The sequence below is a fragment of the Nicotiana tabacum genome, chromosome 4 (assembly GCF_000715075.1).
Source record: "Nicotiana tabacum cultivar K326 chromosome 4, ASM71507v2, whole genome shotgun sequence".
NCBI lineage: Eukaryota > Viridiplantae > Streptophyta > Magnoliopsida > Solanales > Solanaceae > Nicotiana > Nicotiana tabacum.
Window position 1 is genome coordinate 29,252,456 of NC_134083.1, and position 72,089 is coordinate 29,324,544.

General features: G+C 40.6%; 2 protein-coding genes and 1 non-coding gene across 4 annotated transcripts; 1 reads left to right on the plus strand and 2 right to left on the minus strand.

Annotated features, from left to right (window-relative positions):
- Positions 1-16,314: 16,314 nt before the first annotated feature.
- On the minus strand, positions 16,315-16,394 carry TRNAL-UAG (transfer RNA leucine (anticodon UAG)). Its single transcript has one exon. It is a non-coding gene; the product is annotated as a tRNA-Leu (tRNA).
- Positions 16,395-22,100: 5,706 nt separating this feature from the next.
- Positions 22,101-27,152, minus strand: LOC107803400 (serine/threonine/tyrosine-protein kinase HT1). 2 transcript variants are annotated; one of them, XM_016627106.2, is made up of 3 exons: positions 26,113-27,152; positions 23,697-24,152; positions 22,101-22,618 (listed from the first exon to the last, which is right to left on the minus strand). In XM_016627106.2, exons 1-3 carry the CDS (start codon positions 26,470-26,472, stop codon positions 22,388-22,390), a joined length of 1,047 nt encoding a protein of 348 aa, XP_016482592.1. In that variant the 5' UTR covers positions 26,473-27,152; the 3' UTR covers positions 22,101-22,387. The 2 variants fall into 2 exon arrangements, with proteins under 2 accessions (XP_016482592.1, XP_016482593.1); XM_016627107.2 differs by lacking the exon at positions 22,101-22,618 and adding an exon at positions 23,103-23,326 and having other exon boundaries at positions 26,113-27,147.
- An 18,847-nt stretch (positions 27,153-45,999) lies between these two features.
- On the plus strand, positions 46,000-46,782 carry LOC107803395 (uncharacterized). The gene has a single exon (XM_016627098.1). The coding sequence runs from the start codon at positions 46,000-46,002 to the stop codon at positions 46,780-46,782; it is 783 nt and encodes a 260-aa protein (XP_016482584.1).
- The last annotated feature ends 25,307 nt before the right edge of the window (positions 46,783-72,089 follow it).

Consider the following 72,089-nt stretch of genomic DNA (forward strand, 5'->3'; position numbering starts at 1 on the left):
GAATATTTTAAATGTAACGACCCGACCGGTCGTTTTATTTTCTAGATTCCCCTTCCCCTAAATAAGATTCTCCGTATGTGCTTTTACTATTTTATGACTAGTGGGGATGGTTAGTTCGGGATTTGGAAGGGTTCGGGTTGAAATCGGAACACTTGGTTCCTTAAGGTTGGTTAAAAAGGGCTAAGTTTTACTTGAGTCAACGTTTTGAGTAAACAACCTCAGAATCGAGATTTCACGATTCCAATAGGTTCGTATGATGATTTTGGACTTGGGTGTATGTTCGGATCGGGTTTTGGATGACCCGGGAGCGTTTCGGCGCTTAATATTGGAAGTTGGCACATTGAAGGTTTTAAAGTCTTTTAAATTTGGTTTGAAGTAGGATTTGGTGTTAATGAGGCCCAATTGGGATTCCGAGCCTGAGAACAGTTTCGTATGGTGATTTAAGACTTGCACGCAAAATTTGCTGTCATTCTGAGTAGTTTTAGTATGATTCGGTGCGTTCTGTAATGACCCAACTGGTCATTTTTACTTTTAAAACCATGTTCCCCTAAATAAAACTCTCCGTATGTACTTTTATAAATTTATAATTTGCGGGGATGGTTGGTTCGGGATTTGGAAGTGTTCGGGTTGAAATCGGAACACTTGGTTTCTTAAGTTGGCCTTAAAATGTTAAGTTTGACTTCGGTCAACATTTTGAAAAAACGACCCCGAAATAGAATTTTGATGATTTAAACAGCTCTATATGGTAATTTTGGACTTAGGAGAGTGTTCGGAATTTTATTTGGAAGTCCGTAGTTAGGCTTGAAATGGCTAAAATAGGAATCTAAGTTTGGAAAGTTTGACCGGGGAGTTGACTTTTTGATATCGGGGTCGGAATCCAGTTCCGAAAGTTTTCATAGCTCTGTTATGTCATTTATGACTTGCATGCAAAATTTGAGGTCAATCGGACTTGATTTGATATGTTCCGGCGTCGTTTGTAGAAATTGAAAGTTTCAAAGTTTATTAGGCTTGAATCTATGTGTCATTCGTGTTTTTAGTGTTATTTGATGTAATTTGAAGACTCGACTAAGTTCGTATGATGTATTAGGACTTGTTGGTATATTTGGTTGAGGTCCCGAGAGGCTCGGGCGTGTTCCGGATGATTAATGGATCATTTTTGGCCTTGGTGAGATAGTTGATATCTGCTGCAACAATTTTTCTGGTTTCCTCTTTCGCGTTCGCGAGAGGAGCCTCGCGTTCGCGAAGAGTGTTATGAGCTGGTAAATTTTTGTTCTACGCATTCTCGGAGGAGAGAATGCGAACGCGAAGAGTAGGTTAGTGTGTGCATCGCGAACATGTGAGTGGTGTCGCGTTCGCGAATGAGAGTGAGGCAACTGGGAACCCCAGTCTTTTGTTGTACGCGTTCGCGAGGTAAGGGACGCGTTCGCGAAGGTCTAAGTTTGCAAAGCTTCGCGTTCACGAAGAGGAAAGTTGGGCAGCACATTTTTGTGCTTCGTGAACGCGAGGCAAAGGTCGCGTTCGCGAAGAAGAAACCACTGGACAAAATGTTTAAGTTCAGAAAATGGGACTTTTCTATTTTTAACGATTTGGAGCTCGGATTGAGGCGATTTTGGGAGATTTTCAGAGAAAATATCGGGGTAAGTATTCTTAACTCAATCTTGGGTAGATTACCCGAATCCATCAATATTTTTAATATTTAATTGGTGATTTAAGTTGGAAAAAATTTAAAAACCCTCTTGGATAGATTTGAGGGTCGAATTGTTATTGGAATTTAGTCATTTTGGAATGGTTAGACTCGTGGTTGAATGGGCGTTCATATTTCGTAACTTTCGCCGGATTCCGAGATGTGCCATTTTTGAGTTAATTTCGGATTTTTATTGAAAAATGTAGTATTTTCTTATAGAATTAATTCTATAATTTTTGTTGACTGTATCAAATTAATTATGACTAGATACGAGTTGACCGGAAGCGAAAAATCGAGAAAAAAGCATACTACTTGATTAAATTGGAGCAAGTCGAGAAAAGTAACTTGTCTAACTTTGTGTGAGGAACATTTCCCTTAGGATTGGTATTAATTGTAATGTGATGAAAGTCGTGTACACGAGGTGGCGAGTGTGTACACGGACTAAATGTGAAGGATTATTTTTTTAAATTGTGGATATCATTATTGCACATTAATTAAATTATTAAATCTTGTTATATTTTCCATTGATTTGATTTGTACACTTTAAATTTACTTGACCTTTTCCTGCTAATTATTTTACCTGTTTAGTTGAAACTTGATTTCTTCTATTCTGTGCATTATTTGAAATTAATTTTTTTAAAATTAAATATTATTAATATGAAGTATTTGATATTTTAAAATTTGGTATTGAAGCAACGTATTAAAGATTTTGAAATATTATTTTGCTAAATTATTTATTTCCGAATATTTTGTAAGATTTTTGTACTCATTGTGATGGAGCCGTGAGCTCTTTATTGTGGAAAAATATTATTGATGATTTATGTTGGCATGAGCCGTGAGCTCTTTATTGTGGAAAAATATTGTTGTTGATTTACATTGGCAAATTGAAATATTTGTGCACTTGAGGTACAAATTGTGATATGTTGTGATATTGATACGCATGCGGTGGTATAATATCTGGGTATTGAAACGTATGCGGTGAGTTAAGGGTGTCTTGATATGCGTGGCTAATAGGGGGAACTACTAGAAGTCATGCGGTGTGATAAGGATGGCTAAAATGTGGGATGCTATTTCGGGAAAAATATTTTCTTTAAAATAAATTGTGAAGGCTCCCGCGGTGTGATAAGAAAATGAGATATTGTGAATTTATTTATGATTTGGGACTACGAGACGGTACCTCGGGAGTGCGCTTGTTGATATTGATTTATGGTCGTAGTTGTCGTTGATTATTTGTTGTGATTTTTCTTAAGTTGAAAGGAAATTTTGGTGATTTCTACGAGATATTATTTGTCATTATTTTGTATAATTAAATGGTGACCTGCTACTTGATTCATTTCCATTATCATTTATTTTATTATATTGTTAAACATTTTTCCATGCTATTATTATTTTTCAGTAGGCCTGACCTGACCTCATCACTACTCTACCGTGGTTAGGCTTGACACTTACTAGGTACCGCTGTGGTGTACTCATACTACGCTTCTGCACATCTTTTTGTGTAGATCCAAGTACATCTTATCAGACTATGCATCTGTAAACTAGCTGTACGAGGAGACTTCGAGGTATACCTGCCAGCGTCCGCAGACTCCGGAGTCCCCTTCTATCTTACTATGTTACTTCCTTATTTGTTTTAGACTCCGATGTATAGAGACATAGAGAATACATTCTTAGAAGCTTGTGACTTATTTCTACAGGGTTTTGGGAGTTGAATTTTTTTGAACTGTACTTTATTTATTTTAGATATTTATTATTATTCCACATTGATAGGCTTACCTAGTCTTAGAGACTAGGTTCCATCAAAACATCCTACAGAGAGAATTTGGGGTCGTGACAAGTTGGTATCAGAGCACTAGGTTCATAGGTGTTATGAGTCACAAGTAGGTTTAGTAGAGTCTTGCGGATCGGTACGAAGACGTCTGTACTTATCTTCTAGAGGCTATGGAAGTGTTAGGAGATATTCACTTCTTTGATTCCTTATCGTGCGTATTTGTTGACTTCAAAATTTTAAATCATTGTCTTTCTATTCTCTCACATATGGTGAGGAGACGCACAACTGGATCTGATGATCAGACACCCGCGCCCCATATTAGAACCGCAAGAGGCCGGGGTCGGGGTAGAGGCCGAGCCAGAGGCCAAGGAAGACCACGTGGTGCAGCCAGAGCACCTGCACGAACTGTTGCACTAGAGCCACCAGTAGCTCCAGTTGCAGAGCAGGCACCTGAGACGCCTGTTACTACTCCTGCACTTCATGGGACTCTTGCCCAGCTTTTGAGCATGTTTGGTACTCTAGCTCAGGCAGGGTTAATTCCACTTGCTCCTGCCACATCTCAGGCCGGGGGAGGAGCACAGACTCCCGCCGCCCGTATTCCAGATCCACGGGCCCAAGTTGACCATGCCCCAGAAGTTATGCCAGTGCAGCCAGGTTTTCTGGAGAAATGTCATTGTATCCTTCATACTATGGGTATTGTGGATTTCGGTGGGGTTTCTTTCACGGCATTCCAGTTTAGAGGAGCAGCCTACCAGTGGTGGCGGGCATATGAGTTGGATAGTCCGGTTGAGGCGACTTCACTTACTTGGACTCAATTTTTAGATATGTTCTTAAGGGAGTATGTTCCCCAGAGTCTTAGAGATGCATGGCGCGCAGAGTTTGAGCAGCTGCGCCAGAGTTCTATGACCATGTCAGAGTATGCGGTTCAATTCAGTGATTTGGCTAGGCATGCACCAGCCTTAGTTGCTACTGCTCGAGAGCGGGTTCACAGATTTATTGAGGGTCTCCACCCTAGTATCAGATACAGTATGGCCCGAGAGTTAGAGATGGACATCACATACCAACAGGTGGTGTCAATTACTAGGAGATTGGAAGGTATGCGAACTCGGGAGAGGGAAGAGAGGGAAGCTAAGAGACCCCGAGATTCTGGCATATATAATAATTTTTGTGCCCCAGTTGCAACCCGTTATGGTAGAGGTTATGTGAGTCGTCCTATTCATTCAGCACTTCCAGCTTCCAGTGGTATTCCGGCTACTCCTAGACCTCAGGTTCCATATTATGCACCGCGAGTGTCTTCTGTACCTCCTGTACGGGGTGCTTTCAGCGGGCAGTCTAGTCGATCAGGCCTGACCTAGTCCCAGCAGCCACGTTCTCCGAGGGCTTATTTTTAGTGTGGTGACACTCGTCATATTGTGAGAGATTGTCCCAGATTTAGGAGGGGTGCACCTCCACATATTTTTCAGGCCCTACCTATTCCACAGGGTCCTCAGGCTTCTCAGGCCATGATTACTGCACCAGTTGCCACTCCACCTGCACAGCCAGCTAGAGGTGGAAGTCGGGCAGGTAGAGGTCGCCCTAGAGGGGGAGGCCGGGCCAGATATTATGCCATTCCTGCTAGGACAGATGTCGTTGCATCTGATTCTATTATCACAGGTATTATTCCGGTCTGTCATAGAGATGTATGAGTCTTATTTGATCCAGGCTCCACTTATTCTTATGTGTCATCTTATTTTGCCCCGTATTTGGGCGTATCATGTGATTCCTTGAGTTCTTCTGTTTATGTATCTACACCTGTGGGTGAATCTATTATTGTGGACCGCGTGTATCGGTCGTGTTTAATTGTTATCAGCGATTTTGAGACCAGAGCTGATTTATTATTGCTCAGTATGGTGGATTTCGATATTATTTTGGGCATGGACTGGTTGTCGCCCTATCATGCTATTCTTGATTGTTACGCCAAGACGGTGACATTGGCTATGCCAGGTCTACCGCGGCTAGAGTGGAGAGGTACCTCGGACCATGTTCCTAGTAGGGTTGTTTCATTTCTTAAAACGCAACGAATGGTTGAGAAGGGGTATTATGCGTATATGGCCTATGTGAGAGATGTTAGTATTGATAATCTTACTATAGAGTCAGTTCCTGTAGTAATGAATTTTCCTGATGTATTCCCAATAGATCTTCCGGGTATGCCACCCTACAGGGATATTGATTTTGGTATTGATTTATTACCGGGTACTCAGCCCATTTCTATTCCACCATATCGTATGGCCCCAGCAGAGTTAAAAGAATTAAAAGAACAGTTACAGGAGTTGCTTGATAAGGGCTTCATTCGGCCTAGTGTATCGCCTTGGGGTGCTCCTGTCTTATTTGTGAAGAAGAAGGATGGTTCTATGTGGATGTGTATTGATTACAACCAATTGAACACGGTCACAGTGAAGAATAGGTATCCATTGCCACGTATTGATGACCTATTTTATCAGCTTCAGCGTGCCAGGGTATTCTCTAAAAATGACTTATGTTCATCATCAGTTGAAGATTTGGGAGCCAGATATCCCGAAGACTGCTTTCAGTACTCGGTACGGTCATTACGAGTTCCTTGTGATGTCTTTTGGGCTGACCAATGCCCCAGCAACATTTATGCACTTAATGGATAGTGTATTTTAGCCATATCTTGATTCTTTCGTCATTGTGTTTATTGACGGCATTCTGGTGTATTCCCGGAGTCGGGAAGATCATGAACAACACCTGAGGACTGTGCTTCAGACTTTGAGAGAAAAGAAGTTATATGCAAAATTTTCAAAGTGTGAATTCTGGCTTGATTCAGTGGGATTTTTGGGTCATATAGTTTCGTGTGAGGGGATCAAGGTAGATCCGAAACAGTGCAGAGTTGGTCCAGACCGTCCTCAGTTACGGAAATCCGGAGTTTCCTTGGTTTGGCTGGGTATTATCGTCGATTTGTAAAGGGTTTCTCTTCTATTGCTGCTTCTATGACCAAATTAACCCAGAAGGGTGCTCCGTTCAGGTGGACCGAGGAATGTGAGGAGAGCTTTCAAAAGCTCAAGACAGCTTTGACTACAGCCCCAATATTGGTATTACCTACAGGTTCAGGGTCTTATTCTGTGTATTGTGATGCATTGCGTATTGGTCTCGGCGGAGTGTTGATGCAAGACGGTAGGGTGATTGCCTACGAGTCCAGACAGTTAAAGGTACATGAGAAAAATTATCCGGTCCACAACCTGGAGTTAGCAGCTATTGTTCATGCCTTAAAAATTTGGAGGCATTATTTGTACAGTGTCCATTGTGAGGTCTACACCGATCACCGGAGTCTACAATATCTGTTTAAACAGAAGGATCTTAATTTGCGGCAGCGAAAATGGTTGGAGTTGCTTAAGGATTATGATATCACCATTCTCTATCATCCTGGGAAGGCCAATGTAGTGGCCGATGTCTTGAGTCTTAAGGCGGAGAGTTTGGGCAGCTTAGAATATTTACCGGTAGCAGAGAGGCCTTTAGCCTTGGATATTCAGGCCTTGGCCAACCAGTTTGTTAGACTAGATATTTTCGAGGCGAGCCGAGTTTTGGCTTGTGTGGTTTCTCAGTCTTCTCTTTATGATCGTATCAGGGAACGTGAGTATGATGACCCCTATCTGCTTGTCCTTAAGGATACAGTTCAGCACGGTAATGCCAAGGAAGTCACTATTGAATATGATGATGTATTACGGATGCAAGCCAGACTATGTATGCCTAATGTAGATGGTTTGCATGAGTTGATTCTCCAGGAGGCTCATAGTTTGCGGTACTCCATTCATCGGGGTGATGCAAAGATGTATCAGGACTTGAGACAACACTATTGGTGGAGGCAGATGAAGAAAGACATAGTGGGGTATGTAGCTCGGTGTCTAAATTGTCAACAGGTAAAATATGAGCATCAACGACCGGGTGGATTGCTTCAGAAGTTAGAGATTCCAGAATGAAAATGAGAGCGGATCACTATGTATTTCGTTGTTGGGCTCCCACAGACTCAGAGGAAATTCGATGCAGCTTGGGTGATTATGGATAGATTGACCAAGTCAGCTCATTTCATTCCTGTGATGACTACCTACTCTTCCGAGCAGTTGGCTCGAATCTATATTCACGATATTGTCAGACTTCACAGTGTACAAGTATCTATCATCTATGACCGGGGTACGCAGTTTACATCATGGTTCTTGAGGGCAGTACAACGTGAGTTGGGTACTCGGGTAGAGTTGAGTACAACATTTCACCCTCAGACGGACGGGCAGTCCGAACGCACTATTCAGATACTGGAGGATATGCTTCGTGCGTGTGTGATAGATTTTGGGGGTGCTTGGGATCGCCTCTTACCACTTGCAGAGTTTGCTTACAACAACAGTTACTAGTCAAGCATTCAGATGGCTCCGAATGAGGCTTTGTATAGTAGGCGGTGCCGGTCTCTAGTGGGTTGGTTCGAACCGGGCGAGGCTATGCTATTGGGTACAGACTTGGTTCAGGATGCCTTGGAAAAGGTTAAATTGATTCAGGATCGACTTCGTACAGCCCAATCTAGACAAAAGAGTTATGCGGATCAGAAGGTTCATAATGTTGCATTCATGGTTGGTGAGCGGGTCTTGCTCTGGGTTTCGCCTATGGCCCAATATACCTAGGGCTCAACTTGCCCTTCTTCCCGAACTTGCACTACCACCTAGTCTCTCTGCAATTCATCCGGTATTCCATGTTTCTATGCTTCGAAAATATCACGGCGATCCGTCTCATGTGTTAGACTTCAGTTCACTTCAGTTGGACAAGGATATGTCTTATCTTGAGGAAGTAGTGGCTATTTTAGATAGGCAGGTTCGAAAGCTGAGGTCAAAGGGCATTGCTTCTGTGAAGGTTCAGTGGAGGGGTCATCCGGTCGAGGAGGCGACTTGGGAGACTGAGCATGATATGCGTAGCTATTATCCTTGTCTATTCACTACTCCAGGTATAATTCTAAACCCGTTCGAGAACGAACGTTTGTTTAAGAGGTGGAGAATGTAATGACCCAACCGATCATTTTTACTTTTAGAACCCCGTTCCCCTAAATAAAACTCTCCGTATGTGCTTTTATAAATATATGATTTGCGGGGATGGTTGATTCGGGATTTGGAAGTGTTCGGGTTGAAATTGGAACACTTGGTTCCTTAAGTTGGCCTTAAAATGCTAAGTATAACTTCAGTCAACATTTTGAGAAAATGACCCCGGAATAGAATTTTGATGATTCCAAAAGCTTTGTATGGTGATTTTGGACTTAGGAGCCTGTTCGGAATTTTATTTGGAAATCCATAGTTAAATTAGCCTTGAAATGGCTAAAATAGGAATCTAAGTTAGGAAAGTTTGATCGGGGAGTTGACTTTTTGATATCGAGGTTGGAATCCAGTTTTGAAAGTTTTCATAGCTCTGTTATGTCATTTATGACTTGCATGCAAAATTTGAGGTCAATCGAACTTGATTTGATATGTTCCGACGTCGTTTGTAGAAATTGAAAGTTTCAAAGTTTATTAGGCTTGAATCTATGTGTGATTCGTATTTTTAGTGTTATTGGATGTGATTTGAAGACTCGATTAAGTTCGTATGATGTATTAGGACTTGTTTGTATATTTGGTTAAGGTCCCGAGTGGCTCGGGCATGTTCCGGATGGTTAATGGATCATTTTTGGCCTTGGTGAGATAGTTGCTATCTGCTGCTGCAATTTTTCTGGTTTCCTCTTTCGCGTTTGCGAGAGGAGCCTCGCATTCGCGAAGAGTGTTATGAGCTGGTGAATTTTTGTTCTACGCATTCCTGGAGGAGAGAACACGAATGCGAAGGGTAGGGTAGTGTGTGCAGCGCGAACGTGTGAGTGGCGTCGCGTTCACGAATGAGAGTGAGGCAGCTGGGAACCCCAGTCTTTTATTCTACATGTTCGCGAGGTAAGGGACGCGTTCACGAAGGTCTAAGTTTGCAAAGTTTCGCGTTTGCGAAGCGTAGGTCGCGTTCGCAAAGAGGAAAGTTGGGCAGCATATTTTTGTGCTTCACGAACGTGAGGCAAGGGTCGCGTTCGCGAAGAAGAAACCACTGGACAAAATGTTTAAGTTCAGAAAATGGGACTTCATCCCATTTTCCATTTTTAACTATTTGGAGCTCGGATTGAGGCGATTTTTGGGAGATTTTCAGAGAAAACATCGGGGTAAGTGTTCTTAACTCAATCTTGGTTAGATTACCCGAATCCATCACTGTTTTTAACATTTAATTGGTGATTTAAGTTGGAAAAAATTTAAAAACCCTCTTGGATAGATTTGAGAATTTGAGGGTCGAATTGTTATTGGAATTTAGTCATTTTGGTATGGTTAGACTCGTGGTTGAATGAGTATTCATATTTTGTAACTTTCGCCGGATTCCGAGACGTGCCATTTTTGAGTTAATTTCGAATTTTTATTGAAAAATGTAGTATTTTATAGAATTAGTTCTATAAATTTTGTTGACTGTATCAAATTAATTATGACTAGATACGAGTCGACCGGAAGCGAAAAATCGAGAAAAAGCATACTACTTGGTTAAATTGGAGTAAGTCGAGGTAAGTGACTTGTCTAACTTTGTGTGTGGAAAATTTTCTCTAGTATTGGTATTCATTGTAATGTGATGAAAGTCGTGTACACGAGGTGACGAGTGTGTATACGGACTAAATGTGAAGGATTAAGTTTTTAAATTGTGAAGATCAGTGTTGCACATTAATTAAATTATTAAATCTTGTTATATTCTCCATCATTGATTTGATTTGTATACTTTAAATTTGCTTGACCTTTTCTTGCTAATTGTTTTACCTGTTTAGTTGAAACTTGGTTTCTTCTATTTTGTGCATTATTTGAAATTGATTTTCTTTAAATTAAATATTATTAATATAAAATATTTTATATTTTTAAATTTGGTATTGAAGCAACGTATTAAAAATTTTAAAATATTATTTTGCTAAATTATTTATTTCCGAATATTTTGTAAGATTTTTGTACTCATTGTGATGGAGCCGTGAACTTTTTATTGTAAAAAAAATATTATTGATGATTTATGTTGGCATGAGCCGTGAGCTCTTTATTGTGAAAAAATATTATTGTTGATTTACTTTGGCAAATTAAAATATTTGGGCACTTGAGGTGCAAATTGTGATATGTTGTGATATTGATACGCATGCGATGGTATAAGGTCTGGGTATTGAAACGCATGCGGTGAGATAAGGGTGGCTTGATACGCGTGGCTAGTAGGGGGAACTACTAGAAGTTATGCGGTGTGATAAGGATGGCTAAAACGCAGGATGCTATTTCGGAAAAAATATTTTCTTTAAAATAAATACTGAAGGCTCCCTCGGTGAGATAAGGAAATGAGATATTGTGAATTTATTTATCATTTGGGACTACAAGGCGGTACCTAGGGAGTGCCCTTGTTGATATTGATTTATGGTCGTAGTTGCCGTTGATTATTTATTGTGATTTTTCTTAAGTTGAAAGGAAATTTTGGTGATTTCTACGAGATATTATTTGTCATTATTTTGTATAATTAAATGGTGACCTGCTACTTGATTTATTTCCATTATCATTTATTTTATTATATTGTTAAACATATTTTTTTCATGCAATTATTATTTTCCAGTAGGGCCTGACCTAACCTCGTCACTACTCTACCGAGGTTAGGCTTGGCACTTACTAGGTACCGCTGTGGTGTACTCATACTATGCTTCTGCACATCTTTTTGTGCAGATCCAGGTACTCCTTACCAGCCCCGACATCAGTGAGTTAGATGTACGAGGAGACTTCGAGGTATACCTGCCAGCGTCCGCAGACTCCGGAGTCTCCTTCTATCTTACTATGTTACTTCCTTATTTGTTTTAGACTCTGATATATAGAGACATAGAGAATACATTCTTAGAAGCTTGTGACTTATTTCTACCGGGTTTTGGGAGTTGAATTTGTTTAAATTGTAGTTTATTTATTTCAGATATTTATTATTATTCCGCATTGATAGGCTTACCTAGTCTTAATGACTAGGTGCCATCACGACATCCTACAGAGGGAATTTGGGGCCGTGACACGTTCGGAGTAAGTTGGAAGAACTTGAAGTTCATAAGTTGATTATATTAGTTTGGGGTTGCGATTCTTAGTTTTAATATTGTTTTCCGCATTCCGAGGGTGCGAGCAAATCTGTTTTATGTTTGCAAACTTATTGGTACATTTGGACGGGGCATCGGGGGCCCCAGATGCCATTCGAACGATGTGCGGAAGTCATTTGGCCTTGAATGATGAGCTGAAGCATCCAGCCTCTGGTGCAATTGCACCTGCGGAGGGCCAGCCGCAGTTGCGAACTCGCAGAAGCGGCCCGGCATGGGCAGCCTAGAAATCGCAGATGCGACCGCGTGAACTTTTGAGCATGTATTGATTAAATTATATAACATTTGACTAGTTTTGGATTGTTCGGCACCGCGTTGAGGCTTTAGAGCGAAATTTTAGGCAGGAAAGTGAGCTTTGAGATGAGGTATGTCTCTTGCCTAACCTTGTAAGAGAGAATTTACCCCATATATGCTTTAAATTACTATTTGCTTCCAATTGTGGGGGTTACGTACGCATGAGGTGACGAGAGTTCGTACGTAGCTACTAATTATGTTTATGTCCGGGTAGTTTAGGACCTGAATGATGAAATATTTGTAATGTTTGCACCCTACTTATTAATTAAAGTGCCTAAATTATATTGGAACTTATTAGAGGAATTGTAAAGGACCGAGTTTCACTCACTTGAGTTTTGACGGGTTACTTGACTGTTAGTGAAAATTGTGCTTCGTTATACATTAGCCTTGTATTAGCTCTTAAACCGGTTATTTTTTTTTTAAAAAAAGAAAAAGTATCTTCTCTTCTTGTGGAGCGGGCCGAATGCCTTGGCAGTAGATAGATGCATCTATGGTTCGTGCCGCTCGAGTACACATTATTCTGGATCGGGTCGTACGACCTCGGCATAATCGTGCGTGATAACATTCGAAGTGTAATCATATATTTGATATCCTTCTGTGGCTCGAGAGGCAAAATTTTATAAGATAGAAATTTATTTGAAACTTGCTATGTGTGAAAGGATTATTTACTTTCTGCCCTTTATTGAGTTATTATTATTATTTACATAATCCATGCTTATTTAAAATTCTATATTTCTTTACTATTAGCCCATAGTAAGTGTCGATGTCGACCCCTCGTCAATACTTCTTCGAGGTTAGACTTGATACTTACTGGGTACATGTTGTTTATGTACTCATGCAATACTTTTGCACTAACCATGGAGGTTTTGAGGCAGGTGCATCTGGAGGTCCTACCGGCGCGCATACCAGATATCCCGAGGCCTAGTAGTGAGCTGCTTCCTGAGCCGTTCTGCTGCCCCTAGAGTCTCTCTTTTGTATTTATATTCTGTCTACTTTATTTCGGACAGTAGTTAGAGTTTTATATATTCAACTAGTTGCTCATACACTTCTGACACCAGGTCTTGGCACACACACTAATAGACTTTATGGTTTTGGAGCACTTCTATTACTATGGTTGCCACTCAGTTGTCTTCGTTTCATTTATTAAATTTTCCACTCTTTAATTCCCTATTAAATAGAATTTAATTACTTGAAAGCTTGTTAAAAGAGTAATAACGTGGTTTAATTCACTGTTGGCTTGCCTAGTGGTAACGTTGGGTGCCATCACGACCCATAGTAGAAATTGAATCATGACATTAATGTAATGCTATGACTTATCTCATATTAGTGTTATTTTCTTGGGACATACATTATATAGTTGTATCTTATTAGGACTAAATAAATATTTGGAGCACAAGTTACATATTTTGTGCTATGAAAATTTTTCCGAAAAAAATTCGAAAATCCGGAAAAAACTGTAAAACCCGAGATTGAAAAACATGACTTTGCTGGTTTGGTTTGGTTTATGAAATTTTTTATTATTATTAAAGCCGTCTTGTAATGACGAGGGTTTGTCATCGATTTATGAATTTAGAAATACGGCACCATTTTAATTTGATAATTGAAAAATCCAAACCAACCTAACCTATTTACCACCTTAAACAAAAAACAACGTGAAACCATAGGACGGAGTCAAAACGAAATAGCTAATTGTGGAGTTTTTGCAAGATTTCCAACTCGTAAGTCGTATACAAAGCTTTGTTTCGTGCTTCAAGTCTCGGTCTTCGGAATATATATTAGCAACTCCTTTTTGGGTAGAAGAGAGATAGTGCGGAAATGTATTTTCAGACTATTTCGTATATTCAGAGTCGGGCAAATGTATTGGTAAATGGTACGTGCTATATCATTAAATGGTTAAATTTTAAAATAAAATCCTTAGCATCAACCGCACAGCCCACTAATGTAAAATGATTAACTGAATCGCTTGCAAATTCACTCATTTAAAACAATTTCGTAATGGCAGAACGGAAGACCTTTAGGAAAATTAGCACTACTTACTACAAAATTTCATCATACATTGTAAGTCGCTTATTTGGGAATAATAGCCTATTTGGCCAAGTTTCTCGAATCCAAAAGTACTTTTGTTTTTTTTTTTTTAAAATATTTTTTTTTTAAAGTTGAAGTGTTTTGGCCAAGCTTTTAAAAGAAAAAAATAATAATTTTGAGGAGAATCAAAAGCAGTTTTAAAGAAGCAGAAAAAAATAGTTTTTTCCCAAAAGCATTTTTTTAAAAAGCACTTTGAATAAAATACAATGAGAAGCACTTTTTAAAAGCTTGATCAAACACTAATTGCTGCTTAGAAGTGCTTTTCAAATTAATTAGTCAAACACTCATCAAATATATTTTTGAGAAAAATATTTTTTTAAAAAAATATTTTTTAAAATAAACTGATTTTTAAAGCTCGGCCAAACAAACTATAAGGCTTAATTATTATAGTAGTATTGTGTGTCACTTCCTTTTCAATATAGCCCGACTTCTCCAACCAGTATCCTTTACCATTTTAGCCCATTTTTGAAGCAATGACCCAACACATTCTTAACTGCAGACAGCCCCACTCCAAATTGCAAATTTGGACAGCTCATCCGGCCCTCATCCATCATGCTATTAAAGCTTATCCTAAATTGTAATTACATCTTGACCTTGAAGAAATTATATATTACTCAGCTAGATATGATTTTTATTTTATTTTCCTGTGTAAGAAAGAGCTAAACATTTTCTTCTTGACATAAAATGAGAAGAATGTGCATGTTATTAAATTATTAGTTCATTAATTAAAAAGTGTATTCTTTCTGTAGAGTAGTGATGGATGCTCTCTCCTTTCCTAAACATCAAAACTTCAAATTACTTTGTTAGTTTTTTTTCATGTGAAAATTGTTGTATTAAAATTTTATTGATAATAACGGAAAACTACCAACATTATAGAATTACTGATAATTGATGGATTGTGGACATACTAGCTATAATGGAAAACTTACTCATACACAATATTTGTATTAATCTATAAATGTGTTTTAACATAAACTAATATTCTTATCTATTTCTATCGCTTAATATGGTATATTAATCTGATTCTGTACAACTATAGGGTCCGAAAAAGTATTTTTATATTTCCTACTGACTACTCTTATCAAATTAGAGGAAATTGTTTTCGTGAAAGGTCCAAATCATATACAGTAATACTTCATTGAACCTTGATCAGTTGAGTTAAAGCTGAAAATACTGAAGTACTTCTAATCAACTTGGCAGTTCAAATTCGTTAACCAAGTAGTGGTGTCTTTTATAACCGAGAGCCCGTTTGGCCAAGCTGTCAAAAATTAGAAGCACTTTTCAAAAAAGTACTTTTAAAGATTAACAGTTTGTGTTTGGCCAATTCGTTTGAGAAGTGTTTTTTGCTATATTTGATAAGCAAATTGTGTTTGGCCAATCTTTTTAAAAAGTACTTTTGAGTATCAAATTACAATAAAGGACAATAAAGATTTACTTTACAACTAGCATTATTTTAAAAAGAGAAATTTTGAATATATATACAGAAGAATTTAATTAATGTTTTTATTTTTATGTAATTAAATTATAAAACATAAGGTAATACATATTAAATATTTTAATCAATATAGATTATAAGTATATAAAAGCAATAATATAGGTAGGAATATATGTGCTAGCAAGTTACATGCATTAAAAACACTATGAGAAATAACATGCTAGGTAGTATTGCATTATGTCAACTACATTATATACATGCACACCAAAAAAACATATAAATAAAATTACAAACTAGAGATCATATAATATTGGTATACTACAAAAGAAAAACAAGAAATCATACATTATGAAAAAAGTGCTTGAATCTGGTAATTAGGCTTGTTATCAAAGAGTAATAGGAGACGAAGAAAAGAAGAAACGGCGGAAGAGAAAAGAAGAGATCTATTTATAGAGGTTATTCCAAATAGGAATAAGAGAAAAGAATAAAAATATATAAAAATAAAAAAGAGAAAAAAGGAATAGTAGAGATAAAAAAAAGTAAAGGTTAGATTAATAAGAAATAATTTAGAAAATACAATTTTATGGTAAGAATATTTTTGTCTTGAGAAAATTAATTTTCTGCTTCTACAAAGTATTTTTTTATTTTGGCCAAACTCCTCATATTTCTAAATAAGTACTTTTTATGGCAAAAAACGTACTTTAGACCTCCGGCCAAACAGACTCCAAATACTCCATCAAAATAAGCAGATTGTGGTGAAAATGAACATTTGTTTCTATAATCCGGAAAAATGATTGACCCTTGAAAAAAATAGAACTGGATTTCTAGAAGTCCTGTTTGGGCATAAGATAACTAAAAACTTATCAACCGATGAATTGTGACAGCTGTGGGATTTGAACCCACGCCCTTTCGGACCAGAGCCTAAATCTGGCGCCTTAGACCACTCGGCCAAACTGTCCTTGTTGTTTTGTAACCTTATATTAATTATTATCTTTGGTTTCTGCCACAGAGAGGAACAACCGACAGCATATATAACAATTAATTATATGTACAATGTTATAAAATAAATACTATAAAGTAATAAACTGAAGACAAGTATAGAGGGAGATTGATATTTTATTCAACTTTCAAAGTTATATATAATGAACTGAAAACTCCTCTATTTATAGAAGAAAGGAAGCAGCTGCGAGGCTTTTCAGAAAGCAGCTGCAAGGCTTTTCTTTAGCTGCTTGTAAGCTGTCTGCATGAGCTGCTTGCAACCTGCCTGTTTAATAAGAAGCTGCTGCAAATCATTTCATTGAGCTGTTTGCAACCTGCCTGCATCAGCTGCTTGTAGATAAACTTCAACAGAGTACTAAATGGATAATCTTCTTCAGGAAGATTATCTATAGCGGAGTAATAAATGAACATCCACAATATAATTATTTTCATAACACTCCCCCTTGGATGTTCATTAAAAGATAATGTGCCTCATTAAAACCTTACTAGGAAAAAACCCTGTGGGAAAAAATCCTAGTGAAGGAAAAAGAGTACACATATTTAGTAATACGCATTGCTAGCTGCCTCATTAAAAACCTTATAAGGAAAACCCTGTGGGAAAAAATCTTAGTAAGAAAAAAAGAGTACATCGCGTATTTTACTCCCCCTCATGAAAACCTTGTTTCAAATATTTAAGTTTCTGCATTCTAATCTTGTATACCATCTTCTCAAAAGTTGAAGTTGGTAAAGATTTAGTGAATAAATCTGCCGGATTGTCACTTGAACAGATTTGTTGCACATCAATGTCACCATTTTTCTGAAGATCGTGTGTATAGAATAATTTTGGTGAAATGTGCTTCGTTCTATCTCCTTTTATGAATCCTCCCTTTAATTGGGCTATGTATGCAGCATTGTCTTCGTATAAAATTGTGGGTCTTTTATCACATTCCAACCCATATTTTTCTCGAATAAAATGAATCATTGATCTCAACCATATGCATTCCCTACTTGCTTCATGAATAATTATTATCTCAGCATGATTTGAAGAAGTAGCAGCAATAGATTGCTTTGTGAAGCGCCATGATATGACAATACCTCCACATGTAAACACATACCCGATTTGAGATCGAACTTTATGGGGATCGGATAAATAACCTGCATCTGCATAACCAACAAGATCTGCACTACCTTTGTTAGCATAAAAAAAACTCATATCAAGAGTTCCCTTTAAATATCGCAATATATGCTTAATCCCATTCCAATGTCTCCGTGTAGGAGAAAAGCTATATCTTGCTAGTAAATTAACAGAAAATGTTATGTCAGGCCTTGTAGCATTAACAAGATACATAAGTGCATCAATTGCACTGAGATAGAGTATTTCAGGACCAAGGAGTTCCTCATCCTCTTCTGGAGGTCAAAACGGATCCTTATTCACTTCAAGTAATCGAACACCCAATTGGTGTGCTTAATGGGTGCGCTTTGTCCATGTAAAAGCGTTTTAAGATCTTTTCTGTATAGACAGATTGATGGATAAAGATCTCGTCTGCTAAATATTCAATTTGCAGACTAAGACAAAGTTTTTCCCTTTGGAGCTCTTCTGGAGTTCCTATGATATTTATGCCATTAACATAAACAACAAGTATAATAAACTATGATGTTGTTTTCTTTGTAAAAATGCATGGACAAATGCCTTCATTTACATAATCTTCATTCATCAATTCAGTGAGGCGATTATATCACATGCGCCCAGATTGATTTAAACCATACAAAGATCTTTGTACTTTGATTGAATGTATTTCACGATGCTTTGAATTATATGCTTCAGGCATTTTAAATCCTTCAGGGATCTTCATATAGACTTAATCAAATGAGTCATATAGGTTATGCCTTGCATTTAGATGGCATGACATCTTCAGGTGTATGGACTACAGGTCCGATCCTCACAATCTTTTACAATATTGTGCACTATATTGTATCATATATATCGTCGACGATCATTTCATATCGGTTCGCAAGCGACATAACTTGTTGAGATCTCATCACTTTCTTTATTTTCAGGTACCTGAACTTCTTCTGGAGTTTCATGAAATGTTATGTCGTGGGCTCTTCCAGAGCTTATTTCCTCCTTATTATGATCATTTTGATTATTTGCTCCTATTCTTTTCGAGGATTGTTACCTTTGGAACCGATTGGTCTACCACGCTTCATGCGTACAGTAAACTCTATCCTCCAGGGACTTTAATTTTAATAGGAGTATTTGCAGCTGAAATATGATATTTAATTTTGGATCAACAAATGCTTCTGACATTTGACTTGAATTATCTCTAAGCGAGGATCATATTAATGATAATTCGATTCATATAGCATATTTTTCAGCTGTTTTATTCCATCCCCTAAATGTTAGAAAAACTAACTCATATCCCTAATCTTCTTTGGGAAACATATCTTTGTGCATTGTGGTAGAGAAATTAATCATATACCACACATCAAAAGTTATTAGATAGTAAAAATATTTGGTTTTTGATCCTAAACCAATTGTGAGGGGAGGACTTATCATATTTTGTTGGTCTGATGCATACAAGTGCTGCTGTATGCAATTTAGAAAATCTTAGACCAACACATGGGGTTTTGTTCTCATAATCAATAGTTTAGCCATTAATAAGAGGTATTCAATGCTAAACTAGCTTGGATATAAACCAGCATCATCAAGATGAACTATCTTGATTTCATAATCTAAAATTATACTCTTAATTGAGAAAGACAATTTCAAATGCCAAACTGCAGGTTGACAATAAACATACATGTAACCATCTTATATATGCATCTATAAGTGGTTCACATGATAGGTGAATGAGCCCATATTCACCTTTTATATATTCCAGAATTCGGGGATTTTAGTCCCAACTTTAGCTGGTATAATCAAGTAATTATGAGAACAAGCAACACAAGAGAATTCTTGAAGAATCTTCTAGTTCTTCAGTATATGCTTATCTGAATTCTCAAATAGCTCATTTAAAAATGGCAAATGAAATCTTAAAGTTTATCATGGCATGTGCTATCTCTAAGTAAACTTCTGGTTTACTATGGCATAAACTTTTGCATCAGTAAACTTCTGATTTACTGTGGCTATTTTTGTATCAGTAAATTTTTGATTTACTGTGGCTACTTTTGCCTCAGTAAAACTTCTGATTTACTGTGACTACTTTTGTATTAGTAAACTTCTGGTTTACTGTGATACATGATATAGTACAACTTGAAGAATAAGGCGGGTAACTTCTCACATACATATTATTTTACCCCCTATGATTGGGGAAACATGAAGATTTTCAATCTTCCAATCATTTGTGGTCTCAATATAATAGCCATTTGTATCAGTAAACTTCGGGTTTACTACAACATATGTTTTGACCATAATCATATAATATGAATGACATATTTGTATATAAGCTCTTCGAGAGCCTTTCTTTATTATCCACAATCTAATATTTACCAGACACTACCGGTGTCATATGTCTTCTAGACAACAATTAGCTCTTCAGGAGTTGTTGATACATTTTGTACTATCAAATATTGCTCAGACACTTCCGGTATCATGAGAGAAAATCATAATCAAATGAACAATATAAAACTAATTCTAAATTTATAAATGACGAAAATTAAGAATTTTAATATTTCTACCACTAACTTTGTGACAAATATCTCCTTCAAGGAGAAATATCATTAACATCTGAATATTTTGTATCAATATGACAATCACATAGTCATTGCATCTTTTAAGGAAAAATACACGAGTTGTTATTTCTTTCGGGGAACTCAATAACTAACCATAATATATTTATGTGGTTGTAATAGAAAATATTTTATAAGAATGCTTTTGCCTTAGAATGATACTTAATAAAATTATCCAAGATGTTTTACGTACAACAGGTACGTGCGACAATGATCTTTATGCCACAAAAATAATATTTATATCATCTGTTATTCTAGCTCTTCCGGAGGTGAGTTATGGTATTTCTTCATTCACTACAGGGAATGAAAATGTGCTTCAAAAATAACTTTGAATAGCTCATTATTTTATTTACGCACAGAAAGACACAGTTTCATAATATTTTCCTATTTCGGGAGAAAATTTCAATTGTGTTACTTCTTCAGGAGCAAATTGAAATACGAAAAATTGAGTATATATTCTCTCAATCATATTACCTCTTCTGGAGGTGAATTATAATATATTTACATCAAGAGCACGTTCATATTTACGACTTTATTAATATTATCACATTCACTTCAGGGAATGGATTAATATTTATTAGAAATTCTCATCCTTCAGGAAATCGAATATAATTATCTGAACGCGCATTAATCATATCAATTGTGATGCTTCAACCTCTTTTAAAATATTTACTACTTCAGGAGCAAATCGATGTGTGCATGTAATATAGAGAATATTTCTCTAGCTTATCTTTAATTGTAACCATAGAAAGCCTAAATTATCACTTCTGGTGGTCATAGGCATATACCACTTCTGGTGGTTAACAAAATTTAGTTACAATGAGATATACGAAACATAACCACTTCTGGTGGTTGTATATTTCTTGCAAACTCTGCTGGAGTTTAAGTGGATCTAACAATGTTATCCACTTTGTAATCCTTTATTAAGATAATTAGGATGAAAACAAATATCAAAATAGGTACTATATACGTAACATATAACCAAGCAAGCGATGATAATGATATTAAAATATAAGCAAAAGGCTCAAATTAAATTATGCAAATTTGGCCATACCAGATGTAAGTGATATATATCACTACTGCGAAGAAGAAAAACTCACCACCTCAAGGATATAATCTGCCTTATGATGCTCGTTATGAACAAGATCTAACCACGGACATAAGAGTGTCGCCTTACATCGGAGACGAACATGATATAGAAATTAAATTCGAAGTAAGTGCTCAAAATGGCAGAGTCTCGTGCTGATAACGTGTTATAAAATAAATACTATAAAGTAATAAACTGAAGACAAGTATAGAGGGAGATTGATATTTTATTCAACTTTCAAAGTTATATATAATGAACTGAAAACTCCTCTATTTATAGAAGAAAGGAAGCAGCTGCGAGGCTTTTCAGAAAGCAGCTGCAAGGCTTTTCTTTAGCTGCTTGTAAGTTGTCTGCATGAGCTGCTTGCAACCTGCCTGTTTAATAAGAAGCTGCTGCAAATCATTTCATTGAGCTGCTTGCAACCTGCCTGCATCAGCTGCTTGTAGATAAACTTCAACAGAGTACTAAATGGATAATCTTCTTCAGGAAGATTATCTATAGCGAAGTAATAAATGAACATCCACAATATAATTATTTTCATAACATACAACAATTAATTATGGAACATTATTAACACCCACCCCAAGTCCCAGGAAGATGGTGAGATTTGGAGCACTGGATTAACTCAACTAATTTTCAACGTGAATATCGATTTCGTAAGTTTTTTTTAAAATAATACATATTTTAAAACTACATAGGAATAATTACAATAACAATTCTTCATTAAAGTTGCTTTAAATATTTCCAAAAATACTCCACAAATGGTAATAACGACTCTTTTTAGGACAAATGGAGTAACAGAATGATGATTAGGAAAACTTTTCCTTGAAAAGTAAAAAGTCTGATCAAATAAGGATCCAAAATACATTCCCTTGAACTGAAATATTTTGGAGACTGAAACACAATTACACAAGCATAGGCATTCTCATTACAAGCAGGATTCTCCTTAACATTCCCTGATCCAAATTCCAGCAAAATTAAATAGCGAAATATTCAAAGAGTGGCTTTAGCCATAAAGATAACTTGACCATAGAGTTCAGAACAATAACACTGAGCTACTGAGAACTGAAGAAAATATTTTACACTTCACATTGGGGATCACCCAAGATAACATAATGAGATACATTATCTGAAGTTTTCTATGGCTTCAGAGAAGCTTATCTGTTGGCCTCAATGCACTTAGGCAAGCATTGCAACAAGGTAAACTTCCGATGGGGCGCAGAGGACTGAAAATAATCTGGATCTTGCTCAAGTGACTCCAAGTAACTTTCAAGAACTGTTACAATCTCCTCGAACTGTGGCCGCTTGTGAGGATTGTTTGCCCAGCACCGCTTAATGAGTTTACGAACTGCTACTGGACATGCAGCTGGTATTGGTGGTCTAGCTTTCTGCAAACATCCCATTAATATAACAGAAATTCCATCTTAGAGATAGTGATGCATACAGTGTTGGGGGGAAATTGTACACAATAACTTGTTCCAATGTAACTTCATGTGAGAGGAACAACTTCCAACACCAAGATATGTATTTGAAGCAAAGCTAAAGAAGGAAAGAAACAAAAGAAAATAGCCGGCCTGATCCCATTAGCTACTGAAGAGAAACATGTTTAGGGATCGACAGAGGATATGAATAGACAAAGCCAGATATGAGAGACAACTTCAAAACATAATAAGGTGAAAAAACAATTGCATGCTCAGATACTTAACTCTGTGCGAGAATTTTAGGTATGCGGCATTTGCATGTTTGCAACTATAATAGTCTTACCCAGCTGGAAATACCAGCATTACATCGTCTTTTAAAGTGTATATAGAACTGACAAATAAGGAACTACAGGTGATGCCACTGGAATCATCATAGATATGGATATGAATTTGCTCCAAGTCTAGTTGTGCATAGCATAGACATGATTGGATTTTCAAATATGTACCTTTTCTAAGCCCAAGACAAACATATTTTCTGATCAACCATGCTAATATTGTAGCAGAAACATAAAATTCAGATGATTACCATCTTAGAGTGGCATTCCAAACTAGCCCCACCATTACCTCCTCAACAGGGGATTCATGGTTAAACTTGTGCACTTTTATTGCAGTGATCTGAAGAACGAAAAATGCATTTTCAACTTTCACACAATATTTTTATCTCATCTCAAAGGTAACTTCCAACTTTTGATAATTTTTCATAAGCTGTTTCATAGCCTAGACATAATTTTTCTCAATCTTCCAATATGCAATGATAAATGCAACTCAGAGATCTAGATTCTCTTCTTTCTCGTATCTTAGTTGACTTTCTTGATTCATCTTGCAAGCCAGAGAACAATAACTTATGTAAAATGACACTTTGGAATGAGATGTCCAACAGATAGAGATTCAGTGGTTTTAGTGGACTAAATTCATATATAGAGACATGAAACAGCAGGCACTTCATCTCGATGAAAAGCACTGCAAGAGTTAGCAGAGAATATACCTTCTGGCAGACTGCAAATGCCGCCTGCTCCGGGGTCATGTCATCAAATGGTGTCAATGCTGTCAAAAGTTCCCATAGGACAATGCCGAAACTATATACATCAACTTTCTTTGTATGGTTCTTTTCCTTGATCATTTCTGGTGCCATCCAACGGTACGTACCAGTGAACCCCTTTGGGCTACCACATTGAGATTCTAAACATGATATCCCAAAATCTGCGACTTTCACGCACATATCTTCATCAAGGAGTAGATTTTCTGACTTGAGATCTCTGTGAAGTATCCCTTCAGCATGAAGATATTGCATTCCACGTGCAATGTCAAGGGCCAATTTAAAAACTAGGTTAAGAGGGACCGAGTATGGCTCCTGCTGATGGAGGTATTTTCGTAGGGAGCCTCCAGGTAAGTACTCTGTGATGATGCAAAAAACTGGTGGTTTCTTACATGCTGCAATAAACTGCATTTGAGAGGCAGAAGAAATGGAACAAGTCAAAAGAAGTGGCAATTTCAGGATTGAGAAAACATGCACGAAAAATATATATATATTAAACCAATACAATTACAAATAAATTCTTAAAAATCAGAGAACAGCAACTCACTTCAAATTATTTACCAATAAGTAGTTATCATATATCAAAATATGTAATCAAAATCCACAATCTACAAACTCTAAGAGACGTGGTCACAAAGGATAACTCATCAATTCATGAAGTTCCTGCAGGTGACACAATCATATCTCCGTATAAATCAGAGTTGAGGAGCTGATCCGTAGATTTCAAGTTTGACACAATCGAAAAGGCAGATGACTTAGATTTTGGATATAAGGCAATCAAGAGCATAGGTTCAAAAATATTGATCAGTCTATGGACTAACATGTACCTGTTGCTTCTTTAAAAAAGGATTTCGAGCGTGGTGGTTGGGGTAGGGGTAGGGGTGGGGGTGGAGTGGTGTGGTAGAGATAAAAGGCTTGACAATATGAGTTCAGGTTAAAGAGAATTAGTGATTTGCCAATATCACTCTAGTAATATTGTTTTCAGTCAATTAGATGAATATAGACTCTATATTGAATGGAAGACAAGCCATACAGAAATTTCCTTTTAGAATCATATAGAAGCAGTTTGAAGAACATCCTTTCCTCCTCTCTTTGCTTCACTAATCCTAAGGCAAATGATAAACAAGAGAGAAGTGTTTGCTGACTGGTGCAATGAGCTAAAAAGTGGGTTTATTAAAGACGGCATAGTGTTTATCTAAGGAGATATGTGTAGGTAAAAAGATGGGGAGTTCTTGGAGGGAGGGAGCCGAGGGTCTATCGGAAACAGCCTCTCTACCCCAGGGGTAGGGGTAAGGTCTGCGTACACACTACCCTACCCAGACCCCACTAGTGAGATTATACTGGGTTGTTGTTATTGTTGTTGTTGTCTGTGTAGGTAAAAAGTGATAGACGCTTGCAGCTTTTCGTTGTAACTTGGAAATAGTATTAGGCTACTTAAGAAAACATGTACTTATGAAGTAGCAAGAATGCAATCACTAGCATTCTCATAATAAATACAGTATAACATAAGAAAATGCTTTCTTCTTTTCTTTTCTTGTGTTCCCGTATGGATTCTGCTAGAAATAAATTTCTTAAAAGTAGACGACAAGCAATCGTCACTTGCATAAAATTAGACTATATCTATGTAGGTAGACTCCTGGACCAGCCAAAGAACAAACAACCACCATTTCTTGAAGACAAAATAAAGTAAGATAGCCTCCGAGATGCCACCTTTAACCTTTGAATTTCCTTCTTAAATCCAGTTTCCATTCCCCATTCATCTCCCAAGCTCTTGTCATGGTTAATGGTCAATGTCAACTTCTTCAGCTCCGAGCCCGTTTCCTCCAAAGGCTTGTCGGGGAACAATATGGTGAATAACTTTGACCCAGGGGACTAACACTTAGATGCAGTACTTAAGCAATAAACGATTTTCATGACTTCTACCTCATTGAAATCTAGAAGGGAAGAACATCCTCTTTGGAACAAAGTAGATTTATTAGTACAATTGGTTTGCAGAAGAAAGACATAACATCATAGCATAACATCTCATTAGTGCAAGCTGTAATACAATCACGCAATGAGCTTGTACTACTTCAGAAGGAAAAGTCCCTTTATAAGGGATGCAAATACAATCTCGTTCATTTAACCGACGGCGATTTTCAAAGGGCTATTTACAAGAATGTACTACTTGAAGCACATTTCCCTTTTATAAAATTTCTGTAACAGTCTTTTGAGTACTAAAAAGTAATCCAAGTTCCTTGCTTTTTTTCTTGATAATTTTTTATTTTTTAAATACAGATACTTTTTAAAGTCATGCGGAAAAATAAAACGTAGATCAACGAAAACCCAACAGAAAAAATGGATGAAAATGCGAAACAATGCTTACAGTGATGATATTTGGATGCTTTAACCGAAGCAACAAAGCAACCTCAGAAGTAAACTGTTTCTCCAAAAAAGTAGCCAAGTCACCATCTTCCTCAGGTTGGCTAATGAGTTTAATAGCCACTTCGCTGTGCTTGTAAATTCCCCTGTAAATCCTACTATGCCTTCCCGAAGCAAATTTGTTCCCTATATATAGCTGCGACATATCGGCGCTCCATTCCTCTTCTCCTTCCCCCTTTATCGCCGCTCCTGATGATACGATGTACTTGGACCATGACGCTGCTCGCTTGTACTCTCCCAATGAAAGTCGCCTCTCTAGTTTCCCATTATTCGCTATTTGCTTAAACCAGTTCAAATTCTTCATAGTAAACCATCAAGTTCTCCGCCTCCAAACAAAAACACTAGGAGTATATAAATACTCAAACGGCGCTACAGATTCTCCTAATTTTTTTTTATAAAAATAAGCTACATTCCAAAGAATAGAGTTACATTTTGAGTATGTGTCAGAGTTTTTACATTATGAATTAACCAGCTGGTTTATAATTTAAAAAAGATTAATGGTGCATTTCTTGGGATTGAATTTCAGAGAAACAGTAAACTCGACAAACAAGAGCTTTGGATAAAAGCTTGAAATCTTTATGTATATATAGAAAGTAGAGCTTTTTGAGTTTGGGAGAGCGAGAAAAAAGCGTGAATCAGCAAAAAGTACAGCACTTTGAAGCGTGCAATGAGCTTTTGTGTACTCGAAACTTGGGGGAGTGAGTTGCAAAGGAAGCTCGAAAAGCTAAGCAGAGGAAGAAATAGTAGTACTGATATGAGTTTAATGAGTTGTTGCAGAGAATGGAAGTGGTGAAGAGAGGAAAAGAGCAGCGGTAGCCGGTAGCCGGTAGGAGTGGCGGAGCAGCGGGCGGAGGTGGCGGTGGAAGTGACGGGTTTTCTCTCTCTAGTCCTCTCTCTCTCTATAGAAAGCAAAGCAGTGGGTAGTACAAGTACAAATACAATACTATACAAGAGTAGCTTAACATTCATAACGTGCGAAGATCCACTTCTGAGGAGACATTTCGGGTTCTTCTGATTGTGGCCGCTTTATTCTTCTTCTCGTCTTTGCCCCTTCCCTTTTGTCATTATTCCCTTTAAACCCATTTATCTTTCTCTACTAATTCTCCTTTTCTTTTTTTTTTCTTTTTTCACAAAAGAAACTTAATGAATTTTTCCTCTTTTTGAAGTCTTTGTTATGTGCCATAAGAATAAAGAAAATAATTTAGCAAGATCACTCATTTCAGTTACTCAAAAACTAATGCTAATGGTAAAAGACAAGATTTCTTAACCAAAATTGTCGAGACTCTATATTTGTTATTTATTAACACAAATAAAATGGAAGCAGGGACTACACGGCAAAAGGGATGAATAATGGGGGGTAAAATGGTGAATGAGGAAACAAGGGGCAGGCAAAAGAGGACCAGAGAAAGTGTTGGAATACCAACAGAAGGGAGGGGCGGATCTCGTTGTAATATTGTTGTAGTTATTATAGCAAGCGGGACCCACAACTACTATCCACCAGTTATGTCGGACACTGCCGTATGCTTCTTCCGTATACGGTCACAACGCTCTCCTCACTGCCGTAAGTGTAATAATGTTATAATATCTGGTTTGAGATCCGACTAAATTAATTTAATAAATATAAATCAATTGACTAACTCAAATTATATTTTATTTATATTCTTAAGATATCAAATTAAAATAATATAACCTTTTTCTTTTATATATTAATTTTGAGCAAATTTTCTTAAGGGGTTAACTAGGAGAGATCTAAGTAACCCAAATTTTTTTTAAGGAGTTAGCCCACCATTTATATTTTATCTCATTTTAAAAACATAAGCTAATTAATTATGACCTCATCCTTCATTAGAGATATAGATCTCACCCAAGATCATATATCGAAATTTTAGATCCGATGGTCTAAAGTTGTAGATGTTATGACCAAACTTTAAACCACTCTAAAATTTTCCGGAAGGTTACATGTGTAAAATTTAAGTTTTATCTACTACAAATATAAAATAATTTTTCAAAATTAGTGTTTGACCCAAAATTTAGATCTAGATTTAAACAATTAGATTTTCTTAACAAAATAGGGTTAATCTTAGCTAATAATAATATCCACTAGATTATTTAACTAGTGTCGTAACAAGATGTCACAAAGTATGTGAGAACAGTGATGGACATACAATAAAAAATAATATTTAATGGCACAAATGTGAAATGAATAATATTAAATAGCATTAAATGGTATTTATGTAAATAAATATGATAGAGATGACCGAAAAAAAGGGATGAAATCATGTAATATTCCTTCCGACAATGATATATGATTGATGCGCTTTTGAATATTCGGGTTCTCCTTAGATCGTGAGAGAAAAACTAGATAGGGATCTCAAGAAAAAGGTGTCTTTTGTATGTATGTAATAAAGCAAGAATCTTTAGAGAATGTCAAAGTCTTGTTCTTTTATAAATGAATGTCCAATCCCCTTCTATAACTATATCTCTTTCTATTTATAAGGGGATATGTGCCTCAAAACCCCTAGTAGTACAGATCCCGAGAGTATAAAAACTGGAATATTCTCTTTAAAGTCTTATCTCTAAAACTAGCCGTTACTGCTCAGTTAAGAAGGGTACTCGTTCTTGACCTCAATCTCTGTTGACTCCTTGCCCTAGCCCTTTATCTTTTGTCAGATCACGTCGACCTTGAATCCGTCTTTCGTTGAAATTATACTGATGACACGTGCCAGCCCTCGAAGGCTCTCTTAATGCTGATGTGGTCTAAATATTACTAGGATAATTTTTTACCTATACAGTTAGTCCCTCCGTTTGTTGAGGTCGCCTTCGTGGGCGAGTTTAATGAGCAGATAATATCGCTCAGGGCCGTCTTCGTGGTCGAGCTCGCTGAACAGATAACATCGGTCATGGTCGTTGTAACGAGCAGGCGACGTGGCTCTTTGAGAGCCGCGTATTTTAAATCCCTTAAATTTTTCGGGTGATTTGTTGGAATCATATGGTCCAAGAGAGGGAGTGATGTCATGATGTCATGCACCATGATGATGCTAGTTCCTGACGCATTGGGTTGATTTGCGCGTAACCTTTGATTGGATCTGCCGTTTCGATTTCGGTGCCAATTATGATGAGCCGCTTCGGGTTTGGTGCCCATTATGACAAACTATTTCGGATTTGGTGCCTCAATCTCTATGAATAGGGATGTCCAAACCCCAATTTGAACATTTCATTCTTCCAAACTTTAGACTCTAAACTTCATCTCTGAACTTCCCTTTTCTGCTTCTTTTCTCCATATCACATTCCAAACTTTCTTCCCATTATTCTTCTTTACTTTTCATAAATATATCGAATCTCCCATCTGACGTAGGGTGTAGGGAGTCACGCCGTTCCATTGGCGGTTGTGTTCCCTGTTCCCGGGGAGAGTGCAGTTGCCACCGTAGATGATGAAACCTTTTCATCAGTAGATAAGATCATCCCCCGTAACCCTGAAGCTAGGCCTGATTTCCAATGATCGCCGGACGCGACGCCCAAAAAATTTCTATCGACAATAGTGCTCAAATAATTAGCTGAATTTAAAGCAAAGTTCGACCTCCCCAACCATATCGAACTAATCCCTGATGAGGAGGACGAAGTATACGTCCACCGTCCCAGGTACTGCGCTCTATATGTGTTTACCCTTAAAATTAGATAACAATTAAATTTATAATGAGGTTCTAAGAACACGTAATTTCACTTAATACCGATAAATAAATATGAAAATTAATAACAAAAATAAACTATAAAGTAAAGCGAACCAGTGTTGAAACGGAAATCAACCCTCGAGCTAGGGTGCCCTCGAACTGATTGATACCAAAATAGTTAAAAATAAAGCAAGCTGATGAACAAGAGAATATAAGCTAAAGAGAGAGCATTATATTGGCTTTTTTTAATGCGAGAACAATATGTCTTACAAATGGTTAATACTCCCATTTATATAGTAAAGGAGTTCTACTTAGGGTATAACTCTAATTACAGAAAAAAATCCCATGATTAGCTAATTAACCGTTCCTAATTTGATTCGTTTCGAGATTTCCGCCATGATCTTCGACCAGTCACAGATATTTCGCCTTTCTATTATTATGTTATCTTCGATCTTGCTCGATGCCTGTCTCATTCGGTCTCGATCGCTGCTGTCCTCGATCTCGATATGTACCTCGGTTCTGAACTCGGTACCTTATCCTCGTGATTTAGTCCTTTCCGTTACGAAGCCATCCTTCGATGCAACCTCCCAGTCTCGGTCAAGTAGTAAAATCGGGTGGGCCCGGTTTTAACCGTATACAAATAGTCCCCTCGTTGTTTTCGAGTGAAATGGAAAGAAATGAATTGAACCTTCGATTTTCTACCTCGACCTGTCATGACGTCATCCTCGTGATGTAAGCGACGGAAGTGACTGAAATGTCCCATCGGTACAGTTTCCCAAATCATTAATGAGTGTCAGTTGGTGGCCGGCCACTAGTGCCTTTGAACCGTCGCCGTGAATCCAATAAATAAACAACTTCTTCATTGATTCAAACTTTACTTTCACTTCCTTCTAATCTCCAAAACTTTTACATCTCTTAAGTTCTTCCTTTTTACAGATCTTCAGGTTTTACTGTTAATCCTTTCTAAAAATGTTAAGTCCTATTATATTCCTCTCTTTTAAACTTACACAAAAAATGGCAAGAACATCGAAAACGGTACCACAAAAAGAAGCTGCTTTATCTTCTCAACCGCCCGGCGGGAAAACGCCGATGGAACCACGTCTTGGGGAATGCATTCCTGGGGGGTACGTGCTAAACTCTGATTTCAAGATCGATAAAGCCTCGTCGATTCCTGGTCGATGCGAGCCAGTATCAAGGTATATATGCTCGATAACTGAGGGATACCTTAAGCAGGTAAAGAAAGACTCCAACTAGGAGGGCAAAGAAGTGGTGATCCCGACCCCCGAAGAAGACATCACCACCCATGTGGAAGGGTTTCTAAGTGTTTACACTTACCCTTTCACACTGGGCCCCTTCGACCCCGTCATCGTTGATTTTTGCCGTCAGTATCGAATAACCCTAGGCCAAATCCATCCTTCCTTTTGGCGAATTGTTATTCTGCTCCGATTCTTCGTGAGCAAAATCGAGGGGCTCCCTTTCACCCTCAATCACCTTATCAGATTGTATATCCCCCGTTTATATCGAGGAGGGTTAATAAAACTCTAACGTCGGGCTACCAAAGTGCTGTTCTCGAGCATAGACGAGGACAAGGATCGAGGTTGGATGGGATGGTTTGTTCGAGTGAGGACTTCCGACCTAATCCTAGCTGAGAAGATGCCATTTCCTGAGAAATGGAACATGAATCGTAAGTACCGTTTCACTGTTAGCTTTCGTGTATTATTTTTTCCTTTGTATTTTCTCATCGATGTCTTTTTCCATGATGTAGCGATCGCTTGGATGCCTCATGCGATTCCCGACCTCGAGAGCTGGGTTCGGAACCTAGCCTCGACCTCCACATATATCGAGCGCTCATGGCACGATTTATCAAAGGACCGATGAGAGGCCAAGATTCATGGTAAGCCCACTTTTTGTGTATGTGATGATTCGATTAAGATGCATTTCTTCTACTTATTCAATTTTCTCGTGTACAAGCCTAGGCAAGGATGCAGTCACGAGGCCTCTATCTGGTGAGGAGGAGACTTCGATCCTGGCACCGAAACCGGCGAAGGACAAAAAGAGAAAAAAGACCTCAACCTCCGAGGATCCAGAACCTAAGAAGAAGACGGCTCATAAGCCGAAGAAGAACATCATCCTTATGATCAAAGACTTTGTTCGGTGTCTAAGGCAAGAAGATGAAGAAGAGGAAGAAGACGACTCCGAGTTGGTAGTCTGAGTGGGAATGAGCACCGTGGTCCCAAAGGCCACTGAATCAGTAAAGGCTGCAGAGGCTCCATCTCAAGATGAGGGGGTCTCGGGAAGAGACTTAGGTGAAGTCCCCGAGTTATTGAGGATTGAATATGCCTACCACCGTAATGAGCCAACGATGGGTACGGCTGTAGAGGCTGGTCTCGAGGCCCCTCGAGATGGAGAGAATGCCCCAAGTGATCCACCTGGGGAAATAGAAATTGGAGGCTCCCCGCTGATCCCCTCGTTTTCTGAGGAGATGATTCAAGAGGCTTGGGCCTTGAAGACCCCCTACATCAAAGGAGCCCACGGAAGGGAGGACCCTTTCCGTGATTACTTTACTGGGGTCGAAGATGCTACCGTCCTGAGCGACTTGGAGGTCTCGAGGAAGGACTCGGGTGAGGCATCGAGCCTTTTCAATGAAGCGCAACAAACTCTGAATCAGGTAAGCCTTAACTCCCTTTGTTGTTATTACCCTTGTGTTCATTTTTCTTTTCCTGTCTAACTTCTTTTCTTCTTTCTGCGTAGGCTTCAATGCTTCATCGGGAAGCATTTTCTCGGTCTCGAGTTGAGCTGAGTCGGTACGAGGCCGACATTTGAAGGCTTACCTAGGAGAGGAATTCCCTCAACCTTCTCGGTGGGCAAAAAGAAGAAAAGATCAAGGACCTCCGAGCTGAGTTGGACACGGCTCACAAAGATCAGACTGACCTGATCGAGCAGGTAATGAAAATCTTAAAAGCTCATGGGCTCGATTCGGGAATGATGGCTAACATTTCAATCTCATAGCTGCAGTAGAAGGTCGAGAGGATCGAGCAATTTCGCGAGGAGGTCGACATGATGAAGGTGGAGACCTTGGGGTGGAAAGAAAGTATGGACCGTTTTGCTTCTGAAAAAGAGGTTGCTCGAGCCCAATTTTCATCGGTCGTAAGTCAGCTTCGAGGCACGAAGGAAAAGAGCTCAACTAAGGCAAATAAAATAGAGGAGCTCGAGGCTGGGTTGGCTTCCGAACTTGTAAAGGCCAAATCTGAAGCCGAAAAGGCAAAGGCCGAGGCAGAGGCAATTGTGACCGTCTACCAGGCCGATGCCGAAGTCGCTCAATTCCAAGAGAGAAAGGCAACCGAGACCGCTCAAACTCGAGCACATTGGATTGCTGAACTCGCCAAATACCAATCTCGGAGGGAAACCCTCGAGGAGATCCACACTCGAGGTTTCGATCTTACCGACGAGATAATAAAGGCTATAGAGCATGAAGCTGATGCTGGAGCGTTGGCCTCTTCCGATGATGATGATGATGATGGTAGCTAAAGCGGGTTCGAGAATGGGGAGGACTTCGATGGGGAAGAAGCTGCCCCTGAGGAAAATTAGGAATCTTAGGCTTTTTCTTTTTTGATTTTTTGTGCGGGACCCTGATCGGTCCTTGTAAATACCTTCGTATATATAAAAGATATTTTTTCAGTTTCATTCATACTTTATGAAAACTTTGCTCATAAGTTCTAGGATTAGGCAACTTGATCGAAGCCGGACTGGTGTAGTCTTAATCGAGTGAGTACTTGCTCGAACTCAGAGTAGGATAACCCTTAGGTTTTAATTGAGTGAGGATGATTTCTCGAACTCAGAAATAAAATGGCCCTTTAGGCTCTTGATGACCCTTAAAAAGAATGGCTTTCTCCCCCTTTTTAGCTTGAAAAGTTTTTTGTTTAATCATATAAAATCTATTATACCTTAGCATGAAATAAAGGATTTGCTCGAGATTTCGAACGATTCCGTACCCATTAGGATTTTCAAGGGTCGATGTTATCGAGACTCTTTGTTTTGTAATGCTTTAGCATAAAAGAAAGAATTTATTCGAGAGTTTGAACGACTTTGTACCCATTAGGGTTTTCGAGGGTCGATATTATTGAGACCCATAGTAATTTAGCCGAGGGTAGTCTTTTGAACCGGTTTATGAAAATATTCGAAGGCTTGTTTTATAACGAAAATCGGACGTCTCCGAACCGTGTTAATTTGGCCGTAGCCTTTAGCTTGGGATTCGCCTTTTGGGCTTGTTCCCCTGTTATACTTTGAACTTGTTTGAAGTATCAATCCCCGAGTGGAGTGGCCGTGGCCTATAAAATCGAGGGTTGACTTTTTTAAGGTCTTACGATCTCGAGGTTTTGGTAATTCGATCATGTCAATTTTTTGGATAGCAGTCCCCGAGTGCGGGGTCAGTTGTTTGAACTTTAGTTGTGACCGGCCCTTAAGCCAGTTTCCACAATAGCTCACAAGCACGACATTGTAAAGTAAAATTTTCTCTAAGGCATGAAATATCTGGCAAGGAAAAATACTTTTTTCAATATATTAACACGCGTATATGTTTACCATTAGGGCTCAAGTAATCTACATGGGCATGGTTCATTCGACCATTTGACCCTTACAAAATTTACCTATCGAGGCCCTGTCAGCACGAAGTATTTTCCTTGTAACTATCCGAGGGTGATGCCCCCCGGTATTCTAGGTTGATTGTAAAAGAGCCTCGGATACTATTGAATTGCTCTAAGTTAGCACGAACAATGGTTGCCTCGTTAAAAACCTCGCCGGAAAAATCCATTTTGGACAAAAACCGGTCCAAGGAAAAAAGAGTGCAACGCATGCTTTCAGACCTAAGCACTTTGTGTTTGAAGAATCCTTTGTTGTATTCGATTAAACACCTGCAAACGTTTAGTATAATATAAATGAAAATGGAGAAGGTCGTACCTTACCAGTAATATCATTTGAGGAGTGATATGTTCCAATTGTTTGGTAATTATTCACCGTTCATCGTGTCAAGTTTGTAGGATCCCTTTCCGATGATATCGAGGACTTGATATGGTCCCTCCCAGTTCGGGCCAAGTTTTCCTTCGTTTGGGTCTCGAGTATTGAGGGTGACCTTCCTTAGAACCAAGTCCCCGATTTTAAAGTGTCGAAGATTGGCTCTTTGATTGTAGTACGTTTCGATCCACTATTTTTGTGCGGCCATTCGAATGAGGGCGGCTTCCCGTTTTTCATCTAGAAATTCGAGGCTTATATTCATAGCCTAGTGATTTGACTCTTCCATTGCATATCGAAACCTGATGCTCGGTTCCCCGACTTCAATCGGGATCAGAGCTTCGGCGCCATATACTAAAGAGAACTGTGTTACCCCCGTACTGGATTTTGGAGTTGCTCTCCGGGTTGGTGAATCATCGGCGCATAACTTTGACATTTGTCACACTTTCAAACAAACTCTTTTGTATCCTTTTCCATATCGGCCAAATAATATCCTGCTCTGATGACTTTGTGAACCAATGATTCGGCACCGAAATGATTTTCGCAAGTGCCCTCGTGGATTTCTCGTAGGATGTAGTCGGTATCTCCTGGTCCCAAACATATTGCCAATGGTACATCGAACATCCTTCTATATAGTGTTCCATCTTCGGCCAATGTGAATCGTGCGACCTTCGTACGCAGAGTCCTCGATTCCTTGGAATCCGATGGAAGCTTCCCGTTCTTTAGGTACTTGATATATTTGTTCCTCCAATCCCAGGTCAGACTTGTGGAGTTGATTTCGGCATGACCTTCTTCGATTACTGACCTTGAAAGTTGTATGACAGTCCCCGAGCTAATCTCATCGTCTTTGACTGATGACCCCAAATTTGCAAGGGCATCGGCCTCGCTGTTTATTCTCGAGGCACATGCTGTAGGGTCCATTCTTTAAACCGATGTAGAGTCACCTGTAATTTGTCCAAGTACCTTTACATTCGATCTTCTTGAACCTCGAAGGTTCTGTTGACTTGGTTTACCACAAGCAGGGAGTCACATTTGGCCTCGATGACCTCTGCTCCCAAACCTTTAGCTAGCTCGAGACCTGCAATCATGGCCTCATACTCGGTCTCATTGTTAGTTAACTTGTAAGTTTTGATAGCTTGTCTAATTGTATTACCCGTGGGTGACTTCAAAACAATGCCTAGCCCGGACCCCTTCTCGTTCGAAGCGCCATATGTGAAGAGGGTCCACACCCCCGATAATATACCTAATTGTAATAATAGTTCCTTTTCGACCTCGGGTACAAGGGCTGGTGTAAAGTCGGCCACGAAGTCCGCTAAGATTTAAGACTTGATGGCCGTTCGGGGTCGATACTCGATATCGTACCCACTAATCTCGACGGCCCATTTGGCTAATCTGCCCGAAAGTTGGGGCTTTTGCAAAATATTGTGAAGGGGATAAATAGTCACCACACAGATCGGGTGACACTGAAAATATGGTTTTAATTTCATAGAGGCGCTTATTAGGGCAAGCGCTAATTTTTCTATGTGTGGGTACCGGATCTCGAACTAGAACTCCACTTACCGCGATTTCCGAGATTGCTAAGTATAAGTAGATTCGCTAGTCCGCTTTTGGGGTATGAAGTAGTGGCGGGTTCAAGAGGTACCACTTTAATTATTCCATTGCTTGTTAGCATTCCGAGGTCCATGCAAATCTGTTCTTCTTTTTGAGCAGTGAGAAGAACCTGTGACTTCTATCTGAAGACCTCAAGATGAATCGGCCTAGGGCTCTATGTGCCCTGTTAATCTTTATACGGACTTAACATTGTCCACGACTGTGATGTCTTTGATTGCATTGATCTTATCGGGGTTGATTTCGATCCCCTGATTTGATACCATAAAGCCGAGGAACTTGCCCGAGCCGACCCCGAATGCACATTTCTTCGAGTTGAGCTTTATGTTGTATTTCCTTGGTATATCGAAGGTCTCCTGCAAATGTATCAAATGATCCTCTGCTCGCAGGGACTTAACTAGCATATCATCAATATAAACCTCCATTAATTCACCTATTTGTTCTTCGAACATTCGATTTACTAAGCGTTAATAATTGGCACCAGCATTTTTTAGTCCAAACGGCATTGCATTATAACAATAGATACCGTACTTAGTGATGAATGAAGTCTTTTCATGATCCTCCGGGTTCATTTGTATTTGATTGTACCCGGAGTAGGCATCGAGAAAACTAAGGATCTCGTGGTCGGCCGTGGCATCGATCATGCGATCGATATTCGGTAGAGGAAAAGAGTCTTTAGGACATGCTTTGTTTAAATCTTTATAGTCTACGCACATTCTAAGTTTATTTCCCTTTTTAGGGACTACGACTATTTTGAGAAGTTTGGTTACCTCGTCCTTGATGAATGTATGTTTTACCTCGGACTGAGGCCTTCTCTTTTGTTTTACCGGGCGGAACTTCGGGTCCAAGCTCAGTCGATGTGTAGTGATCTCCGGCTGGATCACTGTCATATCTAGGTGGGACCAAGAAAAACAATCCATATTATCAATAAAAAATTTAACGAGTTTTTCCCTGAGCTTGGGGGTTAACCCCGTACCCAAGTATAGCTTTAGATCGGGTAGTTGCTCGATCAGTATGACTTGCTCCAGGTCCTCGATAGTCGATTTGGTGGCATCGGAATCCTCGGGGATTATGAAGAACCGAGGGATCCAGTAGTCATCGTCCTCGTCCATTCCCTGCTTCTCCGACTGAGTCGAGGCTGGTGGCTGTGGTTGCTATTTAGCTTCATGTTTTCCTTTGGACTCCGATCCCTTTATTGACGAAAGCGCCGATATCGGTATTACTTCGTCGATCGTGAACATCTCTTTTGCAGCATATTGTTCCCTATACACCATTTTTACTCCATCTGGTGTTGGGAACTTCAGCATTTGGTGAAGGGGTGAGAGGACCGCCCTCATATTATGAATCCATGGTCTTCCGAGCAGTGTGTTGTATCTCATATCTCCCTCGATCACATGGAACTTTGTTTCTTGAATAGTTCCGACTATATTTACTGGTAGGATGATTTCACCTTTAGTTGTTTCACTCGCTATGTTGAAGCCATTGAGAATCCGAGCTGCGGGTACGATCTGATCTTGTAGGCCGAGCTGCTCCACGACCCTCAATCGAATAATATTGGCCGAGCTTCCTGGATCAATTAAAACACGTTTAACCTGAATTTTATTCATAGGGATAGAGCTTACCAAAGCATCATTATGGGGTTGTGAGATCCCTTCTGCTTCCTCTTATTTGAATGATAAAGTGCCTTCTGGCACAAAGTCTCGTGTTCGTTTTTCCCTGGTGATTGATACTTTAGTGCATTTGAACATGGGTCCTTGTGGAATATCGATCCCACCAACGATCATGTGAATCACGTGTTGTGGTTCTTCCTGCTCGTTTTTTGCTGTTCGCATCCCTGTCTCTAAAATGGTTTTTAGTTCGGCCACTCAAGAATTCTCGAAAGTGACCCTCGTTGAATAGACGGGCCACCTCCTCCCTTAGTTGTCTGCAGTATTTGGTTTTATGACCATGTGTACCATAGTATTTTCATATTTGATTGGGGTTTCTTTGGGATGGATCGGTTTGTAGGGGTCTGGGCCATCTAGTATATTTGATTCTCCCAATTGCTGACACAATACCTGATGCATCGATACTAAAGTTGTATTCTGATAATCGTGGTGTTTCTGTGGGATCGACATGTTTATCGAAGCCACTTTTGCTCATGAGCCCTTGAGAGCTCTGTGCTCAATCGTTCATTTGATCATTTCGGATGAGATTGCGTCCTAGGCTGCTATTTCTACGATCTGCATTGTATGGTTGATACCGATCTTTGTTCGACCGGGGTTCTCTGTCGATATCCCTTTAAGTTCTGCCGACGGGCCTGTTTGGATAAAGGAACCGGAAGGGGTCCCCAATTGATCAACCTCGACCCTGATCTTTGACTACTACCTATTATGTACATCGGCCCAAGTTACCGCTGGATATTTAATTAAATTTTGTTTTAGCTGTCGTGATGCCATCGAACTGCGTCCGTTCAAACCCTGAGTAAAGGCTTGAACAACCCAATCGTCTGTGACCGATGGTATTTCCATGTGTTCCATCTGGAACCGAGATACGAATTCCCTTAACATTTCGTTGTGTTTTTGTTTCACCTTGAAGAGGCCCGACTTCCTAGTTGGAACCTTTATTGCTCCGGCATGTACCTTTACGAAGGAGTCTGCAAGCATGGCGAAGGAATCGATGGAATTAGGCGGCAAATTGTGGTACCATATCATTGCTCCTTTCGACAAGGTTTCTCCAAATGTTTTCAGTAAAACAGATTCAATCTCATCGTCTTCCAAGTCATTCCCTTTTATTGCGCATGTATAAGAAGTGACATTCTTATTAGGGTCGGTGGTCCCATTATACTTAGGAATTTCTGGCATTCGGAATTTTTTCGGAATGGGTTTCGGAGCCACACTTGGAGGGAAAGGTTTCTGTACGAATTTCTTTGAATCCATACCCTTTAGAATCGGCGGTGCCCCCGGTATTTGATCAACCCGGGAGTTGTATGTCTCTACTTTCTTGTCATTTGCCTCGATTTTCTTTTCTCCCGATTTAATCCGTTTAGTGAGCTCCTCGAGTATTTTCATAATGGCGGGGTCAGTATCCGATTCGTTGGCATTCGACCTTTCCGGCACAGGCTCGGTCCTATGGACAACTTCTGGTTCGATCCTTCTCGGTGTTCGGTGTTGATTTTGTATTTGTGCTATAGTGGCTTGTTGAGCCTGTAACATTTCGAATATCTATTGGAGGCTAACTCCACCATCTTCTCCGCCCTGCGTACCTCGACCACCTGATCGAACTTCCCTGCGCACACTACCTTCGGGATCAACGCCCAAATTTGCATTTAGGGCGACATGTGAACTGACAACGACGAGATTTGTAATTGGTGCTCCCTCGAGGTCATCCTAAGGCACCTCGATTCCTGGGGCGGCTATATTGTCATTTTCCCCGTGAAATCCGAGGTCGTTGTCACCATGTGTAGGCGCTGCTTGTGAGTTTGACATGTTTATCCTGAAAACAAAGATTCTTATGAGAATAAGGGTAAAGCAGTGTATGTTATCGGAATAAGTATTAAGCAATCACTATTATCTTAGTCCCCACAGTGAGCACCAAATTGTTTACCCTTAAAATTGGTTGACCGTATATATAACTTATTATGTGGTTTTAAGGACACGTAATTTCACCTAATACCAATTGATAAATATGAAGATTAATAACAGAAATGAACTATAAAGTAAAGCGAACCAGTGTTGAAACGGAATTCAACCCTCGAGCTATGGTGCCCTCGAACTGATTGATACCAAAGCAGTTAAAATAAAGCAAGCTAATGAACAAGAGAATATTAGCTAAAGAGAGAGCGTTATATTGCCTTTTTTATGCGAGAACAACGTGTCTTACACATAGTTAATACTCCCCTTTATATAGTAGAGGAGGTCTACTTAGGGTATAACTCTAATTACAGAAGGAAATCCCATGATTAGCTAGTTAACTGTTCCTAATTTGATTCGTTCCGAGATTTCCGCCATGATCTTCGACCAGTCACGGATATTTCACCTTTCCGTTATTATGTTATCTTCGATCTTGCTCGATGCATGTCTCATTCGGTCTCGATCGCCGCTGTCCTCGATCTCGACAGGTACCTCGGTTCTGAACTCGGTACCTTATCCTCGTGATTTAGTCCTTTCCGTTACGAATCCATCCTTCGATGCAACCTCCCGGTCTCGGTCAAGTAGTAAAATCGGGTGGGCCCAGTTTTAACCGTATACAATATGCCTACCCATTCACTATCGACTACTCATTTCCTCTTCCTTCGCTGGTGGAGAAGTTTTGCCTCCACTATGGCATTTGCCCTGTTCAGCTCGCCCCTTACATTTACAAGGTCATCAAGATGCTGACCAAATTTGCGAGCTCGCCAAAGTCGAGGTGACAATGCGGCATCTGGTACACCTATTTGCTCCTAGCTTCTATGAAAGGAGGATGTTGAACCTTCGTCACCGTGGAGGCAAGTGCTTGATGGTGAGGATCGATGATAAGGCCAGCCGCCAATTCTGGCTTGATTTTGTTTACGTGAAAACTGAGGACGTCGTGGCTAATGTCGACAATTTCCCCGAGGCTTGGAATCATACACGTAAGTGTCCAGGTTTCTTTCGTTTTTAACCTTTTCATCTCTTTGCCTATTTCGGGCCTCCCCCTCTAGCCATACACAACGCCGACTGGGTCGGGCAGATTCTCCCCCACGCTGCAGGGATTCGCGACTGGCCGAGCTTTTTCAAGAAGTTCAGACCGGCTCTCCATTCTGCATGTAACTTCTCTTTTTGGTTATGATCGTTGTGTCTATTTGTTGTATATTGACTTGCTTCATTGTAAACTTCTATGTTTCTTCCTTTCCTAGGTCCAGTTAGGGGGTCTTCTCGTAGGCCTACTATACCCGCCCTCGTCCTGATTGTTGTGGCTTCTGGTTCCGCCTCCATCCCGATTATTGCTCTTGCTTCTCAACTTTTCTCGCTGGTTTACAATGACGACAATGTCTCTCCTGGTGATGGGGATCTAAGGCCTCGCAAGAGGAGAGTCGTAGATGCTGGGGAGGGGGGAAATCCCGATGGCAATTAACTCAATGGAGGATGACTTGGTTCATCGAGAGATGGCAACGATACATATTGGAGAAGGCGCTGGGGAGATCTCCGAGTCCCCACAACTGGATGAGACGGCCGTGGACGTGCTAGTGCATCCCGATGGGAAGACGGCTGTGGAGTGGGCACTTGATGGCGGCCCTGCACTTTCGAGGCAATAGGAGGCTTCGTCCTCCAAGGCGACAATATATGTCTCTTCGCCAGTCGGTGATAGAGGGAAAGCCATCAATGAGGAGGATGACGAATCTGATTCCCACATGGACCTGGACGATCTAAGAATGATCGACGAGTGGCTCACCCAATTCGAAGTGAGGATGTAGGGAGGCTCTAGGACCATCACGATCACAATGGATCATGATTTGCTTATAAATACCGAGGAGGTAGTCCCTGCTCTCGGTCATCTCTGTTCTAAAGCCGAGGGTGAGACCTTCAAGAAGATAACTGACGGTACATTGTCGAAGAATATCGTCGGTCTCACTCTCAGGGTTAGTACAACTGTTATCCGCCCTTCTCCGTATGCCTTAGATAATTTTTAAGTTCTAACTTCTTTTCTTTGATTTGCATACGGTCATTCTAGAAATTGAGAGTGCTCGGAGGGAGAAAAGACGTAAAGAAATTTACGTGAATTTGAATAGAAAGTACATAGAGTGTCGTGGGAAGTACTGGGATCTTTGAAGGCGGCTTCGTGAGGGAGGTGACATGCTGGTCTTAATAGTATATTTGAATAGAAGGATGAGGAGTTGATGGCGGTCATGGAAAAGTTCAACGTCCTTGAGGGAACGTTAAAGGGCAAGGAAGAGGAGCTCGAGCTTAGTAAGGGCATGGAGGCCCAATGTAGCGACCTTCAAACTCAAGTAGTCCAATTGCAAGGTCAGTTAGACGAGTGCCAATTTCAGATGGAGGCTCTCAGGGGTGAGATTGCTGAGAAGCAGGTGGAGCTCGAGCAGGCGCAGTCTTCTCGATTGGATTCTCGGAGGAAGGTGGACATCCTTGGGCTGGCGAACAAAACTCTTACTTTTGAGCGGGAGAATGACCTGTCAACGACAAGGGTTAAGGAGGATCGTCTTGAGGAGAGGATCGGGGAGATGGACAAGGAAAACTCTGAACTATATGGTCTAGTTGCCGCTCTGAAGGTCGAGAAACCAACTGCTCGCGCGACCTTCTACGACTAATGCTTCTAATTTCCCTAACATCCCTCAGGAGCTGTATGAAGAGTGGATCCATGTTGAAGCCCTACTGGATGTGTTTCATGACTTGCATGCAATGGGATCCATTTCTGGACAGCTCTTGAGGATGCTCGGGTCAAGGCTCGAGAGCTCGGCTTTCTTGTGGCTATGATCTTGCTATGCCTCAGCCTGGTGAGGATGATGAGGAAGAAGGCGTATATCGGCTCGAGGAAGATGCATGGTATGATTCCGCTTACCCTCAGGGCGAGGATTGAGAGGATGCTAGAGGCCGAGATGGTGACGGTGTTGACGACCAGGGTTACGTCATTGAAGGCCGAGATAGCGAGGGTGTTGAGGGCCATGATGGCGATGGCCAGTAGTTTTCTTTTAACTTTTTGTGTGTTTTTGTCGGCTTCTTCGAGCGCCTTTGTAAAAAACTCTTTCTCTAAATATGAATATCAAAGTTGATCCTTGTACCTTTTTCATTCCTGCGATTTGTTTCTATACTTGTATGTTTTTGCTTATGTGTTTGCATATTTCATTTTTTAATCATTTTTTGTTGTTATCGCCTTCTAGTTGACCGTATACTTTGAGCCGAATAGCCCTGGGCCATATTGGCCCTTTTCTCATATAGGTCGAGTATGTCTCTTAGTTGAGATGTGCCCGAGGTCGTTAGGTGTTGTTCGAGCTTGGTCGAACTTAAACTTTCGTTAAGTCGTGCCTAAGGGCTGATAGGTGTTATTCAAGCTTGGTCAAACTTAACCTTTCGTTAAGACGTGGCTAAGGGGCGATAGGTGTTGTTCGAGCTTTGTCGAATGTAACCTTTTGTTAAGTCGTGGCCGAGGGCCGATAGGTGTTGTTCGAGCTTAGTCGAATGTAACCTTTCATTAAGTCATGGCCGAGGGACGGTAGGTGTTGTTCGAGCTTGGTCAAACATAACCTTTTGTTAGAGCAGTTTCGATAAACGTGATTTTTTTAATTACTTTGGCGTTGTTGCTCAGATTACATTATTTTTGCCTTGGATAATTTTTGGAGAAAGTTACTGTAGGGGTCAAAATCCATCTTTAGTCAAAATGGTATTAGTAAAACATTCCTGAGATGCCACGTGCCGAAGTAATCTAATTAACAACGGAGGTCGTGGTCGAAGAGTCAGCATGGATTGAGGCCGAGGTTGAGCACCCTTGACAAAGTTATAACGACTAGTTTCAAGAAAGGACAGAAAAAAGAATATTCTAGTGGATATTATCTGCACTTGTACTGTTAGGGTTTTTAGAAATATGTTCCCTATAAATAGAAGGAGACACAATGATAGGGGACATGTGATATTCATTTGTAAAATACACTTTGACTTTAGATAGAGAATCATATCTGTTGCAAGCATACAAACATCACCTTTTTACTAAGATTCTGGTCTACACTATTCATTGGATCCGAGAATAACTCTGATATTCAAAGGATTATCCATCAATCATCATTGTCAGAAAGAGCATTCACTGTTTCCATCCTTTCTTGGGTGACTTATTCGTTCTATTTAGTTGAATTCCATTTATTGTTGTTCATCAATATTTAATGCTACCTTATTTCCTTTGACTTCTTAAATATTGTTGTGTGCTGCGGTTGCCATTAAAATATTCCAACGTAGTATTTATTGCACTTCTTAGAACCTCATCTTTGGGATATTATTGTTAACTAAGATTAACTCTCATTTATATAAATTTAATTAGTTAAACCAAGATCTATATTTTTTGGTCAAACAATTTGGCGCCGTCTGTGGGGATTGTTTAGTTAAATTTTTAGTTTCCTCTAGATCTACAATTAACGCAAGTCACTAACATCAAAAACCCTGAGATCTCCTTTCTTTGTGCATACAAAACCCTACATGGCAGGTAACCAAGGATAAAGGACAAAAATAACAAGTGATATCCCTAGCAAACTCATGAATATTATCAACGAAAGCTGTGAAATAGTAGGCGAGGATGTGATGCCCAACGCGTCCCCTAGACGCGAGAGGTCACCTCCCCCACACTGCAGCATAACAAAACCCAGTGGAAAATGTGCCTCCACGTCTGCAGAAGAAGGGCCCAGATGTGAAAAAACTCCTTGAAGCATGGCTGATCGACATGCCAGTGAGCGTCCACAACAAATATTCTCCAGGCATGACTGCAGAAACCGCAATAGCTTGCATGATACAACAAACAGACGGGCAGTGCAACTGACCAAACGCTCCGACAATAGGTATAACTCACAATATTACTAACAGTGCAGGTGACAACCCCTCGCTTCCGTTTTAAATAGGATGGAAGAAATGGAGAATGAAAACAAAGCACTCTGAGATTAGATGAAAGAACACCAAGAACGAGTCGACAAGATACCGACCGCTCCTAATCTGCTGCCAAAAAGTGACGCCGACAGGTTCGTAGTGCAGCCGTACAGTGATGATGTAGCCACACATGCCATACCAAAGACCTTCAAAATGCTTCCCTACCTCAGGATATACGACGCAACGACCGATCCTGAGGATCATGTGACTTACTACGTCACCACCGTTAAAGGCAATTACCTCGCCAAGGACTATGTGTCCTCTATTTTGCTGAAAAATTTTGGCGAAACCCTTACGAGAGGGGCATTAATATGGTATTCACCGCTACCAGCCCGCTCCATAGAAACCTTTGAGAAAATGACCGATAAGTTCGTAACCGCCCATGCTGGAGCGAAGATGGCCGAAGAAAGAGCAACCGACATATTCACTATTAAGAAGTCCTTAGGAGAGGGACTAAGGGACTTCCTCGCCCGGTTCAACAGAGTAAGGATGACTCTGCCAAATGAATCCGAAGGGATGGCAGTCGCCACTTTCCAGAACGGACTGAGTAGGGATGGTTCAAGAGCAACTAGATAACTGTTGAGCCGATTGATGAAATATCCCCCAGTAACTTGGGATAAAATCTATAATGTTTATTGTGTTGAGGTACAAGCAGACAAAAACAACCTCAACGGACCAACTCACCAGCTAACATCGGTGCAAACCGAATCTAGAAGTGAACGAAGAGACAACATCAGGAGGTATTACCCAGTTTCACGACCCAACATGGAACAACATTAATCATATGTCAGGGCGTCCACCGCACCTTCCCCTTGCTATGAAGAAGGCCCATCCAGGCCAAGGACAGGGACTCATCAGAACGAAAGAGGCATGGCCCCTTTATTATGTACTCACAATTTTTGTTTGTCACCTACAGAAATAGTCTACGTTTTTGAGAAACTCAGAACAAAGGTGAAGTGGCCGTCGAAAATGAGATCAGATCCAAACACCAGAAAATCCAACGCCCTCTGTGAGTTCCACCAGGAATGTGGGCGCAAAACGGAAGATTGCATCGCCCTCAGACAAGAAGTCGTAAACATATTGCGGAAGAAACACCTCAAAGAGCTGTTAAGAGACAAGGGGAGAACCAATTTTGCCAGAGAATGTGAACACCAAGGCCCGCCGAAGCCACCATCACCAGCTCGCACTATCAACATAATCATCGGCGGCAATGATGATGCCTCTATCAACGACGTGAAATTCACCACCACTCACAAGCTCAAGCGGTCTATCACACGTGAACGATACTATAAACTCAAAGAAAGTATCATCTTCGATGAGTTGTATGTCGACGGTTTGACTTTACCTCATAATGATGCCCTCGTTATTACTGTACGCATTTTAGATACCAATGTAAAACGCATCATGATGGACGATGGAAGTGGAGCATGCATTATCCAACCCCGAGTCCTCACCCATAATGCAGTTGAACGGACGTCCGGGGAAATTACACTCCTCATTTTGGCCGGCAGCGGGACTCTAGAGACGACATTCCACATCATGGATCAGGCCACCGCGTACAACGCCATCGTGGGACGACCATGGATACATCCCATGAGGGCCATCCCCTCCAGCCTTTACCAAGAATTAAATTCCCAACACCATAGGGTATATTCAGCATACACGGAGAACAATGCGTCCCGGGAATGCTACCGTATTATCTTAGACAACACGGCAACCAAACAGAAAAAAGACAAGCAAAACAAGGCATAGAAATCAACAAGGCCGAGGTTGACACAAGAAGAGATGGGGGATGTCATTGTGGATCTCGACACGGTCGAGGCTGCAGATTCGATCATAGAAGACCTCGACCCCATTTAATTGGATTTCAACGACCATAGAAAAAGGCCTATATCAGCTACAACCTCCGGGAACCAGGTAAATTCAGTCGATTCTTAATATCTAATGCAGAATTATTTGCCTTCAGCCATGCAGATATGCCGAGCATCCCAAGGAAAATCGCCACACACAAATTAAACGTCGAACCGTTCCACCCTAGTAAGACAGGTCAGGCATAAATTCAACTCTGCCATCAACGATGCAGTCCGCAAGGAGGTGGAAAAACTGTTAAAGAATGGCTCCATCATGGAGTCGAAGTAACCCAAGTGGATTACCAACGTAGTGATAGTAAAAAAGAAAAATGGGAAATGGCGGATGTGCGTGGATTTCAAAGACTTGAACAAAGCATGTCCGAAGGATTCATTCCCATTACCCTATATCGACCAACTTATTGATGCAATAGCCAGGCATGAACTATTTAGTTTCTTGGACGCTTACTCAGGATATAACCAAATTCTTTTGGAGGAAGAAGACCAAGAGAAGACCACATTCATCACCCACCAAGGAACATATTGTTATAGGGTCATGCCGTTTGGGCTAAAGAACGCATGGGCTACATATCATGGAGGTAAAACCATGCCTCAGGAAAGTTCTTAGGCTTTTTGTGTCTCATCAAGGGATCGAGGTCAACCCAGACCAAATCAAATCTATCGAGGGGATACCGGAACTCTTAACCACCAAAAAACAAGTCCAAAGGTTGACTGGACGAATCGCCACCTTATCGAGATTTATCTTGCGGTCGTCGGATAGATGTCACAAATTTTTTGGCATTCTCAAAAATGACAACAGCCTCGAATGGACTCCCGAGTGCGCCCAGGCTCTACGAGAACTGAAGGAATACCTATCATCACCACCCATGCTTTCAAAACCCGAACATGGGAAGCAACTTCTTGTTTATCTAGCTGTCTTTGAGGAAGCGGTAAGAGTAGTCTTGATCCGCAAAAACAAAGGTACACCATCTCCCATCTATTACATTAGCAAAACACTCATCGATGCCGAGATGAGGTACCCGCACCTCAAAAAATTGGCTATGGCCTTGTTCGTAGCTTCACAAAAGCTTAGACTCCATTTCTAATATCACCCCATCTCGGTCGTCACAACCTTTCCCTTGAGGAGCATTTTGCATAAACCTGAGCTATCTGGGAGGCTGGCCAAAGAAGCCATCGATCTAAGCGAGCACGATATCATATACCAATCACGAACAGCGATAAAGTCGCAAATGCTTGCGACTTCAGTGCAAAAATAATGCTTGAAGTCGAAAGGGAAGCAGTCCAAGCTTCCCTCCAAACACAAGATCTCTGGGTCCTATAAACTGATGGCACATCTAACGCATCAGGGTCCGGACTGGGACTCGTACTCGAGGTCCCTACAAGCGAAGTAATTTTCCAGTCCATACGGTGCCCGACTATGACTAACAATGAGGCCGAGTATGAGGCCGTAATTTCAAGGTTAAGGTTAGCGTTCAAGTATGGGGCGAAACGGTTGAAACTCCACTGTGATTCCCAGCTCTTAGTCAACCAAGTCATAGGGACTTTCCAAATCAAGGAACAAAGGTTGCAAAAATACCAGACCGAAATCTGCAAGCTATTACCTCAGTTCGATGAATGCCAGCTCGACCAGATCCTACGGATACAGAATGTCGAGGCAGATGGCCTCGCCAAACTGGCCGCATCTACCAAAAGCACCACGACCGGTGTTAAAAGCGTAGTCTATCTCCTCAACTCATCACTAGACCAAATCGAGGTAAGAACCATAAACTTAACTTGGGAATGGCGCAATCGTATTATCGTATATTTGTAGGATGGCACACTCCCAGGCGATAAGAAAGAAGCCAAGAAACTAAGAATGCAAGCGGCCAGATACAGTCTCCTTCATAACGACCTATACAAAAGGACTTACGGCGGCCCTCTGACAAAATCTTTGGGCCCGAACCAAACCCAGCGCGTCCTCGAAGAAGTAAATGAAGGACATTGTGGTGCTCACTTCGACAATCAAGCACTGGTCAGATGCTTCATACGGGCGGGATACTCTTAGCCCACTATGAAAAAGGATGCCGCAGACTTTGTAAGAAAATGCAAATAGTGCCAAAAGTAAACCCCAATGATTCACTAAGTAGGTGAACACCTCCACTCGGTCACCTCCCTTTGGTCGTTCATCAAATGGGGAATGGACATCTTGGGGCCCCTCCCAGTAGGGCGCGATAATGTATGATTCATTTTGGTTTAACTGACTATTTCTCTAAATAGGTGGAAGCAGGAGCATTTACCCAAATACGGGAACAAGAGGTAATCACCTTTATATGGAGAAACATCATCTGCAGATTCGGCCTACCCAAGGAGATCAGCTGTGACAACGGACCCCAGTTCACGGGAAAGAAAATCGCCAAGTTCTTCGAGAAATGGCATATTAAGAGGATACTCTCAACCCCATATCACCCAATGGGTAACGGGCAAGCAGAATCCTCCAAGAAGTCCATACTTAACATCATGAAGAAAAAGCTCGAGGACACCAAGGGACTGTGGCCAGAAATACTACCAGAAGTATTATGGGCCTACCGAACAACTCCAAAGACGAGCTGAGGAGAGACGCCTTACTCTTTGGTCTATGGGACCGAGGTAGTAATACCAGTCGAAGTCGGAGAACCCAGTCTAAGGTACTCCCACGAAAGCGGTACGAGTAACGTTGAGAGAAGAAGGCACTCGACGAAATTGATGAACGAAGATATATGGCGTACATAAGAATGGTCGCCCAAAACAACAAGTAAAACTCTATTACGACAAGAAAGCAAAGGTCTGGCTGCTTAAAGTCGGGGACTACGTACTAAAATCCTAAACTCAAGCAAGCAAAGACCCCCGGGAAGGCAAGCTGAGAACAAACTGGGATGGTCCGTACAAAATCATAGCCAAAGATAATAAGGGTTCATTCCAACTAGAGGCAATGGAAGGAAAGCAACTACCAAACAACTGGAACATCAGCCACCTCAAATACTTCAACTTCTGAGAGAAAAGGTGTCCCCCAAGTCGTACTCCTTTTCCCTCACTTGAGTTTTGTCCCATTTGAGTTTTCTCAAGGAGGTTTTTACCGAGGCGGTGAAGGGATCACTTTGAGTCAAAGTATGCGAGGGTAGGACCATTGTTACTATTTCATTGCTCGACTTCTCAATACTCTCAAAGTCAAACAATGAAGGGACTAGGTAGACTGGGACTGGGACTAGGACTGGAACACCAGCCAACACCCAAAATCTGTAACTTTCTCCAAGTATGTAACCAAAACAACAATGTCAAAATAATAAGAAACTTACGTTTATCATGACACCTTTTTCGTATTTAGGTTATGTTCGACCTCGCTCGAACAACACCTACCGGCCCTCGGTCGCGATTTAAGGAAAGGTTACGTTCGACCCCGGTCGAACAAATATCTATCGGCCCTCGACCGCAATTTAATAAAAGGTTATGATCGACCAAGCTTGAACAAATATCTACCGGCCCTCGGCCGCGGTTAACAAAAGGTTATGTTCGACCAAGCTCGAACAAATACCTACCGGCCCTCGGCCGTGATTTAATGAAAGATATTGTTCGATTAGCTCGAACAAACATTTAACGAAAGGTTATGTAGGTTATGTTCGACTAAGCTCGAACAAATACCTACCGGCCCTCGGCCGCGATCTAACAAAAGATTATGATTCGACCTCGTTCGAACAAACACCTATCGGCCCTCGGCCACAAAGAAATGCACATAACCTATGAATATTCGGCTCCAAGGCTACGATCATCTGAAAAAAACAATAAGAAGAACGAAATCAAAACGAGCAAACAATAGAAGCAAAAAACATACAAGTATAGAAAATAAACCACAGGAAGGGAAAAGGATGCAAGGAACAACTTTGACATTTCATACTTAAAATGCTTACAAAGGCTTGTGAATACGCCGACAAAACTATACAAAAATGTCAAAAAGAAAACTAGTGGTCATCGCCATCATGACCTTCAGTGCCCTCGCCAACTCGGTCTTCAATGGCGTTGCCACCCCGACCACCAAGACCCTCACCATCTCGACCCCCCTCGCCATCGCCACCTTCGCCCTCAGGATAAGCGGTATCGTACTAGACGTTCTCGTCAATTCGATCTACACCCTCATCCCCATCCTATTAATCAGCCACAAGTGTAGCGAGATCATATCCACAAGCGACTCGAGCTTACGAGCCTTAACATGAACATCTTCAAGGGCAGCCTCAGAAACGGACCTCACCGCATGCAAATCTCGAAATATATCTAACTGGGCCTCGGCATGAATCTATTCTTCATATAACTCCCGAGGTACATTGGAAAAATCTGAAGTGCGGGAAAAGGATGGATGTGCAACTAATTGGGCCTTCTTGGCATCCAAAGCGGCAACCCGATTATGAAGAACAGAGTTATCTTTCTCCAGCTCTCCGATCCTCTCCTCGAGTCGATCTTCCTTAGCTCTCACCATTGATTGATCATTCTCCCTCCCACTTGGATCGGAGAGTCCTATTCGCCAACCCAAGGATCTTCATCTTCCTCCGAGCATCAAAACAAGAGGACTCCACTTTTTCAAGCTCCTTTTGCTTCTCGGTGATCTCACTATTGAGGGCCTCCAGCTGAAGTTGACATCTTCTAACTGCCCCCGTAACTCGTACACTTGAGCTTGAAGGTCGCTGCATTGGGCCTCCACGCCCTTGCTGACCTCAAGCTCCTCTTACTACTCCTCAATGCCCCCTCAAGGACGCTACATTTCTCGACGGCCTTCACCAACTCATCATCTTTCTCTTTTAACTTATCCCGAAGGGCCTGCATATCACTGCCTTCGCAAAATTTCCTGCAGAGATCTCGATACTTTCCACGATACTCAAAATAATTGTCTTTCAATTTCACAAAGATTTCTTTACGCATCTTCTCCCTTCGGGCATTCTCGATCTCCAAAATCACCGTCTGCAATCATAAAAAGGAAAGATAAGAAAAACGCCAGAACTAACGATGCCCTGAACAATAAAAAAAGAGGTCAAAGCACAAACACTCACCCGAAGAGCAAGGCCAGCAATGCTCCTCGACAAAGCACCATCATCTATTTTTTTAAGAGTCTTACCCTCTATCCCAGAATAGAGAGGGCCAAGGGTAGGGACTACATCCTCGGTGTTCTTCAAGCGGTCACAATTTATGGGATCGCGATAGTCCTTGTAGACCCGTCCAATCTTATCTCAAGATGGGTAATCCTTCTTCTATCATCCTCAGGTCATCCACATAAACGTCATAACCTGACTCAACGCCCTCCTCAACGATACCTTTGCCCTTCTCATTAGCAGGCAAGGAGGTATCTGCGACCGTCTGAGAAGTCGATGCCTCCTCTCGCCGCGAAGGGTGAAGAACATCAACAGCCATCTCTTCGGTCTCCATCACCGAAAAGGGAAGAGACATATCCACATCGGCTCCCACCGACCTTGGAGGCTCAAAACTCGGCTCGACATCATCCCCCACTACAATAGTCGCCACCTCATGCAGCAAAAAGTATCCTTCCACCACATCAACGGCTCGGGTGACTCCTTCACCGGCATCCATGGACCTCCTCTTTCGAGGTTGGAGATCTCCATCACCAGAAAAAGGCTCATCGTCCTCTTCTATGAGAGATTATAGAGAAGTAGCCGAAGTCTCCACGATCGAAGTGGAAACAGAGTCGGGCGCGACAACTGGAATAGTTGGGACAAAGATATGATTAGTCTCGGTCGAATCAAGGGCGGAAACTGAGGGCGTAGTAGCCTTTCTCTTTCAAAATGAGGGCGCGGGAGCTCTCGACCTTTTTGTAGACCCCATGGTTAAAGCTATGGAAAAACAGGAAAAGGGAAAGCCAACGAAAGATAACAGGCAAAGAAATCAAGGCGCTGATGATAAAAAGAAAAACTTACCTGCCGAGGGAGGAAACGACTGAAATCTCAGAGAGAAGCTCGACCAGTCGCGCACCCCCACTGTATGGGGAACGATCCATCTAACCCAATCATTAAAGTGGGTTACTATCTGAAAAGGCCAAATAGTAGCTGTAAAAAGAAGAAAACCGATTAACCAACCGATAACATGGAAAATATTGAAAACATGAAGTATGTAATCTAGTACGAGTACTCACAAGTAGGTTCTAAGCCTCGCGGAAGTCTGCGGCGGTGGACATTACGTCTTCGGTCCTAACGTAGAAGTAGTCGAGCCTTAAGTGCCGACTAGCTTTGTCATCTATACTCACCACCAAGCATTTTCCCCTGGACACACGTTGTAGTACTTTCATAAGTATTCTATCAATGGCCTCAAAGGACACGAGTACCCGATCAGGAACGGGTATGCGTAAAGGGCGCAGAAGCTAGGACGGTATACCCGAACCTCGTCCTCACCCGCTGGGATCAAGCCCACATGACAAAGAAGGCTGAGTCTAACCTTGAGCTCGGCTAATTGCTCAGTCGTGATAGCATATTTGAACCGCTCCATCACCATTTTCGGCGCCTTATGGAAGTCCGGTTTGGCATCTGGGTATCGGGGCATAATCTTCTCTACAGTGGGTAAACTTTCCTCCTCGGAAGCAATTTCGCCCTCTTCCCCCGATCGGGAAACACTACATCTAAAGGAACAGAGTGATCTTCCATATGAACGTTTGACGATTGGAAAGACATTGTTGCAGAGAAAAGATGGTGAAGCAAAATAGAATGACCATCGAAGAAAACAAAGAGTTAAAAGGGTTTTGCGAAGAAGATAAGGGAGAAGCTATTGCTTAAAAAGAAGGAAGAGTTTGAAAAACGTTTCTAAATCAACAAACCTTCCCCTATTTAAAAGGTTTGAGAGGCACCAGAATCAAAACGGCGGGTCATGATTAGCACGAAAATCAAAATGACATAGCCAATCAAGGGTCATACCTAAATCGATGCAATGTGTCGTGAAACATCGTCATTACGATGCATGATGTCATGACGTCACTTTTTCTCTTGGACCAGATGGTTCCAACAGACTTCCCGAGAAATTAAAAAATTTCAAAATATGCGGACCTTAGAAAGCCACGTAGCCCTGTCTTCACAACCATAACCTACATAGACAACTCTGTAGGATTGTATCATAAACGACATTGTCCATTTACCGACCTCGTCTGCAGGAATGACCTTGATAAGCGGGGACTAACTGTATGGGTCAAAATCCATCTTTAGTCGAAATGGTATTAGTAAAACATTCTTGAGACGCCACGTGCCGAAGTAATCTAATTAAAAATGAAGGTCGTGGTTGAAGAGTCAGCAAGGGATGAGGTCGAAGAGTCATAATGGATCGAGGCCGAGGTCGAGCACCCTTGACAAAGTTATAATACCTAGTTTCAAGATAGGACATAAAAGAAAATATTCTAGTGCATATTGTCTGCACTTGTACTGTTAGGGTTTTTAGAAACATGTTCCCTAAAAATAGAAAGAGACAAAATGATAAGGGATATGTGATATTCATTTGTAAAATACACTTTGACTTTAGAGAGAGAATCGGATCGTGTTGCAAGCATACAAACACCACCTTTTTAATAGGATTATGGTCTACACTTTTTCATTGGATCCGAGAATAACTCTGATATTTAAAGAATTATTCATCACTCATCATTGTCAGAAAGAACATTCACTAGTTTCATACTTTCTTGGGTGATTTATTCATTCTATTTACTTGAATTCTATTTATTGTTGTTCATCAATATTTAATGCTACCTTATTTCCTTTGACTTCTTAAATATTGTTATGGGCTGCCGCTGCCATTAAAATATTCCTACGTATTATTTGTTGCACTTCTGAGAACCTCATCTTTGAGATATTATTTTTAACTAAGATTAACCCTCATTTATATAAATTTAATTAGTTAAATCAAGATCTATATATTTTGGTCAATCACTTATAAATTTTAGATGTTGGCTAGTGTTCCAGTCCCAGTCCCAATATATCTAGTCCTTTCATTGTTCGACTTGAAGAATCTTGAGGAGTCGGGAAATGAAAAAATCAGTCTGTTCTCGTACACTCAAACTAGAAGTGTCCCACTTGTCACATAGTTAAAAATATCCTTGAGAAAACCCTATTAGGACAAAACTCAAGTGAGGGGAAAAAGAGTACGACTTGGGGGGTGGGTTCTTATTTTCTAGAAGTTGAAGTATTTGAGGTGGCTGATATTCGAATTGTTTGGTAGTTGTTTTCCTTCCATTTTCTCTAGTTGGAATGAACCCTTTTTTTGTTTGCCTATAATTTTGTATGGTCCGTCCTAGTTGGTTCCCAATTCGCCTTCTCGTGGATCCCTATTTGCTTGGGTTTTGGCTTTGAGTATGTTGTCCCTGAACTTCAATGGTCGGACCTTATGCCTTTTTGTTATAGTAACGTTCCACCTGTTGTTTTTGGGCAACCATCTTTATGTACGCCATGTATCTTCGCTCGTCGTCCTCATCGAGCTCATGTCTCCTACTCTCGTCGTTGCTGGTGCCGCTTTTATGGGAGTACCCCAGGTTGGATTCTCTGACCTCAACTGGTATAACTACTTCTATTTCATAGACTAGGGAATATGGCATCTCTCCTGTGCTCGTCTTCGGGGTAGTTCTGTGCGCCCATAATACTCCGGGCAGTATTTACGGCCATAGTCCCTTGGCATATTTGAGCTTCTTTTTCATGATGTTTAGTATGGTATTGGAGGATTCCGCTTGCCCATTTCTAGATGGGTGATAGGGAGTTGAAAATATCCTCTTAATGTGCCATTTTTTGAAGAATTCAATGGTTTATCTTCCTGTGAACTGGGGTCCATTATCGCAACTTATCTCTTTAGGTAGGTCGAATTGGTAGCTAATGTTCCTCCATATAAAAGTGATTTTCTTTTGTTCGCGGATTTGGGAGAATGCCCTTGCTTATACCCATTTAGAGAAATAGTCAGTTAAAACTAAAAGAAATTGTACGTTACCTCGCCCCGGTAGAAGTGGACCCACGATGTTCATTCCCCACTTTATAAATGGCCATGGAGAGGTGACCGAATGAAGGTGTTCGCCTGCTTAATGAATTATCGGGGCGTATTTCTGACATTGCTCACATTTCTTCACGAACTCTGAGGCATGTTTTTTCATAATGGGGCCAGCAGTACCCGGCTCGTATGAGGCATCTGGCAAGTGCTCGATTGCCAGAATGAGCGTTGCAGTGGCCTTCATGGACTTTCTCGAGAATGTGTTGGGTTTGATTCAAACCTCACTTCGCCAAAGGGCCGCCATATGTTCTTCTGTATAAGTCATTATGAAGGAGGCTGTATCTGGTCACTTGCATTCTTAGTTTTTTAGCTTTCTTTTTATCGTTTGGGAGGGTGCCATCCTGCAAATAAGTAATAATATAATTGCGCCAGTCCTAAGTTAAACTTACAAATTTTACCTCGATTTGGTCTAGAGACGAGTTGAGGAGATGTACTATGCTTTTATCCCCGGTCGTGATGCTTCTGGTGGCGGCGGCCAACTTGGCAAGTCCATCTGCTTCGATATTCTGAGTTTGTGGGATCTAGTCGAGTTGACATTCGTCGAGGTTGGGCAGCAACTTACAGATCTCATCTTGATATATTTGCAACCTTTGTTCTTTGATTTGGAAAGTCCTTATAACTTGGTTGACTACGGGCTGAGAATCAATACAGAGTCTCAGCTACTTCGCCCATATTTGAGTGCTAGCCTCAACCCTGCAATTACTACCTCATACTCATCCTCGTTGTTACTCATATCTGGGCATCTTATGGATTGGTGAATTACTTTGCCGGTAGGGACCTCGAGTACGAGTCTCAGTCCAGATCCAAAAGCATTGGATATGTCGTCGGTATACAGGACCTAGAGGTCTTGTATTTGAAGAGAAGCTTGAGTGGCTTCCTTCTTGGCCTCGGGCATTACGTTTGTGCTAAAGTCAGCGACGAAATCGGCGATCACTTGCGACTGTATTATTGTTCGAGGTTGATATGTGATGTTGTGCTCACTTAACTTGATGGCCCATTTGGCCAGCCTCCTCGATAGCTCGAGTTTATGTAAAGTGCTTCTTAGGGGAAAAGTGGTGACGATCGAGATAGGGTGGCACTGGAAATAGGGTCTAAGCTTTCGTGAAGCTACGACCAAGTCCAGGGCCAATTTCTCGAGGTGTGGGTACCTCGTCCTAGCGTCGATAATTGTTTTACTGATGTAATAAATAAGAGATTGCGTATCTTTGTTTTCTCGAACCAGGACCGCACTTACTGTTACTTCGAAAACGACGAGGTAGACGATGAGGTAATCCCCAGGTTCAGGCTTCGAGAATAAAGGTGGCGATGACAAATACACCTTCAGTTCTCATAGTGATTTCACGCACTCGGACGTCCACTCGAGGCCGTTATCCCTTTTTAGTACGCCAAAAAACCTATGACATCTATTAAACGACCGTGAGATAAATCTTGATAAAGCGGCAATTCGACGAGTCAGTTTTTGACTTGTTTCTTAGTAGTCAATTACTCAGGTATTCCATCGATAACCTTGATTTGGTCTGGGTTGACTTCAATCCCTCACTGCAATACTAAGAAGCCTAAATGTTTTCTCGAGGCTACACCAAACGGGCATTTCTCGGGGTTTAGTTTCATCATGTACTGTCTTAGTATGTCGAAGGCTTCCTTCAAGCGGTCGATGTGATCTTCCGCCCTCACGGATTTTACCAGCATGTTGTCGATATATACCTCCATAGTCTTGCCGAGTTGGTCTTTGAACATTTTTGTGACCAACCTCTGATAGGTGGCCCTTGCATTTTTTAACCCAAACGACATGAACCTATGACAATATGTTCCCCTGTGGGTGATGAATGTGGTCTTTTTTTGGTATTCTTCCTCCATGAGTATCTGGTTATAACCTGAATATGCGTCCATGAAATGCAGCAGCTCGTGCCATGCCGTTGCGTCAATGAGTTGGTCGATATGTGGAAACGGGAATGAATCTTTCGAGCATGCTTTGTTTAGGTCTGTGAAGTCCACACACATCCTCCATTTTCTATTTTTCTTTTTGACCATCATCACGTTGGCTATCCATTTGGGGTACTTTGACTTCCTGATGGAGCCGTTTGCTAATAACTTCTCTACATCATTGTGGACGACATCATTAATGGTACGGTTGAGCTTTTGGCGGACCTGCCTTGCTGGGGGTTAGAAGGGGTCGACATTCAATTTGTGTGTGGAGATATATTTGGGGATGCCTGGAATATCTGCATGGCTGAAAGCAAACCAATCAGTGTTAGCTATTAAGAATTGACTAAATTTACCTGGTGGTAGGACTTTGTAGCCGATGTAGGCCTTTTTACTAAGTTCTATGTGGTCTAATTGAACGGGGTCGAGGTCTTCTATGGTTGATTCTGCGGCTTCAACCGTTTTGGGATCCATAATGGCTTCCCTAGCCCCATCTCGTGGCGACCTCGACCTAGTTGATTGCTATGCTTCATTTTCCTTCTCTTTTTTTGTTGAGTTGTTGTGTTGTCAATGGCGACTCGGTAACATTCCCGAGATGTGCGATGTTCCCCTCGCATTCCTCAAGGTGTTGGGAATTTGATCACTTGGTATAGGCTGGAGGGGACGACTCTCATAGGGTGTATCCATGGTCGTCCTACTAGGGCATTTTACATGGTGGCCTGGTCCATGATGTGGAACGTTGTCTCAAAATTTACCCCACCGGCAAGGACGAGGAGTGCAATTTCTCCTGAAGTCCGTTAAACTACATTGTTAAGACCAGTTAGCGTAATGTAACGCGACATTATCTTATCCTCGAGTCTCATCTGGGCGAGGTCTCGAGGATGGATGATGCACGCTCCACTTCCATCATCTACCATGATTCGTTCAACATCAGTATATAAAATTTGTAAAGTAATGACAAGGGCATCATTGTGAGGGAAATTCAAACTATCGGCATTGTTCACCCCGTTTTCTCATGAAAGCGGGCTTCAACGTGTGACAACTCTTTTAAAAGAGGTATTAAAAGAGAAGAGTCATCACCTAACAATTTTTAGCTGCGTTAGGGCACCTATTTGCAAATAACTATGTTTGACTAGTCAACGCCACCAAAGATTGGGTAAGGGCTTAAATTACCTCAAAGAGAAGGTGTTAGGCACTCTTCGAGGTCCACAACTGCGGGTACCGGCCGAACTTTAGACTACGTGGATTATATAGTTAAGCTAGGTGATCAAATAAATAGAAAGGAAGTTCAGAAGTCGTAGAGTCTTGTTAAAACATATGAGAGTCGATACAAGTCTTAATAACTACGTAGGTACAAACCACGTTGATCTATGTTAAGTATGGATAACATGCACGTAAACAAAAGGGGGTCCTAAGTTTTTTAGCCTAAAGGATCACCCCGTGCAACATAAATAATACTTTGCAACTCCCTTTAGGTAGGGGCTGCTCATATTATTCAGCGGGCACAGACTATCATCTCCTGCTAACCGATTACTATGTTAAAGTTGTTTACTTAAAGGCGTTCTAATTCATTTCTAAGATGTACCCTATGCGTGCACTACCCATCCTATGCCTATGGTCCAGGAGGCTTTGAACCTACTATTTGGTAGTTCTAAACTCAACTCAGGGGCTTAAAATGATAAAGCTAGGCGACAATCAAAAACATATAGGACTGCATATAATTGCAATAAAAGGCTCAAATAACCTCCACATATATACAAGAAAGCACACAGACTGATTTCTAGTTTTAGGCAGTAGAATATTTCAAAATTAAGACTTAGAGTCCTTAAATCCTATAGGCATGATCTTTATATAATTCCAGCATTATACAGGTAGTGCTGCAGTTTCTGGACTAACGTATGGGTAGATTAGAGCATTACAAGTCCTATAGGCATAATTTCTAATTGTTTGCGTAATAAGGTAGTGAAAACAACCTCATAATTCTGAATTACTAATGTTGGTTTTATAGACATGCGTCTTAGGCAGGTAACAGTCCCTATAGGCATGATCTATAATAATCACATAATTAGGCAGCGAAGTCGTTTGAAAACACAAGATTAGCAGCGTCAAACAATATCCTATGGACAGGATTTCTAACAGTTGACAAATGGACTCGATTTTGTAATACTTTATCCCTATAGGCATGCTATCTAAGCGAAGCAGTACAAAAATAACATGAAGTAGTTGATTAATTAGTTATGACCCTATAGTCATGACATCTAGGTAAGTAAAGGTATTACATTGGTGCATTCTACCGACATGTTATCTAAGAGTGTTGGATAGTAGACATGGAAACAAATGTAGCATATTTGACAAATGAAGTGAAGTATGTGCGTGATTCCTATAGGAATGCTTTCTATTAGTGTACAACACATGAAACTAAATAGCATATATGGCATGTTGAACAAAATAGCAAATAGACCGCGTAGACCCTATAGGCATATTTTCTACCCTTTATGCAAGCATTGGAATGTACACGATTCCCCAATTTCACTGATTTCCCTAACTGTCTAGTTTATAAATTATTACAGCCCAATTAAACAAACAAGTGGGCATGGTCTACGACAGCCAACAGGCAGCCTAGCATGCTGAGTATAACACAAAGATTCCAAAGTCTAAAGAATTCATGATGAATATGAAGGTCAGGTGACACTTGAGAGGGTCAGAATTCATAATAGGCAAAGACTAGATTGTCACATAAAGGCTAGATGTTGCATTTCATCTTATAGGCTATAAGCAGTATCAAGCAACACAGGATTGGTCCAAACATGGTACACGTATTAAGCTCACAATTGGCTATCACCACAATTAGGAATTGGTCATATTTAAAGTATCGAACACATGAGTTGGTTATCATGATAGTACAGAACAAGGCAAGTAGCCAAACTCAGAATAAGCAACAGGTAAACATGATGGTCATTCAGGTTGGACATAATTAAGGCTAGCATATTAGGCAAAGCATTTAGGCATAATTTGCAGAGAAACAACAAATTAAGCATAAGGGATTCAACATAAAGAAAGTAATTTCAAGCAAGAAGATAGTCTCACAAAGGGTTTTCAATGCGAGAAATTAAAAAAAGTTCAACAACTATCAATTAGGTTTTAATTATGAATCAGACAGACATCATGAATCAACTTAATTATGCACATATGAGTTAACATCAAGACTTGAACAGAATTGGAGGTAATGGAACTATAGAGTAATGCTAAAATAAATAGAATCGTATATGAAATGGCATAATATCGAATAGAGAAATCGAGACAACACTAATGCACATAACATAAGCACAAACAGAAAGGAGTAGAATTACGAGGGTTCAAGACACTAACCAGTTGCAAACAAATGAATAAAGAACGAGAAACCTAGAATCTCAGCAATAGCAGTAATTTGCAGGAGAGTGATGAAAAACCTCAAACCTCCAGTGCTTCAGAGTTCACATGAGCGTCAAAACAGACCCCGAGCAGTGCGTGCACTGGAGGAAGGTTAACAGAATACGGTGGCCTTGGCTTTCAGCCGGTCAAAAGATTGAGTCTCAGAATAGTGTAAGACAAGAAATAATAGAAGAGACAGTAGTAGTTTTTAGCGACTAGCGTTTGTTCAAAGGGAAAATTGTGGATGGGTTTATATAGCATCAAAATTAAGTACCCAAACAAGGAAATACAGTTGATTAAACACAAATAAGAAAAATATAGCATGCAAAATCGATTAGAATCAATTTAAGAAGAAACATGCAAACCCTAATTTAAAACGAAGAACAAAAATGGTAAAAATTCTCACTGAATCAGACCCATAGAGTCTGGTGGTGAGTGTATTTAGACAAAATATTATCTAAGTCTCGAATATTGAGGACAATTGTTCATAACTCAAGGCCTGGTATTTGCCAAGAATATACGAGTACTAAATAACATCAAGAGCGTGTGAGTAGTAGCAAGGTAGTGTAAATAAGGTAAGCAGATCGTAGGACTCCATAATATAACTGGATTCAGAAAGATTTGTTTAGGAGGGAGGGGTGTAAGACAACTAGGGTTCATAGAAGATGAGAGCGTGTGAGGGCGGCTGGGAAAAGAAAATGGTCTCTAGGGTTTGGGGTGGGGATATAAGGAAAGTAAGGGTTTTATTTCGGGCCGTTGATCATTTGAGATCAACGACCAAGATTAAAAGGAAGGTGGGGCGGGTTGAATAAACGGGTCGCGACCGGGTTTTAAAAGGGGTCGTTTGATTTAACTATGCAATCATTTTTAAAATAATTTATAAATAATAAAAATATTACTTGGGCAGTAAAATTATTGAAAATAATAGCTTAACATTATAAAAATATAAAATACTATTTTGGAACAAATAATATAATAAAATGTAATTATGCATAGAATATAGGCTATTATTGCAAAATTATGCAAATAGCTCAAAAATACAAATATAGTTATATGAAAATGAAGTAAAATATTATAAAACATATATATGGGTGAAAATAATAAATTTGGACGATTAAGTCTTCACAAAACAATTTAAAGGGATAATTAATGCATATTCAAGTAATTAAAATGCAAGAAAATTAATTTTAATGCTTTACAAATTATAAAACTTATAGAAAATACTTGTATAACTATTGTAAATTACGTAATGATGCAAAATAATATTTTGAAAGTATATATACTATTTTAAAAATATGAGGGCAAAATTAGGTATCAACAACTACCTATCTTTACTCGGGAATGAAGAAAGAGTTGTCGGGTAAAGAAAATGATGACCAATTTTGTCTGAAGTGAGTGAGGAGTGATGTGTTTTGAAAAAGAAATGGGGACCGAACCCTGGTGCTTGAGTTGCCTATATATCCCTAGTATTACAGGAATCAGCTCGTGTGTAATTGTGGATCCAACGGCGAATGAAACCGATGGAGTTGTTATAAGAGTGGTCGTATGTTTCGAAAAAGGATCTTTTGAATGCGATATTGTCGTGAGTAACGGATGATTTCAGGTGGAGCTATGGATGCGAATTTGAACGTTATGGATATATAAGGCAAGTATTTGAGCGGTTATGGGACAAAAGGTAATCAATTACTGGTCGTTGGTTACGTTTGAGATAGTCAAGGATGCGAACGTTGAGAATGGAAATCGGAGCGAGAATTGCTCCTGTTTGTAGAACGGTTACCTTCTGAGTTACCTTCAAAACTTAAAACACGATGCACGCGAATATATATAGGTTATTGTGAAAATTTAAACATGATGCAAATTTCCTTAGGACCATGAAGGTTGTCTTCGGACGATGAGGATGATGTCCTTCGACCATGACGTCCTAGGCCATGAAGAGTATGGTAAGGGATTCGCGGTACATGGAATGGTGTCCTCGGGCCATGAGGATGGTGCCTCTGGACTATGACGCCTTTGAATATTGATATGTAATTTCGAGAGATCCTTCGGCCATGGCATGATGTCTTCAAGCTATGAGGATGATGCCCTCAGACTATGATGCCTTCGGACAATATGGCGATGTTTCAACCCATGAGATGCAAAGATGCGATGATAACGATCATTTGGTAGAGGGAACAGGTAATGGTTAGTCGTATGCAAGAACGAGACGAGACAAGGTTTAGTCTTGTATGAGATGAGGGCAGTGCTTAGCCTGATGCGAAGAGCAGAGATAATGTTTAGTCTTATGTAAGGAAAGGCAACTCCTAGCCTTATGCAATAACGGAGGGAATGCTTAGCCTCATGCAAGGAATGGAGATAGTGCTTAGTCTCATGCAAGGAAAGGCAATGCTTAGCCTTATGCAATGTGGAGATAGTGCTTAGCCTTATGCAAGGAATGGAGATAGTGCTTAGTCTTATGCAAAGAATGGAGACATTGCTTAGTCTCATGCAAGGAAAGGCAGTGCTTAGCCTTGTGCAATAATGGAGGCAATGCTTAGCCTCATGCAAGGAATGGAGACAGTGTTTAGTCTCATGCAAAGAAAGGCAATGCTTAGCCTTATGCAACGTGGAGGCAATGCTTAGCCTCATGCGAAGAATAAAGACAATGTTTAGTCTCATGCAAAGAAAGTCAGTTCTTAGCCTTATGCGATGATGAGGGCAATGCTTAGCCCTATGAAAGAAAAATAATGACTAACTGCAAGAGAGTAAAGCATTTCTTAGCTTGATGTATTTGAGTTTGGAGATTCTTGTTGGTGTGAAGATAGTGATCTTGTTGTATGTATGTGTTTGCGGATGTTCCTGTTATGTTCATTGTGCCTATGTCCAAAGAATAAAATCGTGAGTTTTGGCGAGGGGAAAGGTTGGTTCGTGCTCTCGATTTCTTGCTTCGCCTTTACTCTTGTCTTGAGGTCCTGCTTGAGTCACCCTGGGTAACGTCTGGCTGCCGTAGGAACAAAATATTTTCGAAAAACATGCATGCATTTGACAAATTATTTGTAAAAATATAGTTGTTTGAAATATGTGATAACACATGAGATTAAATAATTTTGATGAATTGATGACTGTGACGCATGTTGAGATATTGCAACCTCCTTGACTCGGAATTTTGAGGATCCTCCTCAAAATTATGCCCCAAGATTAAATGCATACTTCTGGCAATACATTATTTTGGTGGTTCCAAACATGATAAGATCGGGCAAACTTGAGACCTTGCCCCAGTTTCTGACCATAGGGGAAATAAAGATTTTATTTTTATGTGACTGAACCCACAGGGCTGCCTACATATCCCTCTCAAACGGGAATCAGGTCAAGCGTAGTTCAGTATATCAAATAGAAAGTGCAAACACAATTTTAAACATAGTATCTCTTGACTGCGTCCGAATTGATAGGTTTTGGCCAAATCTCTCCATCCATTTCTGCAAGTATAAGCGCTCCTCCTATTAATACCCAATGAACCATGTAAGGGCCTTTCCAGTTGGGTGAGAATTTCCCCTTTGCTTCATCCTGATGTGGGAAGATTCACTTTAGTACCAACTGCCCCGACGTGAATTGCCTCGACCTGACCTTTTTGTTGAAAGCTCTTGTCATTCTATTCTGATAGAGTTAACCGTTACATACCCCGTTCATTCTTTTCCATCAATGAGAGCTAGTTGTTCATACCGGCTTTGTACCCATTCTGCATCACTGAGCTCGGCTTCTTGTATGATTCTTAAGGAAGGGATTTCCACTTCGGCTGGAATAATGGTTTAAGTACCGTAAACTAGTAGATAGGGAGTTGCCCCAGTTGATATACGAACTATAGTGAAATACCCTAGAAAAGCAAATGGTAGCTTCTCGTGTCATTGTTTGTAATTGTTTACCATTTTCCTCAATATCTTCTTGATGTTTTTGTTGGCGGCTTCTACGACTCCGTTCATTTGCGGCATGTATGATGTAGAGTTCCGATGCTTGATCTTGAATGTTTCACACATGGCTTTCATCAAGTCGTTGTTGAGATTGATGGCATTGTCAGTAATGATTGACTCCGGTACTACAAATCGACAAACGATGCGGTCCTGAATAAAATCTGCCACAACCTTCTTAGTTACAACTTTATAAGATGTGGCTTTAACCCATTTTGTGAAGTAGTCTATAGCCACCAGAATGAACCTATGTCCGTTTGAAGCAGCGGGTTCGATTGGCCCGATGGCATCCATACCCCAAGCAGAGAAGGGCCAGGGCGAACTCGTTGTATTGAGTTCGTTGGGCGGTACTCGTATCATGTCAGCATGTATCTGCATTGGTGACACTTTTGAACATATTTGATGCATTTTGTTTCCATAGTCATCCAGAAATACCCTGCTCTTAATATCTTCTTGGCTAGAAAGAAACCATTCATGTGGGGTCCGTAAGTTTCGGCATGTATTTCCTCGAGCAATCTAGACGCCTCATTGGTATTGACACATTGCAACAAACCCAAATCAGGAGTCTTTCTATACAGAATTCCTCCATTTTGAAATAAATGGTTGGCCAAATTTTCGAAGCGTGCGCTTTCTGAGTATGGCTAGCACTCTCTAGGTATTTTCATTTTTCTAAGTATTCCTTGATGTCGTGGAACCACGGATTTCCATCAATCTCTTCTTCAACATGAGCACAATAAGCTCGCTGCTTATGAATTCCTATTGGGATAGGATCAATTAAATTCTTGTCTGGGTGTTGTATCATGGAAGACAAAATGGCTAATGCATCTGCAAACTCATTGTGAATCCTTGGAACATGTTTGAACTCTATCTTTGTGAACCTCTTAATCAGCTCTTGCACACAGTGCAAATATGGCAATATTTTGATGTTCTTTGTAGCCCATTCCCCTAGAACCTGGTGCACCAAGAGACCTGAATCTCTGATTACCAGTAGCTCCTGAACGTTCATGTCAATGGCCAATCTGAGTCCCAGGATGCAGGCCTCATATTCCTTCATATTGTTGGTGCATGGAAACCTGAGATTTGCGGATACCGGATAGTGTTGAACGATTTCTGATACTAAGACAGCTCTGATACCTACTCCTTTGAAGTTTACTGCTCCGTCGAAGAACATCCTCCAACCATCGTACGCCTCAGTGATATCTTCTCATTCAAACGACACCTCCTCGTCAGGAAAATACCTTTTTAATGGTTCGTATTCTCCGTCTACGGGATTTTTTGCCAAGTGATCTGCCAATGCTTGCCCTTTGACAGCCTTCTGAGTTACATAGACGATGTCGAACTCACTCAGCCATATTTGCCACTTTTCTAACTTACTCACAGGCACGAGTTTCTGAAAGATATATTTTAGCGGATCCATCGTTGAGATGAGATATGTAGTGTATGCACAGAAATAATGTCTCAACTTTTGAGCTATCCATGTCAAAGCACAACAGGTGCATTCCAACAAAGAGTATTGGGCTTCGTAAGGCGTGAACTTCTTGCTCAGATAATATATCGCCTGCTCCTTTCTTTCAGTTTCATCATGTTGTCCCAGAACACAACCAAAAGCCCCATCCAACACGGACAAATAAAGCATCAAAGGTCTTTCTGGTTCTGGTGGGACCAGCACGAGCGGTTTGGATAAATATTCTTTGATTTTGTCGAAGGCTATCTGGCATTCTTTAGTCCAGCTTGTTGCAATATCTTTCCTCAGCATTCTGAAGATTATCTCACATATCACTGTTGATTGTGCTATAAAACGGCTAATATAATTGAGGAACCCTAGAAAACTCATCACACCTTTCTTATTCTTTAGAGGCGGCAGGTCCTAGATAGCTTTGATCTTTGACGGGTCTAACTCAATGCCCCGACAACTGACGATGAAACCTAAAAACTTTCCAGCAAGGACCTCGAAGGCATATTTTGCAGGATTTAACTTCAAATTATATTTTCGAAGTCGATTGAAAAACAATTCAGGTCGTTTGTGTGATCCGAACTCCTTTTAGATTTGACGATAACATCATCCACATACACCTCTATTTCCTTGTGTATCATGTCATGGAAGATGGTCGTTATGGCCCTCATGTAGGTGGCCCCAGCATTCTTCAAACCAAACTGCATCATCTTGTAACAATATATTCCCCATGGTTTGATAAAGGCGGTCTTTTCGGCGTCCTCTTCATCCATCCAAATCTGATGGTATCTTGCGAAGCAATCCACAAAGTATTGAAGTTCATGTTTGGCACAGTTTTCAATTAGTATATGTATGTTGGGCAGCGGGAAATCATCCTTAGGACTTGCTCTGTTCAAATCTCAGTAATCGACACATACTCTAACTTTCCCATCTTTCTTCAGAACTGGAACAATGTTGGCTAACCAGGTCGGGTTTCGACCACTCGGAGAATCTTAGCTTTGATTTGTTTGGTGACCTTCTCTTTTATCTTCAAACTCATATCTGGCTTGAACTTTCTGAGCTTCTGCTTCATTGGTGGACACATGGGATTGATGGGTAGCTTGTGAGCTACTATGGATGTGCTTAAACTAGTCAAATTGGCGTAAGACCATGCAAAGATGTCCCCATACTCCTTTAGGAATCTGATATACTCTTCTTTCTTTGACGGTGATAGATGAATGCTTATATGCATTTCCTTGACTATTTCGGAATCCCCTAAGTTGGCAGCCTCAGTTTCCTCCAAATTAGACTTTGGTTTGTTTTCAAAGTTCTCTACTTCTCTGACGATTTCCTCAGGTATTATATCATCTTCCGGATCATCTGAATCATTGTCCTTATATTGCATTGTCTCATTACATGTCATAGCCGTAGGTTTATCAGGATATGTAATAATTATGCTGAAAATAATGTAGAAAGATGGTAATAAATATGAAAAGCAGTAATGCATTAATAAAACTTTAAAAATGTCAACAAGTACGACTCTATGGCTCAAGTAATTATTTCAAAACAAAATACTGAAAATATCTTAAATGCTCAAAACTATTTGAAAATAATTCATGCTAATTTGCCAGGCTACCCAGGAGCTCGACGAGCCCGGGATGGTGCAGCGGTCCAATTCTTGAGAATAACTCTTTCTTCCATATTTTGAATGGTAAGGTCTTCCTCCTCCTCCTCAATAGTTGCACTATAGTCCATGTTTTCTTCATCTAGAAATAGTTCCTCATGCCAGCCAAAACCTCATCCTCCTCAGATCTCCACATCATGTCAGCCTGATGGAACATGTGGTGCAGAGGTGGTACAAGTTGTTCTAGTGGATAATAAGGAGCACGACACGGTGGTGTCCAATCCTGATATTCTTGCCATGTGTATTCATATCCGAGCCCAAAAGTAGTGCCATGGTACTGTGGATGTACGGGTTTGGTGATCCCTGAAGCTTTTTGCCGAAACCCTTGCCTGGTTCGTACCCCGTCCACAACAATATGCTTTCTATCTTGTTGCTCCACCATTGGTCCTTTTTAATTGCGTTAACCCGATCAATGTGATGATATGTTTCTCCACCCATCTTCCTTTTATTTTTGACGACTGGAACGGTCTGGTTGGTGTAGATGGGGTTGCTCCCATCTCCATGGATGATCACCTCTTGATGATTCCACTCAAACTTCACAGCCTGGTGCAGAGTTGAAGCCATTGCCCCGGCTGCATGTATCCATGGCCTTCGCAACAATAGATTGTAAGTAGCAGATATATCTAGCACTTGGAACTTGACATCAAACCAAGTCGGACCCATCTGTAAATTGAGGTTGATTTCTCCGATATAGTGGCTCTCTGAGATACGTTGAACTCTTTCACATTCATGCTTCCCATTCGTATCTTGTGAAAGCCTTTACCCAATCTTTTTAGAGCGGTCAGTGGACATATATTTAGACTCGAACCTCCATCTATCAAAACCATGGCGATGAACTTATCTTTGAATTGCACTGTGATGTGCAACGCCTTATTGTGACTCAAACCTTCTGGTGGTAACTCGTCTTCGTGGAAAGGGATTTCGTGGCCTTCCAATACATGTCCGAACATGTTAGCCATATTTCCATTAGTGATACCGGCGGGTACATAAGCTTTGCTCAACACCTTCATCAAAGCATTCATGTGCGCATCTGAGTTTTGCAACAGTGATAAGATGGATATCTGAGCGGGGGTTTTGTTCAAGTGGTCAACAATAGAATACTCCCTTGCTTGTATCTTCCTCCAGAGATCATCAGTGCTAGTCTTGACAACAGGCGGCTTAGGTGCAGCTTCCTTACTCGTTCCTCCCAGATTCTCTGGTGTGTAAACTCTGCCAGTTCTGGTCATACCTTGGGCGTCACCTGTTTCTTCCATTTTGGATTTTCCCTTCCTTCTTGCTTCCGCAATAGAATCCCACGGGACGACATCAAACTGGTAAGATGGTGTGGGGGCTACCATCACAGTGAAGGGTGTAGCTACCTCAACTTTAAATGGCGCTTGGGTTTGAACCACAACTAGCGTGAGGGTGACCGAAGATGTTTTAGGAGTGTCTTCCTCTCGAATGAGTCTGATGGACCCTTCCTGATCCCAATCCTCATCAGTTTCTATCATGTTCACTCCCTCAACTCTGTGATCTGGGAGAGGGTTGTTGCGAACATTTGGTACATATTTTTTTGCTTGTATAACCTTAGTGTCATTAGCGTCTGAATTTTGTCTTTCAACGTGCGGCACTCCTCAATGGTATAACCCTTCATGCCTGAATGATAAGCACATGTTTTGTTGGGGTTGATCCATTGGGAAGGATTTTCCACAACAACATTAGGAATAGGGGTGATGTAACCAGCGGCCTTCAGTCTCCCATACAATTGGGCTATGGGTTCAGCAATTGGGGTGTATTATCTAGGAGGTCTACGGTCAAAATTTGGACGTGGCTTTGGGTAATATTTGCGGGCGGGTGGAGGTGAATGGTAATATGCAGGTTGAGTGTTGTAGGTATGGTATGTGGTGGCAGGGTATTGGTATTTTGGGGGTGAGGGTTGATATGTGGGTAGAGGTGTTTGGTATGTGAGGGGAGACTTGGGACCCTGGACTACCATCATGGCACCCACTTCCTTATTCTTTGAAATACCTCCTGATTGCAAAGCTTTATTCGTGACCTGTAGCGCCTCGAAATTGGTTACCATACCGCTCTTAATTCCTTCTTCTATTCTTTCTCCCAGCTTGATAATGTCGGAGAACTTGTGATTTTCAATGACCATTAACCTTTTGTAATACTGTGGATCTTGAGCTCTAACAAAGAACTTGTTCATTTGTTCTACTTCAAGTGCTAGCCTTACCTTTGCGGCCTCTGATCTCTAACGAGTAACATACTCGCGGAAGATTTCTATCGGCTTCTTCTAGAGGTTTTGAATGTAGAAAATGTCAAGCGCATTTTCTGTGTTGAACCTGAATCTATCCATGAAATTTGATGCCATACTCACCAACTAACCCACTTCTTTGGGTTTTGACTGATATACCAAGATAAGGCCTCTCCTGTAAGGCTTCGCATAAATAGTTTCATGCGAATTTGTTCATTCTTGTCCACTCCTACAAGCTTGTCACAGTATGTTCTCAGATGCACCTTTGGATCACCGGTACCATCGAACATTTTTAACTTGGGAGGTTTGTAACCTTCCGGCAATTCCACATCGACTGAATACATAGGTCCTCATAGTTTAGACCTTCAACGCCTTTACCACCTTCAACACTTTTGACTCTACTTGTGAGCTTCTTAAGTTCCTTTGTCGTGTTTTTAATGAGCATGTACTTCTCGGTTGACTCGAATATGTATAGAGTTTGTTGCAGGGAATTGGGTAAGGTTTCCACATATATCGGGTTGCTTTGATGAGTTCCCGGAACTTGGGTATATGGGTGGTCGTTGGTCGAGTTTTGGGTATCGAGAGCGGATTGTGGTTCATTTTAGGGGGTATGATAAGTAGTTGTTTGTGGGTATTGGGTTGGATGATGGTTGTGTTATTGAGGGGTTGGAACTGGTGGCAGGTTAAGGTTCTGGGGAAGTGCGGGATTATGATACCTGTGTGGTGCAGGAGGATTTGGTGGTGGATTTTGGTTTTGTGGGTTTTGTGGTGGCATTTGCTTCTGGGTAATTGGGTTTTGTTGGTTGATGTCGGGAACATTGAGAGTAAGGGAGAGGTTTGCCAGATTTTGAACCTGCTCAAGCTCACCCTGTAGTTCCAGTATTTTCTGCTCCAAATGTAAGACCAGCTTATTCTGCCTCGGAGTGCTTCTGCCATCTAAAGATTCCACATTTTCGGCCACAGTAGCATTGTCTTTCCTGATACTTAAATCATCCATCTTCCCTTTTCCTTTGCTTTTGCCTTTCGGGTCTCTAGATGGAGGAGGAGGTGGAGGACCTCTGGATCTAGTGTGGTATGCTGACGATGCCAGTATGTACGAACCAACCTTTGGGAATGGGAATAATCAAAACTGAAAAGGAAAAGCAAAAGGTAACCAAGTTAGTAAGGTGAAAATAAAAGAATGTTCGTAATATTTAAACATGTTTCACAAAGTCATGCAATAATTCGCGTCCTAATTTTGGGGACCTCATTGTGCCTGAGGTAGGCCTAAGCGACACATAGACTTGGAGAAAATTGATGCCAACTTTGATTCATTTCATTAATGCGATAATAGGCCAAACAAACTTTCACTAAATCAACAATAATAATAAAGTCACTAATGGCATCAAGCCATATTATATTAAAATCTAATCTAAGCTGGAAAGCAGTAAAGAACATTATATCCTATTCTACTGGGTCCCTGAAGAACCTTCTCCATGCTTGGCTCTTTTGACCCCATCAATCAGGTTTCCCAGATCGTGCATATCTAACAATAAGTAAGTTTTTGCCA

What these genes read in the sequence shown, in the direction of transcription:
- LOC107803400 (XM_016627106.2), bottom strand. Translation starts at nt 26,472, where the DNA reads ATGAAGAATTTGAACTGGTTTAAGCAAATAGCGAATAATGGGAAACTA. An exon ending in AGCATCCAAATATCATCACT is followed by an intron (nt 24,153 to 26,112) that starts GTAAGCATTGTT and finishes TCTCAAATGCAG; the next exon opens with TTTATTGCAGCATGTAAGAA. An exon ending in CATTTGCAGTCTGCCAGAAG is followed by an intron (nt 22,619 to 23,696) that starts GTATATTCTCTG and finishes GGATGTTTGCAG; the next exon opens with AAAGCTAGACCACCAATACC.
- LOC107803395 (XM_016627098.1), top strand. Translation starts at nt 46,000, where the DNA reads ATGAGATCAGATCCAAACACCAGAAAATCCAACGCCCTCTGTGAGTTC.